The sequence below is a fragment of the Aricia agestis genome, chromosome 4 (assembly GCF_905147365.1).
Source record: "Aricia agestis chromosome 4, ilAriAges1.1, whole genome shotgun sequence".
Lineage (NCBI taxonomy): Eukaryota > Metazoa > Arthropoda > Insecta > Lepidoptera > Lycaenidae > Aricia > Aricia agestis.
Genome location: NC_056409.1, coordinates 18,839,229 through 18,911,317, shown reverse-complemented (window position 1 = coordinate 18,911,317; position 72,089 = coordinate 18,839,229). Strand labels below are relative to the sequence as shown.

Below are 72,089 nucleotides of genomic sequence, written 5' to 3'. Positions count from 1 at the left end.
AATTTTGAGGAGTTCAGTCGATTTCATATGGATCCCTCATTCAGGTCACCACTTTTATGAATATAGTACCAATACGGGATGATAACCTATACTCCAAAAGAAAAATTTTGAAAATCGGTTCACAAACGGTGAAGTAATCGATGAACATAAAAAAACGAACATAACACCTCCTAACCTTGAAAGTCGGTTAAAATTGTAGCCTATGTGCTATTCTGATGTATAAGCTATATTATTGTAAAGTTTCATTAAAATCCGTTCAGTAGTTTTTGCGTGAAAGAGTAACAAACATCCGTACATCCAAACTTTCGCCTTTTTAATATTAGTAGGACACAATTTTTGTGAAACTCTCAAATAAACATTTTAGTGCATACAGATTTATAGCTCGTAATATGCAAGCGTCGGCCAGGATAACACGGAACAAACAGAATGTAGCAGATGCTGGGCGACGTCTGGAATTCCCAGTTGCATCAGGGAGGTGTGTCTTGAATTATTGGTGTTTTATATTTGTTATTTGTATGGCAATTTTAAGGTTATTGCACACCCCTATGACACCCTTGAACATTTGAAATTTTTTGTTGAATATTAAATTGCAAAAGTTTACCCTGTAAGTAATTCAAATTATTATTTCTAAATCTAACTTGATGACGTCCGCAACTTCGTTGCGCCAAAATTCGTTTGTCGCGTAGGAACCGTACATTTTTTGTCATAAAAACTATCCTTTGACCTTTCCCGAGACTCGAAGTAGAGTATCAAATTTCAGCAAAATTGGTGAAGAGGTAACAGGCAGACAAGTAGACACTCTTTTGCATTTATAATAATATTATAATATAATAATACTCCCACACCGGTTTCGGTGACGGTGGCCGGTTTCATTGAAACCAGGCCAGGTACGCAGGAGTAATTTTATAGTGCCCAAGTGTGTGCGCAGTACACAAGAGCACTCTCTATTCCTTTTACTCTCATAACCCAGTGGGACGGAAGACCGACACGACTGGCGAGAGATCAGGCGCAGGACCGACTTTTTACATGCCCATCCGACGCATGGATCATCTTACTTGTCAGACAATCAGGTGATCAGCCTGCATTGTCCTAACCAAACTTGGAAATAACATGTTTCCAACGCGGGATTCGAACCCACGACCTCCGGAGTCGAGAGCGACGCTCTAACCACTAGACCACGGAGGCGTCATAATAATAATATTATGACGCCTCCGTGTATAATAATATTAGTAATTAGTATAGATTTCTTACCAAACACGTTATGAAGGAAAAATGAACATTGCCTTACGGCCGTACTTAGAGACATTAAGAGGGCGACTAACCCAAAAAATCAAACAGCGTCTTTCTCTCTTCACACTCACGCCCATCTTTCTTATGCCAGGTGAAAAAGGACGACGTGGAATCATCGCCAAGTTAGTTTTTTCTTAATAACTCGATAAATATACAATATTTTAAAAATCCGCCAAGTCAGTGTCTCAATGATAGAATTTTATTTATTTATTTAATTCAGGCATCTTGGTCCATATTATAAATACCTAATAGACTAACATACATACAATAACACTAAAACTAACACTAACACTATATACAATGTGTTAAAATATTAACTTAGTTTAATGCATGGTTATGGCAATATATGAAAAGTTCGTAAAAATTAGATGCATTTTTGTGATTTTTTTCTATCGAGAAAATTTTAAGATAACGTGTTTTCGCTCAGATATATGTTTAGAAAATGAAACAATTTGGGGCTTATTTTCAGGTATTAAAATTAATTATAAAATCGACAATAATTTTGGATTAGTCGCCCCCTTGATTGATGATGATTAAACTTCAATTTGAAGAGTTTGACAGATAATGTATGGGGATTATGTCAAAATCTTCATTTAATTACTGTTAAGTAATTAATGTTTGTCTATGAGTGCGGTAGTTAATTTATTACTTTGATAGTATAAATATATAAATAATTACTTTATAAATCTCGACATTTAAATTTAAAGATACAAATTCTGTAACTAAATTACTTTAAAAACCAATCTTGAAATAATCCAGATCTAATAATTGTTGAGCCTCCACTCTCAGCATCAGAATAAATCAAATTAAGACGTAGAATATTGTGAGATAGTAAAATAGCCATTCAAAGTGAATTATGAAAGCTAAAAGAAGGCATTATTTATCTTCGTCTCTCTGGACACGTTCTATTTCATTATACCTATGTCAAAGTGATTTAGGAGTTAGGACTACGGACTTGAGCTACATTGCTAGAATGTTAATTTGAATTTTTGGTATTTTCTTTATTGAATGTATACTTGAATATACTTTTACTGATATATTTTTAGTTTATTTTGAATTTCAAATTATAATTGTAAATTATTGGCTACTAGGCTACTAATCTCCTACATGGAATTTCTATACCTAAGTAGAAATTCCATGTAAGCTTAGTAGATTGTTTGAGTCATAAGCTTAATTTTAGCTTCTTTTTTTACATGGGGAAATGCTTTACGCATCCCCGGCATTGGGGATATCGGCAGGGGTATGTGGAACTCCTGAATGCCATGGTGCTCCACTCCTCGCTTATGGCAGAGTTGCGGGTACGATAGAAACTTGATTTTAGCTACCAGAGCAGAATATGGATGCAAACAGCTATTACTAAAAAAGATCAGCGTTGATTCATGATTCGGCCAGGAATCTGGAGATTCTGGAGTGTAGATGTGAACCAGGAGCTGTCTATCTCAGGACACTCTACAAGATGGTATGTGATTTAAAGATGACTAAACGTTGAAATAAATTAGAACTGGCGTTTAGTCTGTTAGTAACTGCAGATGCATTTCATCATAGTAAGATTGTTATACATTATGTAACACACGCTGCTACCTAGATACTCTACATACTATCTGATCCTACAGATCTTAGTGCTTTGCAGTTATCAATCAAAATATAATTGCTATTAAAAATAATATATCGTCCATAAAGTATTTTACTCCATTGATTCCACGTCAGTGATAGTAAGATTAATGAAAAACCCGCGACTGTGGAGGCATCCATTTCTGTAATTACACTATTGAACGGAAGACTAATAGCTCGCAGACCCAGCATTTTTAATGCGCTATCCATAGAATATATGGTAGATTTTCTAGGTTATTTGAATGTGTTTCTTGCATGTTTATCAACAATTGACTATTGTAAAAAATAGTAACGTAAAATTAAACAAAAAAAAAATCATAACCAATAAACAGATGTCATTTTATTATTTACCCCCTTTATAATTTAAAGATTGATACTGCGTATAAAAAGTATTTTGCTTGTGTCCAGACACTTTTGTATGTACTTTATGCCTATAACTAGGTATATTAACTTACAGTTTCAGTAGTGTGTTTGCGCAGTATGGGTCTAGGAATAAAATTAAAATTATATAGAATTTAGACAGTTAGTTGACATATTTTATAATCCACCTTTACATAATATTATACTTTATCAAGAAATGTAATATCATTTTCTTTAGTGTCTGAAAAATCATTTTTACTATCTCGGAAAGCACTGTCCGAAAACGTTACAATTCAGCTACTAAAGTTAAAAAGATAAAATCTCTCTTTTGTTTTCCCAGTCGAACCTTTTTCTATTTTATCTAAATTGTCGGGAAAGGGTGCCATGTTCTTCAATCAGAGAGGACTACAACTCGCATAACGTCTTGGCGAATAGATTTTATGATCGCGTGAAGATTTTAGAGCAATAAAATCACAGTTGGCTTTGAGTTATCGTGGAATTGAGCAGAAAAGGAAAAACACAGTTTTTAAGTTAAAACTTCTTTGTCGGCTTTTTCTACTATTTTTGGTAAGGATAAAAATGTTAAAATTATCGAAAATTCATAAAACGGAGGAAGAGAACACCAGTGTGGTTTAAAATACTTACTAACGACAATAATTATTATCAATATTTTGTTTATTAGCAGTATTTATTAGTGAAGCATAAGAGTTAGAGTAAGTTGTACATGTACAGTGTACACTACATAAAATGTACATGAATAAAAGTGACCAACTCACGTGTGCAGAGAAGTCTGCAAATATGTAAATAACATAACAAATGTTAACTTAAGTAAAAGTAAACGGAGTAGTTATGATAAGGTTTGGAGTGTTGGCACAAAGTATCTGTGTGCTCCTGCAAATTCCAGGGGCGCTGTTGACTTTGGCATTAAATGTACCTATCAAACGATTGCTGTTTTAAGATCTTATGCAAATAACTTAGAGTAGCAAGTTTGTCGTACTTCAGTTGCTGATGTGAGAAGTTTGGATAAGGTTTCTTAGGCGCAATTTCTACGTTCTTGTTTAAATAATAATCATCTATTATGTGGCTCAGTAGCTCCGTGACTCAGTGGTGAGCACGTTGGTAGCTCAAGCCGGGGGTCGCGGGTTCGAATCGCGCTGACGGAACAAAATAGTTTTCAATGTTTCCGGGTGTATTAAATATGTGTATGATATAATCAAAATCTAAATATATGTATAGTATAAAACTATTAAATATATTTCCGTTGTCTGGTTCCTGTAACACAAGTCCTTTAGGTGCTTAGCACGGGGCCAGATAGACGTGGTGTGAAGCGTCCATAGATATTATAAGATATTATATTATTATTATACCATTGAGAACATTTTTCAGTACACAAGTAATTGTATTTGTAGCAATATTTTTATGCCCTTGCAACAAAATTAATGAATGTTGTAGATTTTGTCATAATAATTATTATTCCTATAGTTTGTGGCAACTAAGGTGACTCGTGAAAGTTAATCCTTAAATTTTTATATTACACTTATCGCGTCCAAACTTTACACATCAGTATCATCTCGATATCGAAGTCTGTCAGTATTTGTCCAAGGATATTTCACAAAGTCATCCCGGGTCCCAGCGTGATATTATGATCTGGTCAAAGTGATTGCGAATTAGAAATAACTGTCAAGGATATCGGCAGACGGCCACCGAAAACCGCGAAATAAAACCTTGTGGCGACGCCCAATATTACCGGGAATAGAAATCCCACCGAATTCGCTAGCTCGGTCACGTTAAATGAATGAAAGATGACCAAGTCGCAAAAAAAGCGTAGGTAAGTGAGACAAGTGACCGGCATACGACCGGCGGTGGTGGGCCACCCCCGATACCGCTGTGGAAAGGGCGACATGGCAAGATGTCGCACAGGATCGGAAGAAATGGCGTGTGCTCATGTCAGAGGCCAAACCTTTCCTGGACTTCCACGAACATAGCACAGCTTTCGCTGTGTTTCGCCGGGTGAGTGAGTTTACCGGAGGCCCGATCCCCTACCCTATTCCCTCCCCTACCCTCCCCTATTCCCTTCCCCTCCCTTCCCTTCCCATCCCTACCCTCCCCTATTACCCCATTCCCTCTTAACCCTTAATTAGTCGCATGGAGTCAAATGACTTTCAAACCGAAAAAAATATGTGCTAGAGTTCTAGGAATGCAACGATGCTCTTGGTAGTCTCCTAACTCCTATCGAGGTATCCTAATAAGTGGTAGCCGGTCAGCTAGCGCTGGTGCATGCGTCGGTACTCTCTTGAGCGCTGACCCCATGCGACCACTTACGTAACTTTTTCTGTCACAAGATAAGTTTCTATTATTGTAATATTATGTTTAATTTTTAGATTATCCTACTAATATTATAAAGGCGAAAGTTTGTTTGGATGTATAGATGTGTGGATGTGTGGATGTATGGATGTTTGTTACTCTTTCACGCAAAAACTACTGAACGGATTTTAACGAAACTTTACAATAATATAGCTTATACATCAGAATAACACATAGGCTACAATTTTAACATAAATTTTAAACCTTTTTTTTTTATTTTGAACTCAAATAAAACAAAATGTTTAAAATTTATCTTGCCAAATGTTAGGCAAGTACAAACCAATGTACTATTAAATGATGAGAAAATGAATTTAGTAGACACCACCGTATTCCTAGGCATAACACTGGATTGTAAGTTACAATGGGGTCCACATATTGCAAAACTGGCAGATAAGCTTAATTCTGCAGCATATGCTGTTAAAAAAATTCGTGAAATCACTGATGTAGAGACCGCGCGATTAGTTTACTTTAGCTACTTTCATAGCATAATGTCTTACGGCATCCTCTTGTGGGGAAACGCGGCGGACATTAATACAATATTTGTGCTGTAGAAGCGAGCTATTCGTTCTATTTATAAGATGTCGTCTTTTGAATCTCTTAGAGAAAAATTTAAAGAAATAAGAATTCTGACCGTCGCATCTCAATACATTTTGGAAAATCTCTTATATGTTAGAAAGAACATAAATATTTTCAAAAAAAAAAGTGATAATCATAATGTAAATACTAGAAATAAGAATAAGTTAGCAATACCAATGTTCAGACTAGCCAAAGTAAGCAAATCCTTTAAAGGCCAATGTATACGCCTATACAATAAAATCCCAGAAAATGTTCAAAATCTTCCTTTAGACAAATTAAAAAAAGCAGTTAAAGAACGTTTGTGTGCGTAAAGCGTATTATAAAGTCAATGATTTCATCGAGGACAGCACACCTTGGGAATAGGGTGGCTCCTTGCAGGTTACTTTTCTTTTATTTTTGTTACATAGCTGTAAGCCATAACATTGTAATTTTCCATTTTTTTAGTAAAAGATGGCCCCGTGCGAGTTTCTTACGCCGGTTCTTCTCGGCGGGGTAGTTCCCGAACCGGTGGTAGGCAACGTAGTTTCTTCGTTCGACTTTCAAAAAGTGTATTATGATACCCATTTTGAATAAAAAGATATAATTTTTTTAACCGACTTTCAAAATGGGGGAGGTGTTATGTTCTTTTTCTTATGTTCAACGATTACTCCGCCGTTTGTTAACCGATTTTCAAAATGTTTCTTTTGGTATATAGGGTATCATCCCAATTTGGTATTATATTTACAAAAGTGGTGATCTGATGAAGGATCCATAAGTAATCAAGGGAACTCCTCAAAATTTATAGGGAAATATGTGGTGACTTCGGTTTTGTGAGAAGTATTCTAAGCATAAGCTACCAACAAGTAAGATTTTACACCGAGGTATACCTGGTATACAGTGGTTCGGAAGGTGCTAAGAGAACTCGTGATTCTTTATAGATACAAGTTTGGGAGTTTCGGCGTTGTTTTAAGAACGGAAAGCATATGCTACTATGCAAATTACATTCATCATCATCATCGTCACTACCATATTATACCATGCATCGTCCCATGGTTTTGACTTATGAGCCTATAATGACCCTGTTATTGGTACTTTTCATAGTCTTTTAGATCGAGACTCGAGTTTGTCAAGCGATAATTTAAAAAAAATCTATACCTACCTAATATACCTGAACCTGAAGAGTATGTTTGCTTGAACGCGTTAATCTCAGGAACTACAGGTCCGATTTAAAAACTTATTTCAGTGTTAGATAGCTAATTTATCGAGTAAGATTATAGGCTAAATATTATCACGCTAAGACTAATGCGACCGAAGAAACTCAGGAAAATGTGGGAAAAACGGAGGAAATATAAGAAATTACCAACTACTGGAGCAATTATGGCAATATTAAGCACAGATATAGAGTAGACCAAGTGAAGGAAGTAGGGACATAAGCTATTTTTTATGGGAAAATGTACGGTTTCTGTAAAATTCCTAATTTACGCGGGCGAAGCCGCGCGGGACATCTAGTTTGTGTTATAATTTAGGATGTTTCATAAATATAGGTGTATATCCATTCTATTGACAGCATTTTTTTACGTAATTGCCGCATAAAAATGTCAATATGAGCCAAGACAGTAAAGTACGATAGCAGCTGGAAGGTTTCTGAAGGTGAAAGATATTTTGTGAGGCTAACCTCCGAACTTTGAAACTATGCACCGATTTGTGATGGCAATGAATCGGAAAGCAAGATTGAAGACTTCAGTAATGATTAAAATTATCTCTGACCACTGGATGGTGATGATGATGATGATCAGAGGGTGATGACCAAAAGTTCGTAAAAATCAGAAAGTGAGGAAAATATGTTTGTCAATATTATCGCAAGATCTAATTCCTTTGGTGCTGCAAAAAAAATTTGGTTATCAGAGTGAAAAGTATTTTTTTTTTCATCTCGATCTCAGCTATGGTGATATTTTATAGATTTCGAGACAGAAAAGAAGTTGAGTGATTTTTTTGTTGTAAAGAGGCAAACTAGGGTTTTTGTTTATTAATATTAATTACAATAAAGCCCTCTAACAATCTGAATAATAGATTCTTCGTTTTAGTCATTTCTTCACCTTAATTTTCACTATTTTATTTGGGGTCAGTATAGACCCCATGCGACTACTTGTTTGACTTTCTTTTTGCGCCTAATTAAGGGTTAAAAGGCCAGCAACGCACCTGCAGCTCTTCTGATGCTGCGAGTGTCTATGGGCGACGGAAGTTGCTTTCCATCAGGTGACCCGTTTGCTCGTTTGCCCCCTTATTTCATTTAAAAAAAAACCCTTCTCTAGTTTCAAAGATACTAACAAAAATGTATTTAAATAGATGCGGTACTATGTTACGAATGGCGGAACCGCAACAGACCAGGAAGATGTTAAGATATAGATCATGGGAACAAGTTGGCGATTGAGATATCGAGCGGGGGCGGAGCACGCGACTTGATTTATTAATTAATGTGCTGTGTTCATTACGCCCATACTCTGACGCAATGCATATGTGCCTTTGTTTCGTAACTCAGCTAAATGTCATTGTTATAGAGTTACTACCCCTCTATGTTGATATTGATTGCTTAAAGGCACTGTTGTAGGCATATCCTCTTTGGTTTTTTTTTTTTATGAAATAAGGGGGCAAACGAGCAAACGGGTCACCTGATGGAAAGCAACTTCCGTCGCCCATGGACCTCGCAGCATCAGAAGAGCTGCAAGTGCGTTGCCGGCCTTTTAAGAGGGAATAGGGTAATAGGGGAGGGTAGGGAAGGGAAGGGAAGGAAATAGTTGAGGGAAGGGAATAGGGTAGGGGTTAGGGGATTGGGCCTCCGGTAAACTCACTCACTCGGCGTGAAACCGGTTTTCTGTGAGAACGTGGTATTTATCCGGTCGAGCCGGCCCATTCGTGCCGAAGTATAGCTCTCCCACGTATAAAATTGGTGATGAAGTTAGGAAATTCTAATATCTGATTGAAGTTTGATCAGATACATTTTGTAATTATACACACACGGGTGTGTACTGAGTAGACAGGTTGATCTGCGATCGGTCCTATCGGACCAATTGGCCTCTCCGTATGTAGGGAACTTAATGAGGACAAAATTTATTCGATACTTGTGTGTGTATGTCTGTCTGTAACCTCTTCACGCCCAAACCGCCGAAATGATTTTTCTCGTCTTGTCCCGTCTCGTCCCGTCGAATTTGTCCCGAGAAAGGACATAATAGGATACTTTTCATCCCGTACGGTTGTACGGTTCCTGCGTTATAAACGAACTTTGGCGCATCGGAGTTGCGGGCGTCATCTAGTCATACCTATATTTTAATCGCCATTGTAATGAGCGATTTTGGATAAGCCAGATTTTTCTATTATCTCGATTTGATAGCGGGCTGCCTCACTCGCGCACTATTGTACGAGTTCCACTCGTACAATAGTGCGCGAGTGAGGCAGAGATGAGATGTATTCTTCAGAATGATAGAAATTCACTTTAGGACAAAAAATTGCAACTGTAGTATCTAAACCACTGATGAAATATTATGTTTAATAACAAAATATTGCAACACAACTAGCATATCACATCCACCCGTGTTAAGAACCATCTAACACGTTCTCAAATATTTATCTCAATTTCTCACTTTATTTCTAGCATCAATTAAGAAAGCGCGTGTCTAGACACAGATTTATGTCATTATTGTAATAGATTTATGTATCTAGACGCAATAAGTCGCTGCGAATGACTTGATTTAGTCGATAACTTCACAGCAATTATGCCGATGAACGGTGTTTTATTCAAAACTTGATTTATATTGAATCTGATTTATTAACCGGCTACAGATGGTTTAGAATTTTATTACTCTATTAATGTAGTAGTTAATATCTTATATAATTTCTGTTGTGTGTGTTTTGAATAATTATTATTAAATATACTGTTATAATAATTATAATGGTCCTCACCGCAATGCACTTTGATTTCCGACACAAACATTTTTTGGCCATAATATTATTAAATAATAAATTACCCACACAAAAAACGCAATTTTTTGACAACTTTTTCTCTATAACGGTACGGAACCCTTCGTGCGCGAGTCCGACTCGCACTTGGATGATTTTTTGTATTTACTTACTTTTTTCCTCTGTTATATTAGAGATAACTTTTAAATACCTAACTGATATCATAGATAATATTAATACTCGTATTGTGGCCCTTCACAATTTTTGGGGTCATATCAAGCATACAAAAGACAAGTTAATCCTTCGTAAAGTGACATGGAGACTACTTGTGTCATGGAAACCTCCTGAGGGATACCCTTTACTTTCACTCAGGTGCATCCTTTTACACTTTTACACCATTATTTGTTACGAAAGTTTTAATTAGAATAAAGAGTTATCTGACGCCCCACGCCGCGCCATTACTATTTTGTTTACTTTCAGTCCGTATTTTAAAACTAAACTAGTAAACACATTAACGCCATATTTAAGTTCACCTCGGCTTAAGAGACGTATTTGGGTAGAGTAGTTTGGCGGCAGAGGCTACGTTTTGTTTTATATCATAAACTTTTGAATTAGGTATATCAGTAGCTCAATTCTATTGGATCTTACGTTAGTTGTGTCTTATTTGGCCCAGTTCTCTATCAAAGTATAAAATGGCATTTCCATGAAATTTTAATCAGCATTTGATGTTTAAGTACTGTAATTACTAAATTATGAGCTAAAATTGCGTAAAATCCGTACACTTAAATCCTTTTGTGCGGTTTTGGGTTATTGCTAATTGACAAAATATATCTTCTTTTTTTAATGCCGTTTCTTTTATTGATTTAAGAACATTGTTAATCATAATATTATAGTTATTACACCGGCGCAAGTAATGCTTGCTTATCAATATTATTTTTCTTTTTCGTTGAACATCATAAATCATAACTATCAATATTATTTTTCTTTTTCGTTGAACATCATAAATCATAACTAGTGTACCTCTACAATTTAATGTAGAATCATCGGTTTTAACGTTTTAATTTTCTAAACTTTTACTTAGTCTCCTCTTACCTCAATTTTGAATATTTGCTATCTGAATCCTCTGTCGCTTCAGTACCCTGTACTTTAATGGACTCCTTACATATTAACGGGGTACATTATAGACGGGCTGCTCTCGTTCATCGCTTTTTGATCTCATATCTATGACTATTTATGAAAACCAGTGGGTGGCGAATGGTGAGATCCTAACGTAGGATTATTAGGCTTTGCTTTTATGATTATTATTTATGAAACAGAACCGCTGATATATACTTGAGTGGGATTTAATGCTGCGTTTATGGCGACTTAAACTTAAGGTTTTACCTGAAATATAGCCTGAGGATTGCATTACGGTAGGACAGGTATAGGCTATAATAATCCTTGCCAATATTAGAAATGTAAAATGTGTTTCTTTTTACGTTTGTTTGTTACCTCTGCAAAATAAAACCAAATTGAACCGATTTCAATAATTTTTGGTATGGAGATACTTAAAATTTTGGGGAAGAACATAGAATAGTTTTCTCACGGAAAATGGTACCCGCGGTACAAACGAAAGCAAGTATAATGTTATTATTATTTTTAACAAAAAATTAAAACCGACTTCCAAGGTAAAAACAATAATAATATGAACTAAAAAGTATTAAATAACTCTTACTCTATAATAGTGCCTTTTTCAGAATTCGTCTAAATCTCAACTATTTCTGTACATACTACAGTCTTCATTATTTTGAAGTCGGTACCAGCTAATTTTATCGTGAGTTCAGTCAATGTCAGAATATCTGAAGCTTTTGGGACTGGTACCGACTTCAAAGTACCTAATGAAGACTGTAGTATGTACAGAAATAGTTGAGATTTAGACGAATTCTGAAAAAGGCACTATTATAGAGTAAGAGTTATTTAATACTTTTTAGTTCATATTATTATTGTTTTTACCTTGGAAGTCGGTTTTAATTTTTTGTTAAAAATAATAATTTCACTCTTTTTAGTTATCTACAAGATAAGTCTTTATGCGTAAATAACCACTACGAATGTTAACTATTCACATTATGTTACTGTAAGCGAAATTGTGGTAAATGCTTGCAGTTATCTAAGCGATGCTGCAATTTAAAAACTTTTATCTTTAAAGGTTCAGGAGTTCTGTTCAGTGCCTTTGGACCAAGAGACACCTTCGTATGAACTTTCTCTTATTCGTAACATATGTTTAAGTTACTAGAAACAACATTTTAACCACTATGAGTCTTTTGATAAATTTCAAGGATTTCCCTCGATTGCTCACAGATCCCATCATCAGCTCACCACTTTCGTAATTATTATACAAAATCAAGATTATATCCTATACAACAACACAAGAATTTTGAAAATCGGTGCACAAACAGCGAAATAATCATCAAAAACATCTGCTTCGATGCAAAATATCACGAAAAGCATCAATAATTGGGTCATAATGATGACCTGTGGTGATGACCCATGGCATAATTATGATTTTGATGATGATGATCAAATAAATTGATGTGTTGGCTTATGCTTTCAGTTGTTTAAACAACGCCGAAATCCCCGAACCTGTATCTATAAGGATTCAAAAGTTTTGTTGGGTACCTTCGGATCCAGGGTATAACCTGGTGCGAAGTATTACTTTTTGGCAGCATTTACCTCGAATGCTTCAGAAAAAATTGAAATCACTATATGTTTTCATACAAATTTCAAAGAGTCCCCTCGATTCCTCCAGGATCTCATCATCAGATCACCACTTTTGTGAAATTTGGTAAATTCAAGTTAAACCCTATACAACACAAAAATAATTTTGAAAATCGGATCAGAAATGGCTGAGTTATCGTTGAACATACAAAAAAAAAAAAAAAAAAGATACATACAGCCGAACGTATAACCTCCTCCTTTTTGGAAGTCGGTAATAAAAACTGCTTGTTAACGTCCGTATGTTTCTAAAAGTAATATAATTTATCTACATTTCTATTTAACTCAAAAACCATACAAAAGTCACAACAAAGAAATAGAATTGGATTAGAATCAATTCCGTTTCCTTTAAATCGACTCAAAGCATTTCTAGAACAAACACAGAAGCTATTTCGGAATCGATAACAATACAGCCAATGCTCACAGCCACAAAGTAGCGGGCTGGCGGGTTTTACCGAACAAAAGTTAAAGCACTGCCCGTTCCGTGGTCGTGAAATCTCAGCTTTTTCGGTTTTGCACCATTTTGGTAATATATACAATATACGAACGGTTCTCAAACTTTTTTGGTGGCGGAAACCTATTAATAAGAGCAATTTTTGAGGGATACCCAAAGAATTATATTTTGTCTTTGAATGAATTGTGTCCCTGCCTGATGTCAAAATGAAATCTGATGAAATGAAAATTAAATCTGATGACATTTCTAAAAACAATTTATGTATCACTCGAGTCACGGAGCCCATACAAACCCCCAGGGCTCCGCCAGAGTAAACAGAACTAAGGGTCAATTCAGCCCGCAACGCGACGAGGCAAGGCGAGGCGCGGCGCGGCATAAATTTTAATGGATTTGACAGATTTCAATTGCGCGAGACGTCTTGCGAATCTGTCAAACTTTATGCTCAGAAGAGATCTCGAAAATACGTTTGACGTAGTATGTCACATCGGTGATCGGCCGGCGCGCAGTACTAATGGGTTAGTATGGGTTTGACAGATTCGCAAGACGTCTCACGCTGACGACATCTGTCAAATCCATAAAAATTAAAGCGCATCACAGACGGTGAAGATAATATAAAATATATAATATTATCTTAGAGCATATTTTAGAATATCGCTCACCATAGAAATCCTATAAACCATCATGCCGTGCAGTCCTGCCGTGAATGGGCCTTTTTAGTTCTGTCTACTCTGGCTGGCAATATAGAATATTATACTAATTTTATAGGTAACCCTCTTTACACCTAATATGCCGCTAAACTGGTTCAAAGTTTTTGAGGGGATAAGATACATTATGTGACCCAGGACGTAACATAATTTTATTTAGAATATAATATTATAATATACAGAGTCTCCGTGCGATAAACGAATATATTTCCCAGAAAAAGGTCTAATTGTTAATTTAAAGACTAAAATAATCTTAATAGGTACGTTTTGTAATAATAATTTAACCATTAATCTAAGCTTTTCAAAACGCTGTATCACTCATTGAAACCATACCCAACGTATTTCTTACTTTAAGTCACATTTAAGAACCTCCTTCAAACAGAACTAACATTTATTCAAATGAAATAATTGAATATTTTGCAGACGATGCTTAAACTATTCAAAAAGGCTAAAAGTATTAAAATATGAAAGGCTAACTCCAGTTATTCATATCCAAAGTGGTGTCTTGGCACGTGTATATCTCGTTAGTAGAAAATGCTTTTTACCGGAATGAGCCTTTCTGAACCCTAAAACGCTATAGAGTGGGCATTTTAGGATTACTACAAAAAGAGACTAAAATCAGCATAGCCTTTCCGGGGTAATACGTGCGCTGCATGTGCTTTTCAACGATCGATGGGACTTTAAACGATAGACTGTAGCGATTGCATAGGAGGAAAGATGAAAGAAAGCTAGTAAAAACTGTTAAAGTATCACTTAGGGTACTAATATATATATATATATATATATATATATATATATATATATATATATATATATATATATATATATATATATATATATATATATTTGTACCCTAAGTGACTTTAACAGTTTTTACTAGCTTTCTTTCATCTTTCCTATATATATATATAATTGGAATCTCGGAATCGGCTCCAACGATTTTCATGACATTTAGTATATAGGGGTTTTCAGGGGCGATAAATCGATCTAGCTAGGAATCATTTTTAGAAAATGTCATTTTATTCGTGTTTTATCGAATACCGAGTCTCTCTCGGTCAAATAGCTAGTATATATTAATACGTGAGCCAAAAACTTTGTAACCCTTTTGACGAAAAATGGGGAAACGTAGGTGAATGAAATTTTGCACAGTTATAGTTTATATGGTGAAGGAGTGCATCGAGCTAATATTATTATGAAATTATGCTTTTATCATACATTTTTTTAACAAATAAAACGTTACACACACTACGACACTACTACTAGCAACGATGACAGATTTTTGAGTGAGAAGCCTATACATACGAACTATACTCTTTTATTTATGGTTGAAGTCTGTTGACAACAAGGTGACTAATTGAAAATGGATTATAGTTTTTTTATTGAATCTGAGATACTATTAGACAATGCTTACACGGCCAGTCTGAGATCAGCTGAGTCCCAGAGACAAGAGTTGAAAAAAATATGAAAAAGTCAATATTTTTTACAAAATATACGTAGTAAGTAGTCCTAATGACGTTGGAACTAAGGTCGAATTTCGACCATTGGGCGATCTCTAGTACTAAATTAATAATACGAAATCACAAATGCCATTGATACAAAAATTGAGCATAGCACTAATATTACCTGGAATGGTAGAAGTATTTAAATTGAACTCAAGCAATTTCAAATTCAAATATCGAACCAGCTCAGAATCGGAAAAATTAAATCGAATAATATAACTTTTAAAAATCGTTTCGAATCGATTCAATTTCGCGTCGTCTATCCTCCGAAACCCCATTTCCGACCACACCTCCGGGGAATTTTTTCATCATTCATATGCTAATGCTACTAGAATATTTGCTGGAGGTCTTTCAGCGTCCATTCCGATACAGACTCTATCGAACGGAAGTGGCAAGTTCGCATCCAGATTTATTGGGGTATTTCGTGTGAATGGGTGTTCTGGTTGTGTAAACACAGATACAGCGATGGTCGGACGGTTGAAAATTCAATTTTAACAGGTTTTATTGCTCGGTGGTGCAGTTTGATTTTGGTGCAGTATTTGGAGAATGTAATAGTGAATATCAGATATTTCAGAATAAAAATTACCAGTTACTTCATACTTTCTGCAGGCACTGCAGTAAATGTAAGACACAATATTACATTTTATTTTGTGTAGTTTGCTAGCCTGTATATCTTATCTTCGTAACAAAAAAATGACATTAAAATAATCACCAAAATGGAGCAGATGTTAATTCGTGATTTATACGTCTTTACTTCATTGACAAATTAATTAAAAAACCGGCCAAGTGCGTGTCAGGCCACGCGCAATATAGGATTCCGTAGTACAGCTAGTTTTTGAAAATGTCTGTATAGTCAATGAATGTACATTTATCACGTGTTCCTACTAACAATATCATTTATACGTGGGAGAACCATGCTTCGGCACGAATGGGCCGACTCGACCGGAGAAATACCACGTTCTCACAGAAAACCGGCATGAAACAGCGCTTACGCTGTGTTTCGCCGAGTGAGTGAGTTTACCGGAGGCCCAATCCCCTACCCTATTCCCTTCCCTACCCTCCCCTATTCCCTACCCTCCCCTATTCCCTTCCCTTCCCATCCCTACCCTCCGGCAACACACCTGCAGCTTTTCTGATGCTGCGAGTGTCCATGGGCGACGGAAGTTGCTTTCCATCAGGTGACCCGTTTGCTCGCTTATCCCCTTATTTCATAAAAAAAAATCTCAGTTACTTTCAAAGGAATTTGAACGAAAAGTTCCTTTATACTTCGCCGAAAACATTTTTTTAGTTGATCAACTATTACTCAATAAATTATGAAGTCTTCTTAGCCGTGATAGTTTTCCTTTTAAATTCAGCACATTTCCTACTCCCGTGATTTTTTTCAGATTTTCAGAAGCAACCGTTTAACTGGTAGAAGGGGGGGTACACTGGACTCTATTTTTTCCATTTTAAAACTTAATATTTCACAAATGGATCTCTAAATCGGAAAATGATCTACGAATAGTCATAATATTTAAAAAAAAACCTACCCAACGACACCCCACATGATTGGGTGGACGCAAAAAAAAAAACATCCCAGCTTGATGTGTACCATAAAAAATATTTTTTAAAGATTTTATGTACCATTTTGTCGGCACTATTAATAATATTATGTGCATTCATGCCAAATTACAGCTTTGTAGGTCCTATAGTCTCTGAGCAAAACCGCGGACAGACAGACGGACAGACAGACAGACAGGCAGACGGACGGACAGACCGAAACTATAAGGATTCCTTGTTGACTTGAAAGCAATTTATACAAGAAGAGAACCGAGAAGAAGAAATGGTTAAACAAAAGCTAAAATTTAAAGGCGTTGATACAAAATTAAGACATGGTAACGTATGAAAATTTTACGCACGAGATAAATTTAATGTCGACTTAGCTTCCACCCTCGAACCAATTTGATCGATCATATATTTGATGTTTCTTATCTCGAATCAATCAAATCAACCTGATATGTTATGGTCCACCATTCGAGTCGCCATAAAACAGTTTGGTTTACTACATGATAAAGAATCTCCGATATATTTTAGGTATGCGTGTAAAAAGTTATACTTTATTGATCATTCCTTTTAGTATCTAGTACTGAGTGAGATCATAAAATACGAACTCAATTACAGAAATGAAAATGTTGATTTCAAGATTGGTTATATCAGGTTGGCTGATCATCTGATGATGATGCGTCGGATGAGCAGGAAGAGATCGGACCTGTGACCGCAACAAAGCAAATTAAATAATCGGTCAAGTGTGAGTTGGACTTGCTCATGAAGGGTTCCGCAGCAGCAATAAGGTTTATTTTTATGAAATTAAAAGGTTATTGATTTATTTTTATATTTCAGTTCATTTAATGAAAGTCAATTTAAGGTTTACCATTTATGACGTATAAAAAAACTACTTACTAGATGTCGTTTAAACCAATTTTCGTTGGTAGTTTTTATAGTAATGTAAATCATATATTTTTTTTAGAATTATTATGTATATTATTATATACTTTAGAAGTTAGAGGACACACATTTTACAACTTTGCAAGAGTCTCTCTCGCAAACTATTCAGATTAGAAAAAAATGATAGTAGGAAACTCAATATGATTTATGAAGACCTATCCATAGATACCCCACACGCATAGGTTAGATGAATTTTTTTTTTTTTGTTTCAGTTGTACCCCTAAATTTTTTTTATAATTTTTCCATTTTTGTATCAAAATCTTAATGCGGTTCACAGACTACATCTACTTACTAAGTTTCAATTGTATAGCTCTTAAAAGTGGCTGTGACATACGGACGGACAGACAGACAGACAGACATGATGAATCTTTAAGGGTTCCGTTTTTTTGCCATTTGGCTACGGAACCCTAAAAAGAGTGCATATTTGCAACACACAACAGCGGCCAACGATACCGAAATCAATGTGGAAATTAATAGCGTTTTCGGCATCTAGAAGTGCCCCGGCCGGGCAGGGCAGACAGTGCAGGCCGAATGGATACGTTTCCGTTTCCGTATTTCTAGCCGAACAAAACCGATGATTCACAAAGCACGTGGATTTAGTAGGTACTAGTGCAATACGTAGTTTATTCGGCTATTTTCGTATCCGTTCGGCCCGCCCTGCCTGCCCTGCCCCGGGGCAGTTCTAGATGCCGAAAACGCTATATTATATATATTTTTTTCTAGCCTATGCTGTCCCACTGCTGGGCAAAGGCCTCCCCCAAGGCCTTCCATTGTGCTCGCTCCTGTGCCACCGCTGGCCAGCCTGGCTGGTATGCTTTCAGCTCATCGCGCCACCTTTTTCTAGGCCGGCCGCGGGGCGGTGTCCATCTTCCGGTACCCACTCTGTTGAGATCTTTGCCCAGCGATCATTATGCATGCGGCTTACGTGTCCCGCCCAATCCCATTTCAACTTTGCTGTATATTATATTATACAAAAGATTATATTTTAATAAAATAGCATGAATTTTCAAATGACTGCCTTTGACACTGATGATCGAAACGTCTTCCAAATATTACAATTGCAAAACGTAAACAGAAGTGTTCAGTAGAATCACTTTACTGATTGGCAGGGAGCTATAGGAATATCAAATCAAAGATCGGTAACCCGAGACGAACACGCCAAGATATCGTCTTTGGAGAACATTTTAGATGCCAAAATCGCTTGACCAATGTCCGAGGAGCTATAATTTTGACGTAAACGCTAGGGGCTAGATAGAAACTGAGGATCAGTTTAATTAAATATCGGCATCTTCGGATAACCCCAGAAATAGCGAGTTTGTAATTAAATCATAGACCGGCATAAACAATGGATTTTGATCGTGATATTCTTGAGGGAGGTTTGTGATCTCAGAAATTACGTTCGGAGAAACTAGCTATTATTATTGGTACTTACTTTAAGAGTGTCTTCTTCTTCTTAACTCTTTCCCACCTTACGTAGGGGCGGCTCTGGTATTAAATACTGGTACATAAAATTTATTGGCATTTCAAGATTTTTAGTAAAACTTTAGAATTGTCGACGCTAATGGCGTGCATTCGAATGGCTGTTTAAAGCTTCCCAACTTAATAAAATACAAACAGGGACGGCTTCCATACAAACCTACGTAGAAACCAATTTCTGAGTGAAATTGCGATCAACAATTAGTATTAAGTATCGTATTTTTACGATAATACAAAATTTCTGTGCTCTTTACCCCCAAATATTACGTCCTTAATACCGATATTGGGCAAAATTTCGATATTGGGTCAAGATTGAGTGAAATCGGAAATATGGGTATATACTTAATGGAAGCTGGAATGGACATCAGTCACAAACGTCAGGCTTTCGATTCCCATAAAAAGCTATTGTTCGCAGGTTGCTGAGCGCTTAGATGCACGGAGTTGGAAATTTGGATACGGCTTCCCTTGGCTATTTTTATAACGCTCCAAAAATGTGTTTCAGCTTAAATATTGATAAATTCAGTTGTTAGGTTAAAGCAAACACCCAGCTTATTTTTAATGATCTATGCATTAGGTCAATTAAAAATTTTGACGGCTTGATTTTGTCATTATACAATAAAAATTTCAAATTATCAGTGACATAATTTAATGACACTGGTAAACGACAATTCCAAAACAAAACTGTTGTTGAAAACAAGAGAAATTGAAAAACAATAATATTATGTAAGTACAGGAATTTCATAAACCATCGCTACACCATGTTTTTTACAATCTTTTTGATCAGGACTTACACTTAGATAAAATTATGTAAGCCTTTCTCCTTCAGTCAAAAACCGAATGATTTTCTTTAATTAAAAAAACACTAAAAAAAATACTTTTCCGCATAACCAAGCGATACCACCTCCAAATATCATTCCTCATACCCAAGACTTTATTTTCTATTGTGACGTATAATGACTGTTCAAATATTCGGGAATGTGAATATAATTGGGTCATTATTATTCACTTAGTCGATAAAATTTACCAAGGAGAGGTCATTTTCAAATAAACATGTTATGGGTACTTAATTCTTAATCAAATGTCATTCGGGTCCTGTTTCCGAGCAGGTGGACCGCCTAATTGTGCTTGGTAACAAGCTTCTGTTGTTGATCTTAATCGCTATTCATTATATTTAAAACGAGAAAAAGTGTATTTACCAAATACACTTTTTCTCGTAAGTTCTTCACTTTGGTATGAGATTGAAGTAAGACATATAAAATTGTCTAATGTTATGGTTTAATTTCTGGGTACTCTGGTTTCAGGTTGCAGGGTTATTTTGTAGTTCATTATATTAAGTGGACTTGTTTCGACTTTTCGGTTTGAAGCAGAGTCACATAATATTTATTTTATAATTTATTTTATAAAGAGTTAAAATTTCTTTTGAATAATAATAATTCTATATTCTACGAGTTACGAATTCTATATTACATTTTTATTTGCAGACTCAGTAGGAAGGTCAATTCAGGAGTAGGGCCATACTAAGTAGTGTGGCGAGACCCATGCACAATTCGCCTAACATTCCTGCATCGCGCTATCGAAGTTTTCTAAGCGCGTCGGTATGATATTAATATTATAATATACTAGCTGTCCCGGTGAACTTCGTGTCACTTTAAAACCTTCCCTGGACTTCTACGAATATTTTAAGACTAAAATTAGCCCAATCCGTTCAGCCGTTTTCGAGTTTTAGCGTTACTAACGCAATTGAAAATCAATTTATATATATAAAAGTGTTGTTTTTAGACTTTTTCAGGAAATTTAATTATTTTTTAGAATTTTTCTCCCCGTAAGAACCATCCTCGTACTTCAAGGAATATTTAAAAAAAGAATTAGCGAAATCGGTCCAACCGTTCTCAAGTTTTGCGCTTAGCAACACATTTAGCGACTCATTTTTATATTATAGATTATATACGACAGCTGAAATGTATCACGTGGGCACAGTATAGCAATATTGCTATACTGTGACGTGGGCTTCGGCCTGACCGAGCAATGCGTCGGTCGGAAGATCTTCCTTTGCGGCCTCCACGCATATTCCCACAGTAGTTAATAAAATAAGCGTTTTATTTTCTTGTAGGTACACTAGGTACACTAAATATTATGAATTATTATAGTGTCGTCCAATGTTCATTCCATGTGTGAACACTTGATGAAAAGTGACTCTACATTTCCAATTATTCTGGTACCGAAGCTCTATCTATAGAAAATAAAAATGGAAGAAACTGTGACAGTATTGAAGAAATTTCCGTGCTTATTTAGGTTCGGTGCAGACCGACTTCAAAAAGTGCAAAAAAAGCCATTTTGATTGAACGATAAAGCACCTATAGATGTGAGATGACAATGTGAAATAATATTTTGAAAATTAACGAGTATTGTTACCAACACGTTCACGCTGCACCTAGCAATAATGCCACAATTTTTAAAACAGTTAGAGGTGAAGAGGTAATAGATGACGGACAGATACACTTTCGCATTTTTAATATTACTAGCTTTTGCCCGCGACTTTGCTCGCGTTAAGAAGTATTATTATTTATTATATACAATCTTTCATCCCCTATTTTATCCCCCTTAGGGGTGGAATTTATCAAGGTCCTTTCTTAGTGGATGCCTACGTCATAACGTCTACATGCATGCCAAATTTCAGCCTTATCCGTCCAGTGGTTTCGGTTGTGCGTTGATAGATAACCATGTCAGTCATTCAGCCTATATTTCTTATTTACATTATGAACTTGACCGAATGTGGTCGAACTGAGTGCAATTGTGCAAATCGCAGATACGGATTTCTCTCTCTCTCTCAATTATGGACGCTTACAAAGAAAAATACACATTGCAGTAGCTTCAGCGGCCCGTTTGCTCAACTTCATACAGCTAACACAATTATGAGTTTGTCTGTTTAATATCAATATAATACATGGCAAACATCGTGTAAGTAAATGTTGTTATTACGTTAGTTCCCTTTTCCCACAGCGTACTATAATTAAATATCACGCATTTCTACCATTTGATGTCGATATTAATGACCAAACTATGGGAACAGTTTATCAGAACAAGCTTCTGCTCTACATTATACTATTCTTGGTAACAGTAGTTTAATGGGCAATTGTTTTAGGAGGTCAGGATGTTTGAAATATCAGGAAATAAAAAAATCGGCCAAGTACGAGTTGGACTCCCGCACGAAGGGTTCCGTATCACTATAGAGCAAAAATAGGCTAAAAGTTGTGTTTGTTGTATGGCCCCCTTAATTATTTATTATAATCTTATTTTATTATTAATTATCAAAGTTAAAAATATAACTGAGTATTTTATGATCATTTCAAGTGCCTTTGTGTTGCCCCCTTAAATATTTAATTTATTTTGTTTTTATTATTATTTTGTTAAAGCGGTACCAGAAAGACATAATCTGTGAAAATTTCAGAAGTCTAGCTATAGCGGTTTTTGATTTACAGCCTGGAGACAGACAGACAGACAGACGGGCAGACATTATAGTCTTAGTAATAGGGTCCCGTTTTTACCCTTTGGGTACGGAACCCTAAAAAGTTTATAATATCATCTACATACATAGTAAGGTTTTAGAGTGCCGTGTTGCTCTGTCTTTCCGTCGCAAGTCTAGACAGAATTACTCTTCTAGCTTCAAAAAGGCCTTGGACCAATGATTTCGAGTCTTGACTGTAAAGTCGTAGGTTCGATCGCCAATAATATTATGTTGTCTCCAACCTCGATTCACGCGTCAGGTGGACATGTACTAAGTCAGTAGCACTTGGCTACTGACTTAGTACATGTCCACCGCACAGAAGTGCTGGGTTTCTCTAACCATTCGTGTGTACGTCATCAACCTCACTGAGTTACGAGAGTTAAGGAACAGAGTTATGTTGTATACTGCATTTGGCACTTTTAAATTGTAGGCGTAAGTTGGTGAAGTGGATAACTTACAATTTGAAAACTGTCGTTTTTGCTTAAATTGAGGCTTTAGGACCAGGAAAAATGATTTGGGATCAAAAAATGTGGATTTTATGTAAGGCCTTATGTTAGCAAGATAATGAGGTAAGTAACAAGGTTTGTTCAAATTATAAGGGGAAGATAGGGAATTGTTCCTATATTATAATAATATTATGTTAATTTTAACTTCATGCACTTACGTGAAGATGTAAGATAATAATTTCTGGTCTGGTTTCAATGAAACTGATCGCCGTCACCGAAACCGGTGTGGGGATAAGTAGCTAAGCTCATGTCAAATAAGAAGTTAAATGGACGGTTAGATCTAAATGGAAGGTGTAAACAAAACAACATTAACTTTCTGCTGTTATCTCCGTATCAATCAATTACATTCGAAATAGGAACGCTTCTTATCGATAATGGATCGATCACTGTAGTAACGCTGGAGCGTCTTGGTTCGTTTAAAAAGGAAATCATTTTTAGTGAAAACTTCTTTGGCGGTGTTATGCACTTTGAGACTTGGATAAAAATGTTGTACAGAAAGGATTTGCTTTTCCTTTAAAAGTTTGTTAATCCTAAAAAAACACATAATTAATAAACCAAACACAATTTTTGGTGATAATAATGAGAGAGTTTTTATCACATGAAAATAAAATAAGGACTGCCGGACGGATAGTAATATACTTGTACCTAGAAATTATTGTAATGCAATGCACTGCATTCAAAACAGTCTTATTATTAAAAGATTTCTTTAACATGAAGAAAATCAATAATTAAAGTAAAAAAAAAAAAAAACACTGGCCAATGCTGATTAGTGGTACTAGATTTCAAAGCGAATAAACATAATAGCTCATGTTGCAATCAATCGTTTTCACCTCTGACGCTCTTACATACATCTTGGCGATAATTATAAGGGAAAAACCCTTTTTATTTCCCTACAGACCGATTCATAATAGGTAAGAAATGCCAATTTGAAATGGATTCTACGAAAAAACATTTCCACGTAAAAATTACGGGTGCACTTAAAATAATATAATTTTTCTCGTGTCTCAGTGACTTTAAAACCATGTTAGTAATTTGTAAATAATATACTCCCCTTGCTAATCAAATTTTATGAAGTGCATATATTATGCTCTTTTTGTCTATAATAATGTATTAGACAAAGAAATCAAATAAATTACATGGTGTTAATAAATTAGTAGGAGGGTTATACTATCAATTTATTAACACTATGAGAAATAAGGGGGCAAACGAGCAAACGGGTCACCTGATGGAAAGCAACTTCCGTCGCCCATGGACACTCGCAACATCAGAAGAGCTGCAGGTGCGTTGCCGACCTTCTAAGGGGTAATAGGGGAGGGTAGGGAAGGGAATAGGGGAGGGTACGGAAGGAAATAGGGGAGGGTAGGGAAAGGAAAAGGGTAGGGGATTGGGCCTCCGGTAAACTCACTTACTTGGCGAAACACAGCGGAAGCGCTGTTTCACGCCGGTTTTCTGTGAGGACGTGGTATCTCTCCGGTCGAGCCGGCCCATTCGTGCCGAAGCATGGTTCTCCCATGTCATTTCTTTGTATTATATAAACCAATGTCACAAATTTGAAGTTCCTAACCTATTTTTATACCCAGTTCTCAATTATTGTCTGATCACCGCCGCTAAAAACAAAATACGAACTTCGGAGACCCATTCAACGAAAAAAATCCGTAACCCATGTTTTATGCAAAAAACTCAAAAATGCGTAACAAAGAGCCATTTTAAAAAACGCAGCCATAGAATCGGAAAACTGAATTCAACCATCCGTACCAGTATTTATTTCTAACTATAAATATTTGAAAGGTGGAAACTAAAATTGGCTTAGTCGGCAGAGCGAGTATTAGGGTTCTGCTGACTCGGGCTTTTGTTTATAAGATCAAGAGCTGTTTTTTCTTATTTTTAACGGTAACCTTTAGGATTGGGTACGCGGAGTTCGTTAGGGTTATTTTATTGCTTTTTTTAATCATGGCCCTCCCTTGTTTCTACTAACAATTTGACTGTGTCATTTTGTATAGCTTTAGGTACACAAATATTTACTTCAGTATTAATTTATTATATTTTACTTACTATTTTATGTTATTTTATGTTTTAATAGCTCTCCTCTCTTTGCATGCGATGCCAAAATAATTTCAACAAAATAATCACAAATGCAGAAAGCAACGTCGAAAAAATATATATATTTTAAATATGCTATATCATAAAACTGTGCCAACATTGCGAATAAATAAATTTTTCTCACTCCAAAAACCAACAATAGAATAAAACACCAAAAAACTGCATGCAAGTGTTCGGTACGTTTAACTTGAAACAAAACAATAAATATGTGAGGTACATGGAAACACGGTTACATGGGTATTGTGTGTACGAATGGGTACATTTTGTACCCGTGCAACCGGGGGTCAATTTATTGGAAACCGAAGGGGTCACGGTTCGCTTGCATATCGATGCTCGTATCGGGAACTAACGCTACTGTTGAATTTCTAAAAGATATGAAATATCGCCTGGTTCGTATTATGACCTCGTTTTATAAGCCTGCATATTGTATAATCTTTGCGAGTCTTGAATATTGAAAACAATTTTGTGTCGAGGTTTGACCTCCTCCTTTGTTATTTTTACCTCGCTATCTTCACTACATTGGGACTATCCAACAATAAAGTGTGTCAATGCATTTCTGTTTTGTGAAAAATGAACAATCGAAGAAATCGATTCATAGACGATTCATAGACGATAGAGATGGCGGACCTACGTCATTCGGACGGGTTCTCAATTCAATATTAGTCGTGATCTCAAATTACTGAAATTACGTAGGAATGCTGTCTACCTATAAATCAACTTCTCTGATAGTACATGCTTTTAGCAGTGCATTTTTCGCTTCTTTTTGTACTACAATCAGAAAATTTTACCTATATTTGTGCCATATATCATCGAGGGTCTAACCGCTAACGTCTGTTTTGATTTTGATGGGCAGTTTTGTTTCGCTATCCCAAAGGGCCTCTCCATCTTTGTCAGGGTCCCGCGTTTTCGTGGACATATTGAGGAAAATAATACTTTTTGATACAAATAGCCTATAAATTATTATGATCAGAGTTTCAAGACGCGTAAAAAGTAATTAACTGAAAAAGCAGAAAAATAATTTTAGACCACTGTTACTTAGTTACCAAAATATTATTCGGAGAAGATGAAAGCTGAGAAGCAAACAAAAAATAAAAATAAGCAACGTCCTAAAATGTCACGCATACTTATAACAGGAAAAAGTAATTACAGGTGCCAAGGTATCAAAATTCACAAAACGAAGACTACTTTTTCCCAAGTCCATGATAAAGCTAACAATAGTAAAGTGTACAGAGGAAATTCAACTTTATGACATCGAGATAAAGTTTATTTAGATATCTGGCCAGAACTCCTGGACACACTGAAAATAATTAATTCCTACCATATCCATTATCTCTGAGTGCTCTGTTGGGAAGCCATTTTGGGATAAAAAATATTTTAGTCTTAATTAATAAAGTATCATCAGTGGTAGCATTTATACTATTTGCAATAAGAATAACTGAAAGTTATGACTCAGTTATATTTATCTAGCGGTCAGCATTTGAAATTGAAAATTACTATAAGTACATATTTTAATATCTATTTTTGCTGAGGTTACATAATAAGAATACCAATAATAATTTGTCAAAATTTAAGACCACCGCTGAATTTGATACAATATAATTGTTTTTTATTATAAAGTTATAAACTACATATTATATTATGTATATTCACATCAGCTCCGTCCATCCTAAATTTCCTTATCGTGCTGGGTCCATAATATTATATTTTCTTTATCCTTCGTCATTCAAATTATCTCCATACCAAAGTTCATCGAAATCTGTTTCTGACGTTTTGACGTAAAGAAGTAATTTGTATTACCTACTCAGAATCTACGAGTATCTACATACATTATACGTGGGAAAGCCATGCTTCGGCACGAATGGGCCGGCTCGACCGGAGAAATATCACGTTCCCACAGAAAACCGGCGTGAAACAGCGCTTGCGCTGTGTTTCGCCGAGTGAGTGAGTTTACCGGAGGTCCAATCCCCTACCCCATTCCCTTCCCTACCCTCCCCTATTCCCTTCCTTACCCTCCCCTATTACCCTATTCCCTCTTAAAAGGCCGGCAATGCACTTGCAACTCTTCTGGTGCTGCGAGTGTCCATGGGCGACGGAAGTTGCTTTCATAAAAAAAACATAGAAATGAAATTTTAATTTTTTTAGTCCCGCTACATCTCGAGAACGACTGAACCGATTTGGCTGATCTTAGTGTTGAAAATATATTCGTGGAAATCCAGTGAAGGTTTAAATTAGGAGGTAAGTGATAAAAAGCTCACCAGATCATCTAGTATTAATAATAAAATCACAGATTATCAACTGGTATTATAAGCTATTCATTAATGTTAGTTGAGAGTTGTTGAGGAATTCACGCGAGTGGCTCAGACTAAACTCAAAGACCTGATTGCGATAACTCGAACACCAGACGTGGTTCTCTACTGTACGAATCGTTGTATGTGAGAGTGAAAAAACAATATCATATTATGAAAAACAGATTATTGTAATATTATGGTATCTCCATAAATAATATTAGAGAGTTTAAGAGGATTTAGGTAGGTTAAATTAAGTATTTTCTGGTTCAAATATAAACAATTAAAGATGAAGTTAAGAATACTTATACTAGCATACTAGCTTACATAAAGTATTAAGAAATAATAAGATCAAAACACTTATTTACATTAACACAATATTTTGACCAACTATAGTGTAAAATACTCAACTTTCAACAACTGTCCTACCTGCAACAATACGTTTAAAAACCTCATAAAATGCAACCATTTGAATAACACCATCCATTTGTCTGGCCACCCCATACAGCTTTATGGCTGGAGGCTAAATCTTCACATGTTATACAGTTTCAGTCAATACGACCTCTGTTTTAATCGGAAAGTAGTTTCATTTTATATCATACATTTGTGGAGCTAGTAATATAAAAGCCTCTAACAGAAAGATGGCAATCTTTAAATTGAATTTTCTCTCTCGAAATGGCATCAAGATATTTGATATTAGGTTTTATACAGTGAATATTAAAACAGAACATCGGAATTGAATTGGAACAAAGCGTCTTACTTTTTATTGAATAAAATGAATGAAATATTTATAACAGATGTGCATTAATACAGTGAATGAAATACTCCAGAACATATTGAATATTGATATTATTGTGTTGCGACATAAGAATTATCAGAATAACTTATTAAAAATATTTGCTTTTTAACAAAATAAGTATGTAATAAAAAGAGGAGACTTATGTAAAGCGAATTTTATTCAACATCCACAATTACAATCTATCCAACAATACATAGATAGATGATGCTAAAAGTAAAGTAATAGATGAAACCAGGCCATGTCCGCTGTTCATGTATCCGAATCGTCTGGCCTGGTGTATCATTTCCAACACCGAGTCCATGGTTTCCTGGTTGTTGGGGAGTATCTGGTCTTCCGGCAGCAGGAACCCGTACCTGCCCTTGTCTCGGAGCTCGTAGCAGTAGACCAGAGGAACTTTCAGGTGCTCCTTAACCCAATCAACGCTGCCTCCCGTTGCTTGGTCTATAACATATGCAATAAAATATTTGAAGACGTACCTAAGTCGATGAAGTGACCAACTAACATTTTATAGCATACTAGATGACGCAAAATTCGTTTATTGCCAAGTAACCGTACATTTTTCCGTGATAAAAGTATCCTATGTACTTTCCCGGGACATAAAGTACATACCAAATTTCAGCAAAATCGGTTCAGCGGTTTGGGCGTGAAGAGGTAACAGACAGACAGACAGACACTTTCGCATTTATAATATTAGTATGGATGGGCAATTACCCATTTCTTTCCTTATAATTTCAACGAGTCTTGTAACTTTAAACCGGCGTGAAACAGCGCTTGCGCTGTGTTTCGCTGAGTGAGTGAGTTTACCGGAGGCCCAATCCCCTACCCTATAACCTTTCCTACCCTCCCCTATTCCCTTCCCTTCCCTACCCTCCCCTATTACCCTATTCCCTCTTAAAAGGCCGGCAACGCACATGCAGCTCTTCTGATGCTGCGAGTGTCCATGGGTGACGGAAGTTGCTTTCCATCAGGTGACTCGTACGCTCGTTTGCGTATTTCATTAAAAAAAAAAAAAAAACTTACTTCGTCTCATCTAGCTAACTTTGTAACTTTACATAATTTCCACTTTTTTATTGCAAATCATTTTACTAGTCCGTTTATACAAAAAAAACGACAGTTCTCAAAGATGCTAGTCACTTCAACCACTTAGGCATTTGATTGTAATGCGTTCAACTTTGTAATAATTGATTAGGTATTTTACATTAATAGTAATCGTGTTATGCCTGATAAGCTTGTTAAATAAAACATAATTATATATTATTTTAGATGATAATGAAACTTAATTCACTGAAATCGCTTGTATAATAACGGTACTTTTTGCTGCAATAAAACTGGCTATCTTACTTTTGTATTCGAAATGTCTCCATACCAATATATTTTCCAGTTTCAATGAAAGAGACAAGATGCTATAGGTTACTAGTGTTCGGTGACCAGGCTATAGATACTTACATATAGCTTCGGCAATATTTCCAGTGGTATATTGAGTACCGTATCTCACAGACAGGGCACCCATTGCACGACGACCGATGTTCAACTAAAATCATAATAATATAATAATAATAAAATAGGCCAAGTGCGAGTCGGACTCACGCACGAATTGTTCCGTGCCATTTAATAGCAAAAATAGGCAAAAAATTGCATTTTTGTATGGGAGCCCGCAAAATCATTTTATTTTTATTATTGATAAAAATTGTTATTTTGGTGTAAGTACCCTCTAAATATTCATATGCATGTAGTAAAAAACGGTTATTTTAATATTACAAACAGACACTCCAATTTTATTTATATGTAATAGATTATCTATATATATAAAACTCAAAGGTGACTGACTGATGGACATAGTGATCTATCAACGCACATCCCAAACCACTGGACGGATCGGGCTGAAATTTGGCATGCAGGTAGATGTTATGACGTAGGCATCCGCTAAGAAAGGATTTTGATAAATTCCAACCTCAAGGGGTTCAAATAGGGGATGAAAGTTTGTATATAATAATACTTCTTAACGCGAGCGATGCCGCGAGCAAAAGCTCGTTAAAGTATAAATTAAGTACTATTGAGTATTTTGTGAATATTTCAAGTGCCTACGTGTAGCCATTATTGATATAAAGCAGGGGTTCCCAAACTTATTTTGTCTACTGCCCACTTTGTGAACAAATTATGTCGTAGCGCACCCCCCCCCCCCCCCCCCCCATTGATTCAATACCCAACAGAACTTTTGAATCCTTATAGATACAGGTTCGGGGATTTCGGCGTTGTTTAAACAATTGAAAGCATAAGCCAACACATCAATTTATTTGATCATCATCATCAAAATCATAATTATGCCATGGGTCATCACACTATGACCCAATTATTGATGCTTTTCGTGATATTTTGCGTCGAAGCAGATGTTTTTGATAATTATTTCGCTGTTTGTGGACCGATTTTCAAAATTATTGTGTTGTTGTATAGGGTATAATCTTTATTTTGTATAATAATTACGAAAGTGGTGAGCTGATGATGGGGTCTATAAGCAATCGAGGGAAATCCTTGAAATTTATCAAAAGACTCATAGTGGTTAAAATGTTATTTCTAGTAACTTAAACATATGTTCCGAATAAGAGAAAGTCCGTACGAAGGTGTCTCTTGGTCCAAAGGCACTGAACAGAACTCCTGAACCTTTAAAGATAAAACCTTTTAAATTGCAGCATCGCTTAGATAACTGCAAGCATTTACCACAATTTCGCTTACAGTAACATAATGTGAATAGTTAACATTCGTAGTGGTTATTTACGCATAAAGCCTCATCTTGTAGATAACTAAAAAGAGTGAAATTATTATTTTTAACAAAAAATTAAAACCGACTTCCAAGGTAAAAACAATAATAATATGAACAAAAAGTATTAAATAACTCTTACTCTATAATAGTGCCTTTTTCAGAATTCGTCTAAATCTCAACTATTTCTGTACATACTACAGTCTTCATTACTTTGAAGTCGGTACCAGTCCCAAAAGCTTCAGATATTCTGACATTGACTGAACTCACGATAAAATTAGCTGGTACCGACTTCAAATAATGAAGACTGTAGTATGTACAGAAATAGTTGAGATTTAAATTCTGAAAAAGGCACTATTATAGAGTAAGAGTTATTTAATACTTTTTAGTTCATATTATTATTGTTTTTACCTTGGAAGTCGGTTTTAATTTTTTGTTAAAAATAATAATTAGTATTTGTTGTTATAGCGGCAACAGATATGTTATATTAAATAATCTGTTTCCTCTGTAGCTATCACCGTTCTTGAGATACAGCTTGGAGACAGACAGATGGACAGACAGACATTGAAGTCTTATTAATAGGGTCAGGGTTGAGTTAGGTTATAACTGGTTTAGAATAACATATTAAAATTTAAAGTTAGCAAATTGTGGACGCCCATTGAGGCTCTAACTTACCGCGTCATGGTAGTTTGCGTACGGCTGTGTTGAGTTTCCAAATGGTATCAGAAGGAGCTCACTGAAGGAGTGGAATGATAAGTAAAGATCGATTTTGTCGCCAATTGACATTATAAATTCTGACAAAGATCTGGTTTCAGGTTCAGAAAAAGGCCCAGGACCAGCAAATATGTCTGTAGATGCATCAAGATTAGAACCGGCAACTGTAAAAAAAATATTAGTCTCTCAAAAATTTGTTGTTTTTATTTCAGGACAAAACAATTAATTGTTGGGTAAATCTGTTTTAGTGAATATATTTGAATCATGAGTTTTAACACTATTTTTTTATTTTACTGTTTATTTAATACAAGGTGTAACAAAACTAAGCGATAATTTTAGGGTGTGTATGAGGGGACCGTATAGAGTTCATTGTGAAAGTACTAGTGCTGAAATAGTAACTTTTCTTAAACTTTTTTTTATGGGAAAATTCTTGACACTGGGGCGCTTTTCCATACAAATCACAAAAAAATGTTCTTTCGGCGCTGCTACTTTCACAATGAACTCTACAGGGAGTGGTAACTTTGCACATTATTGCACAGCCATAACCGACTACTTTTTAGTTTAATTTTAAGTAGTTAATTGTTGTATGTATGTTGTGTGCGTCATGTCAATTCACTTGTAATTCCTTGTGTTGTTATTAACTCTGGCTGTGTTCTGTCCCTTTAATAACGTTTTTTTTTTATTTATTTATTTATACTCTACAAGGGTGGGGACTATACACATACACACTCTAAAGTTTTAAGTTTTGTTACCCGTTGTATATTAAACTAGATAATCTTGCTGTCAGTATATCGATGAAACTTACTAGCCCTGCTAGACAAGTGTCAAGCGATTATCGTAAACGCCAACAAAACCTCTTCGATTTGACATAAGTCATCGCTTCGCTAGCGAATACTAATTTCAAATCCCATACATTTTGTTGGCGTGTACGATAATCGCTTGCCACTTGTCTCTAGGCGTAGGTACCAGATTTCAGGAGGGACAAAACTATTTTGATGGTTCTCTCGTGTACTGTACTTAATTGCACGTATATAAGAATGAACTTCTTGGCTACAATATTTGTTATAAGCCAAGAAGTTCATTCTTATCAGCTTACCGAGCCAGTTGTTATTCCAGTTCCTATTCAAGTCGACACCAACGTTGTTGCCGAAAGGCCTTCTGTTTTTACGCCACATTCGAAACTAGAACAAAATACAGTTTTCCTAAACTAACCCCCAATGTTTGTTTTATTCAATTAAACAGTAGACGTCACTCGGAATCAAATTCGCAAAAAAATAATGCTCTTTCCCGTAAAGTACCTTTAAAAATGTAAATCGGTTTAGCGCACAGACATAGATCAAGATAGATACCGCATGTCGCTCCATTTGTATGAAAACGAGCGTGCCACTTTTTTCCTACCTACTGTGACGTACCGATGATAAGAAAAGTGCCCATTATCTAGGCCAACGTTTCTATTTGAATTTCTACAGCTTAATACGGCACTTTTAGGCATTAAGGCATTTTTAAAATTCCGATTGACGACCGATTCCGATAGCAGACTAAAGAACAGACTTTCGAAATACGAGCATTGCTCGTCGTTTGGGAACGCGATATGGCACGCGAAGTACATACTAGGGTTGCTGAGGATTCCTCTTCCGCTTCCTCATAATGAGGAAGTTCCGCAATATTTTGGGTTCCTCAACCGTTACCGCATTCCTCATAAATAAAAATAAAAATTCCTCTTCCGCTATCGCTTCCTCAAAATTTAAGAGGAATTTATGAGGAATTACACTGCGCATGCGCGTCGCGTATCCAATCACGCTCTGGCGCGGCGCGGCGGCGCGGCGCCGGAGCGGTGCCGCACCGCACCCTGAGGGCAAAGATGAGTATTGCAGCGGCGCCGCTGCGGCGTGTGTCTAAACAGCCTAAGGGCCGCGACACACCAGAATGGCAGCGGCGACGCGAGCACTTTCAGTGTCATAAGATTTTAAACTTTATCTTCATTTTTGTAATACATAGTACAGCGGCCACGGGCGGCCGTAGACTTCTCAAGCGGTACTATGTATTACAATAATGAAGATAAAGTTTAAAATCTTATACTTATAAAATTACATGTCCTGACTGATTGACTGACTGATTCATCATCGCTGAGCAAAAACTGTAAAAGTTACAGCCACGAAATTTGGTGAGTAGGGTTGTTTTATTAAGTAGACACCCACTAAGGAAGGAATTTTGAAAATTCTACCCCCAAGGGGGTGAAATAGGGGTGGAAAGTTGCAATGAAAGTCCGTCATTTCTTGAGTTAGAAACATGAAAGTTTATTGACGTTTGCGTTTAACGTTTGCTTAAATAGGGTCCGTTTTTACCCTTTGTATAAGGAACCTCAAAAACAAAAAGGAGAAAACTATCCATCTTTGTTATTATACTATGTTAACGCGGATGAAGTCGCGGGCAACAGCTAGTCATGAAAGCGCTCCGAGGGATGTAAAGCGGTAATATTACTTTCGTAAAATTCGGTTTTTTACCATATTTTACGTAAAATATAAATAAATTACGTAAATTACGGTAAAATTGGGTAAAACTCAATTTAACAAGAGTTAAATCGTATTTTACCTTTTTAGTTAGTAATAATTACTTATTGCAGTCTTCTTTAAAAAATAAATAGTCAAAATCCAGACAAATATTACTGAAGTTGGTGAAAACATAAGACTTAATAATCTTATGTTCTGTAAATTCATTTCTCATGAACTGGATAACTACCAAGGCATTGAACGTATGACTATTATGCAAAAATAACTAATAAATAATAATTTAACATCATTAGGACACTTTTTACACTTCTCAAAATGTTCTGTCATCCGAGTAGCATTAGCATTTTTGTACTCCGTATTACAAAATATACACATCACATGTTTCCTTTTGTCATGTTCACTTAGCACTTGGAAATAATCCCACACTTTTGCTTGATTTCGTGGCATAATTTACTAAATGCACGTATAGTGCAGTCAGTCAAAACAATTGCAAGCAGAGTTGCATTTTGCGATTTTAGAAAAATTAATCATATTATGATTCATATCATGATTCTTCAAATTTTAGCCCCGCCGAACGTAAGTATGTTGCAAGTTGCAACTTGCAACTACACGCTCTTCTCACCCCCCGCTATACTTTTCGCATACATACGTAGCCGGTAATTTTACCGTAATATATATAAATTACCGTAAAATACGCGTATTTTACCAGCGTTTTCGGTAAAATTACGTAATTTTGCAACAATTTTACGGCCCTTATTGCTAGACTGATTTTGATGATTCTTTATTGTGTGTGTTTTGAGAATGGTTTAGAATTTAGATGCATAGTTTGGTTCACTGGAAAATGCCCTTTTAATTAATTTTTGTGTAATGTATGTACCTAGTACGTTATGTACAAAGTACAGACAGGACAAAAGTTTGGGTTGGGTCCGCTAGTATTTATAATTTTCTATCTTCCTCTTCCTCATCCGCTTCCTCTTCCGCTTCCTCATCCGCATCCTCTTCCTCATAAAATATCCTCTTCCTCATCCGCATCCTCAAAATTTGCGCGTGACAATTCCTCTTCCTCCTCCTCTTCCTCATAATCACTTCCTCAACAACCCTAGTACATACACATGCGGTATCTATCATGATCTATGTCTGTGGTTTTTTTTTTTTTTTTTATTATAAAATTGTGGCCGTCTATGGACTGTTCGTCCATATCCTTTTTTTGTTATTTTATTATTTAGATTTTTTTTTTTTTTTTATGCCTGTGGTTTAGCGGCTTAGTTGTGAAAAGGTAGCAGAGAAACTTTTGCATTTCTATTTTGAGTATGGATTAGTATAGATAGCTAACTTTTAAGTAGTATAGGTACCAACTTTTTAAAGTGTAGGTACTCAATTTACTTTGGAGATTATTGAAGAATTGTAACAGTTAAAAAAATGCCGTCTTTTGCATAAATGGAGGCTTTAGGGTCGGAAAAATGATTTGAAATGATAAAACTGTGGATTTCATTAGCCAGATGCATTAGCCAGATGACGAAGTGGATAAGTTACAAGGTTTGTTCTAATTATAAGGAAAACAGTAAGTAATTGTCTTTATGTTATAAAATGTTAGTTACGTGGTTCTCCCACTCACGTCTTCGATTATCTTATTCATAAAACTTTCATTACTTTCATATTATGTCTTCATAAAACTTTCGTACAAGTACGCACCTGTGTGTGTGTCCATATATATCCGTCGGGGTTGGTAACAGGAAACACGTACCAATCAAAATCGTCTGCTGCAGCCTTTGTCTCCACATCGGAGCTGGTCAATAGCTCGTTGATTATATAGCACGTCGCCGATGGAGAAATCCATTCTCTCGAATGTATACCACCTTCGATGAAAACAGCTCTTCTACCTGATCCGTGGGATATTTTGATTCCTTTAATGTCTCTTCCTTCGTAGGAACGACCACCGATTATGATTGACACTATGTTGGGGTAGGCTCTAGCTATATCGTCAAGCCAAGCGTAGATCTGATCCAAAGTGTAGTACGCATTCCACTGCATAGATCTACTATTTCTGGTATACGTTCCCACCTTTTCTTTGTCGATTGCTCTGGAGTGAAACAATTATTTGTTACGAGTAGGAACCTATCAGACAGAGAGCGGTCTTGAGGGTTTTTTTATGTTGTCACACGGGGGGGATTCTGACGCGGCTAGAACTCTTCATGTGGTAAAGTATAAAGCGGGCTCAACAAACGCGGCGCGAAGGCCCGCGAAGGCCGTGAACCGCGAGTGTGGAAGGTTTCGCGGCTTTGCGGTCGAGCTTCCCGGCTTTCCCCATCCGGTGTCGGTTTTTGGCCCGCAACAAATTTTTGGCATGCTATGCTCTGCTTCTTTGTGTGACTGCGAATAAAAACGAGTATGGATGATATTCGCATTCGCGCTTCGCGAGCCTTTTTCCGCGGGCCAAAAAACCGACACCGGACGGGGAAAGCCGCGAAGCGCGAACGAAGCCGCGAAACCCTCCACACTCGCGGTTCGCGGCCTTCGCGGGCTTTCACGACGCGCATTACACAAAGTACCCGAAACTGACCGCTTCAAAGCTAGACCGCGTGAACGCTCTCCGTCTGGGTTAGGTTAGTTGCAGTTTTGGTAATAATATTTGAATATAATTTTTGTATAATAATATTTGAATAAACATTTAATTCTATAAACTTGCTTTATGTAGAAATATGTTCGTAAAATACTTACTCTTGAATATTTTCCATGGATATCGAAAATCTTATTTTATTCTCGTTAAGAATATTCTCAAAGGCATTCCGATCCTGCGGACTCGACATCACCGAAACAAAATCCGCCGACGGGACTGGGTCGGTCCAGAAATCGTATTTGCTCTCGGTGTTCTGTATGTCTTGTAAAATCTTGATCTGCTGAACATTTTCCGGTGTGATTCTGTATAGCGTGTAGTTATCGAATCGGAATTTTTCACTTGCGACTAAACTAAAAAGTGCCGGTAAAAGGAGTATTTTTATTAACATTTTGTTTGTTCACGGTTGCTCGTGCAATGTGAAGACGTATCTTGTAAAACAATTAGGTTCGATAAGTTGATATGGATAATAAAGTTAATCTACTCCTTTATCGATCCTTATATCTTGTTATATTGACTATAGGTCATAAACTTATCGACTTATCATGTCGAAGCTATTTAGATAGCAAATAGGTCACGTTAAGGACGTTATAATAATATTATAATATCATATTATTGTAAACAGGGAATATCATATTTAATTTGCATTATATAAATAATTTAAGTATTATTATACATATATAGTTGTAAATCAATTGCGGTTAAATTGTTACAATAGTTAAGGGGCCTGTTTCACCACTTCCTGATAAATGACGAATAGGCTACCCACCAATTAACTTGACAGATCAAATATGGAGAATATTTCAAAAAAGTTGTGAATAGCCTATTCGACTCTTTATCAGAAAGTAGTGAAACAGGTCCTTAACTTTTTTTTAACTAGCTATTGCCCGCGACTTCGTCCGTGTCAGTAAAATGTGTTAACAAAGATAAAAATATCGGCCAAGTGCAAGTCAGACTCGCGCACGAAGGGTTCCGTACCGTTATAGAGCGAAAATAATTAAAAAATTGTGTTTTTTTTGTATGGGAGCCCCCCTTAAATATCCATTTAATTTTATTATTGATTATTAAAGAACAAAATATACAAATAAGGATTTTGTGAGAATTTCAAGTGCCCAGCTAATGGCATTATTGATTACGAGCAAAAAAGGCCAAAAAAATCACGTTTCTTGTATGGGAGCCCCCCGTAAACATTAATTTTATTTTATTTTAATATTTTTTGTTAAAGCGGCAACAGATAATATACACATTCTGTGAAAATTTCAGAAGTCTAGCTATAGCGGTTCTTGAGATACAGCCTGGAGACAGACAGACATCGAAGTCTCATGAATAGGGTTTCACCCTTTGGGTACGGAATCCTAATAAAAAAGAGTTATTGCAAAGACTTTGAAGCCTGTCTGTCCGTCTGTCTGTCCATCTGTCTGTCCGTCTGTGTGTCTCCAGGCTGTAACTCAAGAACCGCTAATTAATAATAAAATTAAAATAAAGTAAATATCCCATACAAAAAACACAATTTTTTGTCTACTTTCACTCTATACCGGTACGGAACCCTTTGTGCGCGAGTCCTACTCGCCCTTGGCCGATTTTTGTTATATTAATAAGATACTTATTAAACATATTCGAATTATGTTGATATAAATGTTTAATGGATGGTACCATTTTGTAAAAAGAGTATCGTTAAGACTTAAGATAGGTACTGCTTGTTTGAAGTATTAAATAATTAGGTGCAATCACACAGACGGCCTTTAGATAACAGCTATCAGTTGAAGTCTGTTAAAATTCTTTTTTTGTAAGAAAGTCTTAATTCTTAATTGCCTTGAATAAAGGATGAGGCTAAACGAGCGTAATTTGTGAGTTGTGAGTCGCAGAATTTCGGCTGGCAGAAATTCTGCTGCATGCAGTTTCATACAAAAGTCCTGTTTGATACACACGAGCGTAATTTTGTGAGTCATGATTTGTATAAAAAGATATTTACGTCTGCGACTCACAACTCACAAATTACGCCCGTTTGGCCTCACCCTTCTGATGCTGCGAGTGTCCATGGGCGACGGGAGTTGCTTTCTATCAGGTGACCCGTTTGCTCGTTTGCCCCCTTATTTCATAAAAAAACGCGATCAAGCTATCCACGAATCACGATACAACGCATCTCTTTACGAAGCAAATCTACTATATAGGTCGTCCACGCGATCAAAAGAATCTTGCTGATAGGGTGAGGCCAAACGAGCGGTTTGGCTTCCGAAGATTTTGCTACCTGCCATAATATATTTTGATATTCTGAAATGTTTTTATAAAAAAACAATATTATATGACCCGTCTACTATTTTTGAATCAAGATCAGTCTGAATTTAATAGTACCTTTATTATATTATTCTCAAGCTCCATTATTTTATGTTTTGTTTGAGCACTAAAGCATGCAAAAATCAAAATCAAAAATATTTATTTTCAAATAGGTTAACAAAGTTAACACTTTTAGAACGTCGTGTCTACATGAGGCCTACCACCGGTTCGGTGCCTACCTACATACATACTATAAAAGATTACAATATTCTTACTAGAAGTAGCAAAATGTAGTAAAAAATAAATGTATTTGGTATAAGAATTTTTATGAATTTATTACGCTAACTAAACAGAAGAAAACTGTACAATTGGTAATTCAGAAATACAAAAACATTCCCGAATATTTTGGTTGAATGAATACTACTATCTGCAATAACATAATCAGATTATTCTGGAGGGTCTAATAGACTAGAAACGGCGCCTATTCAAGCAATGATAATAATTGGCGCACGCTCTGCTGGATATCCATTTTGATAATTCTAATCTACTTATGGGTGGATTACATTAGACAAATTAAGCGAAATTAATACTAACTGTCGGTGGCTAAATTATACTCACTTGAAAAAAAAGTACATTTTTGTGTCTAATAGGCACTGACCTATAATACACTGGACAGGCTATGCCGGACAAAATGACAGCTATTTTTTGTGCCGATTTGAAGCGCCGCGGTGAGCGTACAGCTGTGAACTAATTACATAGAAAATTAACCGCCATTTGCAAAATAGTAGTTCCAAGTACACTCACTCCTGCTTTCACATAGCAATCAGCGCCAATATGGCGACTTCCAAATAGGAATATTTTATTGATAGCGATCGCCTGTCCAGTGTATTATAATGTGTAGAGGTCAGTGCTAATATGTAACATTTTTATTTTTGAAAAAGTTAATATTTTTTGGCATTATGGACCATAATGCCAAATTTATACGTGGGAGAGCCATGCTTCGGCACGAATGGGCCGGCTCGACCGGATAAATACCACGTTCTCACAGAAAACCGGCGTGAAGCAGCGCTTGCGCTGTGTTTCGCCGAGTGAGTGAGTTTACCGGAGGCCCAATCCCCTACCCTATTCCCTTTCCTACCCTCCCCTATTCCCTTCCCTTCCCTACCCTCCCCTATTACCCTATTCCCTCTTAAAAGGCCGGCAACGCACATGCAGCTCTTCTGATGCTGCGAGTGTCCATGGGCGACGGAAGTTGCTTTCCATCAGGTGACCCGTTTGCTCGTTTGCCCCCTTATTTCATAAATAAAAAAATAAAAAAAACTTTTTCACCCAATTTATCCATAATTTATGTATAAGGTGTAGAGTCCTGTATGATTATGCAGGTGCCGTCTGGCTACTGTTCAGCCATATTCTGGTGATAATGGAGAGGAGTTTGCAAAACACACAGGTCTATATTGGTCTTGACGCATGGTTTCTTCAACCAAATGTAATCGACCATCCCCTTTTGAGCCAATCTCGCGCCATATCGTAACCGACGAAGGAGGTTTCACTATAGGAGGATAATAATTTGCCCCAAACCTATAACCTCCTTTTTCGAAAATAATATTTTTGAAATACCTACACATATTTTTATTTTTCGAATTGATATTATCTTGCTCATGCTAAGCCTGCAGGTAGTTTTCCGCAGCGATTTCTTGGTTTTATTAGTACTTAATCAATAAACCGGCCAAGTACGTGTCGTGCCACGCGCAATACCTATAGGTTGCCATAGTACCGCTTATTTTTTTATAATTTTTGTATGGTCAATGAATGCACATTTATAACGTGTTTTACAATACTAACAATATAATCAATTCGTTCAAAAGGATTTTGAACGAAAAGTTCCTTTGTACTTCTACGAATACATTTTTTTAGTCTTTTTTTTATTTATTTATTTTATTAAAAAATACATAATTCTTTATAGTTACTCTCCATAAACCACTAAGGTTTGTCCGGAGTGTACTGTTGTTTTAAAATACTACAATACTTGGGAAACTTAATTCAATATTATTTTACATAAAATTAAACTGAATCATAACATAATTATAAGAAAACAAAATATTTAAAAACATTATTACTAACACAATAGTAACAACTAACAAGAAACAAGAAAATCATATCCTCTTAGCCATGCTCATGTAACACTTTATTTAAATAATATGTTTTTAGTTTATATTTAATATTCGTTTAGTTGATTTAGTTGACCGACTATTACTCACTAACTTAAGTGAAGTCTTCTTAGCCGTGATAGTTTTCCTTCTAAATTCAGCATAATTATTTCTTATTCTCGTGAATTTTTTCACATTTCCAGAATTTCCAGCAACCGTTTAGCTGGTAGAAGGCGGGGACACTGGACTCTAACGATTGTATCCACTTTAAAACGTCATATTTCACAAATGAATCCTTAGGGATTCATTGAATGCACTTAGGTGCATTCATACCGAATTCCATCTTTGTAGGCCTTATAGTCTCTGAGCAAAACCGCGGACAGACAGACGGACGGACGGACAGACGGACAGACAGACGGACAGACAGACGGACAGACAGACGGACAGACAGACGGACAGACGGACGGACAGACCGAAACTATAAGGGTTTCTTGTTGACTACGGATCCCTAAGAACGTGTTATTTTTCCATGTAGCAAACACCAAACCAAAGGAGCAAGAACAAAAATAATAAGATTATGCATAATGTAAAATATTCTAGAAATTTATCGAAAAACATGAACTTTACAAACAAAACAAATGCTATCATTTAATGGAACCTGATATGAGAGACCTGTTTTTCTGATGCAAATATATAATATTATATATTTTGTTTCATTTAACAATCAGTTGCCAAAGTACATTCGTAAAGATTATATTCTGTTGTCAATATGTTGCTCTTATATCGAAGCTACTTTCTTATTTTGGCTTACTATTTAGCAACTATAGAGTGTAAATGTCCTGAAATTACGCCGGCAAAAAACATCGATTTGGACAAGGTAAATAGTTCGGTTTTTTTTAAGTTGTGTAATTGTTATTCTCTAGTCCATACTAATATTTTAAGTAATAATTGCGAAAGTGTGTCTATCTGTCTGTTACCTCTTCACACCTAAGCCATTGAACCAGTGTTGCTGAAATTCGCTATGGAGATACATTAAGTCCCGGGACAGGACATAGGATACTTTATATCCCGGAGAAAAATCTACGGTCCCCGCGCGATAACGACGTTTAGCTTAAAGAGTGTGTCATTTACGGCCGTTCCCAATATTTGATCTATCTCTGGTTTTGCCCTACTAGAGATAGGAATAGCTTACAATTGCCATAAAATATGTCTCTAATGTCTAATGTGAGCTATTCCTATCTCTAGTAGGGCAAAACCAGAGATAGATCAAATATTGGGAACGGCCGTTAGTAACTGATAAGTAAACAAATTTATAACATTTAAGAGCAAATAAATATCAGATTTTTTGCGACAATATTTTACTTATTTATGGTAATGCCGACCTTATAATAATTCTTGTGAGTTTTTATGTTTATCTTAATAACCTTTTAAGGTCAATAAGTTTAAGCTTATTATTTATTCAAATCCAATTTAGCGCTAGATATCACTGGATTGGAATAAGGCTAACCCGCTTCTTTGTTTTAGTTCGCGTCAGGCACCTGGTATGATGTTGCCATATCACACAACAATCTAACGAATGGGGAGATTTTTGCATCCTTGACGTATACGAAAAAAGGCAACAAAATTACATTCGAAACAGCCGGCATCCCTAAGGATGATATTAATTACGTTGAGGGCTCCGCCAAGGTGCTATCGTACGGAAAATTCCTTTACACTTATATAGTTGGAGGTAAGTTTATTGCTTAGAACTGGACATTGAGTTATTAGTTATACCTAATATATATATTTTTTTAATGAAATAAGGGGCAAACGAGCAAACGGGTCACCTGATGGAAAGCAACTTCCGTCGCCCATGGACACTCGCAGCATCAGAAGAGCTGCAAGTGCGTTGCCGGCCTTTTAAGAGGGAATAGGTTAATAGGGGAGGGTAGGGAAGGGAAGGGAATAGTTGAGGGTAGGGAACGGAATAGGGTAGGGGTTAGGGGATTGGGCCTCCGGTAAACTCACTCACTCGGCGAAACACAGCGCAAGCGCTGTTTCACGCCGGTTTTCTGTGAGAACGTGGTATTTATCCGGTCGAGCCGGCCCATTCGTGCCGAAGCATGGCTCTCCCACGTTGGTAAATTTTGTTTATTTCTATTTGAGCATCATAATGTTACTAATAAATTTTCTTGCAAATTAATGTTGTAAGCTCTCTAATCCAGCTAGGATCAGATATAGACCGCCTTAAATCTGGAGCATCTGGTGCTTCCAAAAACTTCCCAGAAACTAATATTATAAATGCGAAAGTGAGTCTTCTGTCTTCACGCCGAAACCGCAGAGCCGATTTTGCTGAATACAAACATTAGAATTTATATTTTACGAGCTTTTGCCCGCGGCTTCGCTCGCGTTAAGAAAGATAATTATATACGAACTTTCATCCCCTATTTTAATTCCTTGGAGTTGGAATTGATCAAAATATTTTCTTAGCGGATGCCTACAACATAACATCTACCGGCATGCCAAATTTCAGCCCGATCTGTCCAGTGGTTTGGGCTGTGCGTTGATAGATCACTATGTCAATCAGTCAGTCACCTTTGAGTTTTATATATATAGATATTCCGAAAATCCCGTTATCTAATAAACAGGGTGTAACAATAATAAGTGATAATATTTTAGGGTGTGTACGTACAATGTAGCAGCGCTGAAAGACCATATTTTTTTTTCACTTTTGTATGGGGAAACTCGTGACGCTCCTCAGGCCCTTGCCCATAAACATACAAAAGTGAAAAAAAAAATTTCGTCTTTCAGCGCTGCTACTTTTACAGTGAACTCTCTTCGAGGAACACGTACACACCCTAAAGTATTATCACTTATTTTTGTTACACACTATATAATTAATTAATTATATACAAAAATTTTGAAAATTGGTTCACAAACGGCGGAGTAATCGTTGTACATCAACAACATTGAAAAAAAATATCCACGGCCGAACATATTATTACAACCTCCTCTTTTTTGGAAGTCGGTTAAAAATAAGTCAGGTTTTCCTTCCTGACGCTATAACTCCAGAACGCACGAACTGATTTTCACGGTTTTGCATTCGTTGGAAAGGTCTGGGGCTCCGTGAGGTTTATCGAAAAAAAATTCAAGAGAAAAGCAGGAAAACTGGGAAAACAGGCAAAGCAACGTTTGCCAGGACAGCTAGTCAGGTCATAAATAAAAACTAATCAATATGTAATATTAATTTTAGAACCAAAGGAGCAAGTGGATAACGTGGTGACGATTGCGGCTCTTGATGATGATTTCCTCTCACTGTACGGCTGCAAGAATGATGACGAGCATCAAGGTAAATCTCAACTTTTGAACTTAGTTCAATACAGATTTAAAATTCAGAGATCCATATTAAAATTGTGTGTCTGTGTATCTATTACCTCTTCAAGCTTAAACATCTGAACCGGTTATGGTGAAGTTTGGTTTGCAGGTACTTTAAAACCCGGGAAAGGACACAGGATAGTGTTTGTTGCTAAAAAATGTACAGCTCCCAACGATAAACAAATTTTAGAACAACGGAAATGCTGGTATCATGTAGTAATATAATATTAAAAGCGTACATCATCATCATCATCAAGCATCATCTAGTAATATAATAGTAAATACGTGGGAGAGCCATGCTTCGGCACGAATGGGCCGGCTCGACCGGAGAAACACCACGTTCTCACAGAAAACCGGCGTAAAACAGCGCTTGCGCTGTGTTTCGCCGAGTGAGTGAGTTTACCGGAGGCCCCATCCCCTACCCTATTCCCTTCCCTTCCCATCCCTTCCCTCCCCTATTACCCTCTTAAAAGGCCGGCAACGCACCTGCAGCTCTTCTAATGCTGCGAGTGTCCATGGGCGACGGAAGTTGCTTTCCATCAGGTGACCCGTTTGCTCGTTTGCCCCCTTATTTCATAAAAAAAGCTCTTAATTTTCCTATTTCTCTTTGGAATTTCGATCGGATAAATATATTATGAAGTGATGAAGGCCCCCAAAATAGTGCAAATAATAATAAAATTGTTCGTAGACTTTATTGAATCTAAAACACAAGTTAAATTTTATAGAACAAAAGTCAAATAATCATAATATTACAATACAAACATCATTAAAATAAAAAACTAGATCAAAATCGGTCCACCCATTTGGATGCTACGCGATGCCACGGACAGACACACACACACAGATAAACAGACAGACACGTCAAACTTATAACACCCCTCTTTTTTATCGGGGGTTAAAAAGTAATCACTTACGTGTTTAAATAAAATAAAAATATATTATTGATTCTTACAAAATAAGCGCCGCTGCTGAATAACAAAATTATGTAATCATCTTGATATTAAATAATAAACTTTTAGTTTTACCTGTCAAGCCCCATAAGGACACCGGTGACCGCGACAACAATAGAATAACAATAGTTTTCCAAGAATCCGCGATCGAAGGATATAAACGTCTCTAATATCATGTACCTACCTACTAAACTTTTTGTATATCGTAATTCAATTTCTTTTCATTTTTCGCTGAAATTCATTGAAAAATAATTATTTGTATAGACAATTAAGTTACCTTTCGCCAAATTTTGTTTTATATTTTGCTTAATAATAACTAATCTTTGTTTTTCAGAAATCGTTTGGGTTGCAACGAGGGTGGAGAAACCAGAAGGCGCGTTGAAAGCCAAAGTCCAAAACTACTTGGACACCTACATAAGCCCCTACACCAAACAACACGCTGCTTGGATGACCAAATTCTAATTCTTAACCTATTGAAATCTCAACAACTTCTCTATTAAAAGTATTTCAAATGTCAAAGTTTTTTTTAACTTCCGCTTTAAACATCTAAAATATTATCATTTATCAGGTATTATGTTAAACTGATTATAAGAAATAGTCACACTTTAGGCCAAATTAGCAGCAAATCTCGAAAAATCGAGGTACCTACTCAGTATATTGCCACGTAAAAACTTGTAGTTTGGCATCCTGAAACAGTTCTCAAAATTCACATATATATTATAATTATTGTATGGTCGCAAGTTTTAAAATCAGGGGCCAAAAGTCACAAAAATTTCATTTTCTATGGGTTTTAAGTTATTTGTATTTATTATCAACTAGAGATCGCCCAATGGTCGAAATTCGACCATAGTTTCAACAACATTAGGACTACTACCTATATTTTGTAATTATTAAAATATTGACTTTATCATATTTTTTTCAGCTCTTGTCTCTGGGACTCAGCTGATCTCGACTGGCCGTGTAAGCATTGTCTTACGGCCGTTCTCAATATTTGATCTATCTCTGGTTTTGCCCTACTAGAGATAGGAATAGCTCACATTAGACATTAGAGACATAATGTCAATTGTGAGCTATTCCTATCTCTAGTAGGGCAAAACCAGAGATAGATCAAATATTGGGAACGGCCGTAATAGTATCTAAGATTTAATAAAAAAAACTATAATCCATTTTCAATTCGTCAACTTGTTGTCAACAGACTTCAACCATAAATAAAAGAGTATAATTCGTATATATAGGCTTGTCACTCAAAAATTTGTCATTTTTTCTAGTGTATCTTGATTTCCCGAGGTCAACCCCCTATTATGTAGTGACTGGGCTAGAATTGTGACTAATCAGAGCGACCAATTAGATATTGATTCACACATCGACAGACATCGAAGTCTCAGGGACTCTGTCACTGAGACTACGATGTCTGTCCGTCTGTCTTCAGGCTCATGAAATCTGTGAAAATTTCTGAAGTCTAGCTATAGTGATAGCTAGACATCAGAAATTTTCACAGATTGTGTATTTCTTTTGCCGCTATAGCATCAAATAAAATAAAGTTATACATAATAAAGTTAATATTTAAGGGGGCTCGCAACAACAAACGTGATTTTTTTGGCCTTTTTTGCTCGTAATCAATGATGGCAACAGGCAGCACTTGCATATTCACATACATTCACAAAATTCTTAATTATTATTATATTAGTACTTTAAAATTTTGTAATAAAATTAAAATAAAATATATTCTTAAGGGCGATTCTCACACAAGAAACACCATTATTTGCTTACTTTCGCTCTATAACGGTACGGAACCATCCGTGCGCGAGTCCTACTCGCATTTGGCCGATTTCTTGTGGTGTCTTGGAAAATTTTATACATTACTCATCGGTCATATTATACTATCATAAAATACAGTTTTAAAAATATATATTATGCAGAAGTATCATTTTGGTAACTATAGATGTTGGTATATTTAGAACATGAGTTGTCCGTTTAATTCCTTTCAATATTTTATGTGATGTAGCTACATCCTTCGACTTTGAGTAATATGTAAGACAGTGGTAGGTATATATCTATATATTAATACGCAAGCGAAAATCTTTGTATCCCTTTTGACGAAAAATGCGGAAACGTAGGTGAATGAAATTTTGCACAGTTATAGTTTATATGGTGAAGGAGTGCATCGAGCTAATATTATTTTGAAATTATGCTTTTTTCACACATTTTTCAACAAATAAAACATTACACACACTACAATACGCACACTCAAGAAGATGACAGATTTTTGATTGACACACATACGAATTATACACTTTTATTTATGGTTGAAGTCTGTTGACAACAAGGTGACAAATTGAAAATGGATTATAGTTTTTTTTTTTTATTGAATCTTAGATACTATTAGACAATGCTTACACGGCCAGTCTGAGATCAGCTGAGTCCCAGAGACGAGAGTTGACAAAAATACTATGATAGAGTCAATATTTTTTTACAAATTAAACGTTATTAGTCCTAATGTCGTTGAAACTAATGTCGAATTTCGACCATTGAGCGATCTCTAGTGCCTGTGAATTAGCTAACGTTAAAATAATAATGTTACTTTTGATTGAGATCAAAATATTATAGTCATTATATATTTTAAAGTCATCGAGGCAAAAACTTCCCAAGAGTTGCTTCAAGTTCTCGACTGTACCATTGTCTCCCCTTAGGGCCCGTTGTTTGATCGCTAGTTAAGATTACTAATAGTTAAAAACTGTTAGTTAAACTAACTATTGGTTAAAAATTACAAAATGCTGTTTTTCGATCGATAGTTAAGCTAACTGTAGTAAAAGTTTTTGACAAATTGTTAAATAATTTGACCACGCTCGGACTGCGTAGTTAACATTGACCATTAGTTTGATATGTTTGTTGTTGCGGATAATATCTAGTCGAGTTGAGATACTTTACTGCCCAAAAAGAGTGCTTTTATAAAAAAATAATGGATTTAAATGTACTTATACATTTCGATGACTCGGAAAGTTTTTCTGATGAAGAAATTATTCTAGCATGCGTTTTAACACGCCGCCCGAAAACATTTCGCTCTAGAATTGTGCAATGTGCAGCTAGCTGCTAGACTATTGGGATGAAGTCGAAGTTTTCGAAAGGTTTAGAATGTCCAAAGAAACAGTACTTTGGATAGTTGCTGAAGTGATTAAGTTACTAAATAGGTAAGTAGGTACCAATAACAACAGTGCTGTATTACATAAATATTGAAACCTGGCTACCATATAAAACACAAAAAAGGGTATTTTATGCAAAAAGTTTAAATAAGTCATAAAGTTTCTAAAAAATAGAGAAAACAAAAACAATTGTATTTTTTTTACAGAAAGAGTCCCCACGACCCATTAAACCCATCTTGATTGATTATTATATCCAAAGAATTTGAGTTAAGTTTTAATTACGTCCGTATATCAAGTACTTTAAGAGCTATTGTTCTTTGAACATTGGTTGTGCGTAAGCGCAAAAGCGACTGTACAGCCGACGTTTCATAAACAATATTACCAGTAGTAAAAAAATCTCCCGGCAGAATTTTGGGTTCCCCATGTTCCTTCATATAGCAACATAATTGACGATTGTTACTTTTAACTAAAGTCAAAAATCAGTTGAAACAACGTATTTCTATTTTAATAACTGGTCAAGGTTTAACTACAGTCAACTAACTAATGGTTACGGATACTATTATTAATTTTTTACTAGTGATCAAACAACCGGCCCTAAAGTCATAAGCTGGCGACGCTAATAAGATAGTTGAAACAATAAGATAAACTGCCGCACTCAGAGACAAAATATTAATTACTTAACTGTTATATTTTGAAATAAGCCCCATAAATATCTGCCAAAATCATCAATTAATTACAGTCAATTAATTAATGCACGTCTCTGAGTGTGGCAAAAAAAAATCGAAGCTGATACTTCATACTTGAAAATAAGTTACAGATTTTGAATGCTGAACTATTGAAATACCTTTCTTTGAAAGTACAAACTGACAAACATATTATTATAAACTAGAACTACTTATGATTGTATTTATACAACAACAACAATATAAAAAATTAATATTATACTAATAAAACATGATATACCCAAAGCATCTTTAGGTCTACTTCTCTGAGTATATAAACTACAGACCAGTCAAAGAAATCACTGAGTTCAACTTCTTGGATATTACAATGTTGTCCTTTACCAAAATTGGTTTTCTGTTAGTTGCTTACCATCTTGCATTCATACAATGCAGCTGCCCTAATGTGAAGCCAGTAGACAACGTTGACTTGGACCAGGTGAGTTAAAAAAAATCTACGTCCCACAATAGTCGAATAAAGCTTAATTGCTAATCTTTGCTAAGTATATCCAACAATATACTTAGCAAAGATCAGCAACGCTACTGGAACCGGCCTCGAAAAAGTTGGGGCGATGTCCATACAAGACAGGCTCATAAAATCGTGGCAAATCTTGGGTTGCCCCAAGGTAAGGCATCCAAGGTCTGCCACGATTATAATATCAGTCTTCCGCCTTTAGCCAGCAGTGGAACAGAGTACAGAGGGAGAAATTCTTAATTTGTGCACTACATATTTTTCAAATGAAATTCTACAACTATTGTGTTCACTATCTGGGGGCCCTAGCCAATCTAATTTTCTTTAAAATTTATTTCAAATGGTCTATAATATTTATGTATAGATGTCATATTACCGTATTTTAAGCCTCATCATTAAAACATTAACATTTTCTTTCTCTCAGTGGGCGAATGGTGTCTGGTATGACGTCGCAGTGACCCGCAACAACTATCCCAATGGAGAAATATTCTCATCGCTGGCTTACAATCACATCGGTGATGTAATAACTTTCAGCTCAGCAGACATTCCTGTCTCTGATCCTAACTACGTTAGAGGTACAGGCCGAGTTGTATCTGATGGCAAAATGATCTTCAGATTCGGTATTGGAGGTAAATTTTTATCATAATAATTGTAAGCCAAAATTTTGAATAAATAGTAATATGGGTAGGGAGGAATGAAAAATTCGAAAAAAAGGCTTTATTATATCTTAGGAGGAAGAATGCAGAAAAGATGCTTTGAATGCTTATAAATACTTCAAATAAATTAAAATATTAACATCGTGTACTATTATAGTTTGAAGTAGTATAATAGCTACAAATAGTGTATGAAGTGGTATAATAGCTATAGTGTAGTAGCTATAAGTTTTATAACATTAAGAATAAACAAAGATTTACCTTAAAAGTCACATCACCCACAGTTAGAAAGATAATGTTTTCCATTAAATCCAATAAAACTATGTTCCAACAGATTCTAGCCAAGATGCTGATATGACTGTGGTCGCTCTAAGTGACGACATCCTTGGTCTTTTCGGCTGCGTCAACGGAGACGAGTCTAGCGGTAAGATTTCTATAGATTACTATATTCTATCAACTCCTTACACTCAAAATAGAATTATGTCAAAATTCTACATTTTCCACACTAAAAATTATTAGCCTTCGTTCTTACCAGTAGGCCTACTACGAAACTGGCCTTGTACCATGAAACAATTTTGAGACTCAAACAATCTGACGAGAATGCCGCGTCCTGCTCTAACAAACGTCATTTCACGTTTGTTAGAGTAGGAGGCGGAATTATCGTCCCATTGTTTGAGTCTCAAAACAGTTTCATGGTGCAAGCTGTTTAAATGTATTGTATAATTTTATTTATTTAATCCAACGATATCAAAATACTTAGATACGACGTATGCCGTCAAAACTGTAGCAATGTTTTTGCATGCAAAATGTGCATCGAGAAAATATTGTCGTCCTTTTTTGTCTTACAGTAATATCATAAAATACTACTTTCTCTTTCGCTCATTTTACGCTTTAATCGAATCGAGAAAATATTGTCGTCCTTTTTTGTCTTACAATAATATCATATACTACTTTCTCTTTCGCTCATTTTACGCTTCGCTTTGATTTTTCTCTTAAAATGGAAGACAATAATTTAAATATTAATAAAATCTTAGTAATCACGCGTGAAATATTACACCTTTGGCTTTATTTGTATTCCTCGTTTTGTTACTGCACTGTCGAAAGGCACATGACGGCATTCAGGAGCGAAATGCAGCGGAAAACAACGCGGTTATTAATGAATTAAACACGTCCGGCTGTTACCGCGTCCTAAGGCACACTGCTCTCAGATGAGTGAGCTCACTCATTTCGAGGGTGACACATTTTCGCGCTGACGATTCAATTCAATTTTCATTTTGAAATAAATAGATTCCCACAAAATTTTACACACATGACTGTACAAAAACCATTTACAATGTAGGTACTAGAACTTTTAATTAATTAGGTATTTATTATTATTATCAATTCTCTGTAACTCTGAACTAATTTCAAATTATTGTTTCATATTAACAGCAATTACATGGCTGTCAACGAGACAAGAAAATCCGGACGAGAAAGTTAAGGCAGAGATTCAAAAGGTTTTGGACTCATACGTAGATCCTAGCACAAACCAAAAGGCAGCTTGGAAAACAAGAGTTTAAAAATGCAGCCATGGATTTATTATATAATTCAGTTCCCTATTTTCCTAAAATGTATATTTCTTGAATCCTCGTACTTGCAAGTTTTACTAAAATATAATATTGCTTAGCCGAATATTTTTCTTTTCGTAAATTCTTATTCTTGTTGTCTTTCTTTTTTATCCGGTGATTCACAAATCACAACATAAGTAATTCTAATAAAATGACATAACAAAACAATATTCTTTTATTTATTATTGAACTGTAGCTACCTGCATAGCAAAACAGCGTATCTAATAAGGATTTTAAATAAAATTCAAAGCAAAGTCTATGTTAAATTTGCCGTGGCAGGTATTTCTGCAAAAATTTAAAAATAAGTTACACAATATTAACAAAATTTTGTTTTTGGACAAAAGTCAGACCTACTGCTATAATAAATTTATTACATTTATGTATTATTGTACCTCAATTTTACCTACTGCAACGAATTTAGTACTATTAAACTACTCTTTTTTATGAAAAGGTAAACCAACATCTAAAACGTTCGTTTGTTAATTACTATAATATTATAATAACGAATGAGAAATAATAATTATTACAACATTAGTAGGTACCCACAGAAATAAATCTTGATTAATTTTTGTGTTAGTACCTTTGTAAAATTAATGTCATTAATTGTTTACATGTCTTTAACCCGGCGTCATTGACGTGAAAATAATTACATGGACTATGACGTCGGGTCATTTTGACTAGAACTTTGTTGATGATTTTTTAATGAAACTAAGTAAACCACTAACTATAATTTTGTTCATTATTTATTTAAAAAGAGGACTTTGTAATTATGCATAAAAAAGCCCTGTGTTATATTATAAATATTTTTGTTATTGGCTTTCTTTACGGCAGATGCAAAATCAACCTTGAAAACTTAACCTGTACGTTAATTTTATATTTTCGCAAAATTTTCTTACCTATGAAGGAAAAAAAATATTGATGAAATTAAAGAGAGGTTGTAATAACATACTTACATGAAAATAAAAAGAAATCAGTCTTCTACTTCCTCATTTACAGTTATCACAATATGTAATCATGCCCTGGTATATAAAAATTGGACATGCTGTGCATATGTGAAGTGTATTTTTATCTTTTTTAGATGAACAGACTTCATATCTTTTGTAAGTTCCAGGATTTCTTTCACTTTTACCTCGATACGTGGTCCTCAAGTTCAATGCCCAAAGCAGCCTGAAACTCGTCATTGTCAAGTTCTAACTTTTTTAATAACTCTTAAATCCTTTCTGGACTGTTAGTTAATGACATTCTTCTTCAAAACGTTAAAAATAAGGCACAACAATATTTTAATACGAATAAAAGTTAGTCACGAAAATACTACACCGACTATGACTTTGGGTCATATTGACCCGTTTTTACTTAGCACGCGTGTAAGATTCACACGAACGCCTCGTAGTACCTAGCTGTAACAGCTAGACGGGTGTAAGGGGGTTGTATCTCCAGCTATACTGAGGTTGAAAATTGGCGCAAGGATAAAATATGACGAAGTAAACACGCCTCGGGTCAATATGACCCGGCGTCATTGTCGCCGGGTAAATTATTAAAAGTCTTTAATATACATTTTTCATGCAAAAAGTGCATCGCTGGTAACTATAAATATTGACAACTAATTTAAAGGACCCAGTAGTTGAAGAACAGTAAAGTTAACTTTGTCTCAATATGAATACTTTGAAAATTACGGCGTGTTTCGCACTTTATGTAGCTAAAATTGCAGCTACCTGTCCCATAGTAAAAACAGCTGATAACTTCACCTTTTTTCATACGTCTTCAATGAAATAATAGAGCGTTTTACTTCTTATAAGGCTGGCAAGTGGCAACGAACATGCAACACCTCTGATGTTGCGAGTAACCATGGGCGACGGTAGATAGTTGATCTCCAATCAAGTGGGTCACCACCCGTTTGCTCGTATGCCCCTAATTTTTATAAAAAAAAAAACCCAAAGCAAGAATTCAAGGGCAGCTCTATCCAATTTTTTTTCTTATTGGTTGGGGATTTAATACGCCAACTAAAATTACAAAAAAAAAAGATGATGATGACTAAAGCTTAAATGACTAAGGGTTAAATTCTACGATTACAATAATAGTAACGTCTACAGAATAGATACAACTATTCCATAAGTAAGTGTAACACTAATAAAACATAATATTTTGATCAAAAATCACGCTGGACATACAAATGCTGTAAAGGGATTTACACGTTGAAATAATTAAAAAAAACATTTTTACAGTTGTTTTCTGGTGTATGGCATGATATAGCGAGATACGAAAATCATTTTGAGACAGCGTAGGGATGTATATTATACATCCCTACGCTGTCTCAAAATGATTTCTATATCTAAATATTCCAAGGATGGTGCTGTCTTAAAGATTGACAGCATTGAAGTCGCTGAAGACAAGCACCACTTTGTAGCTAGAATTGAAAAACTTGAAGCCGATAAAACAATAATATCACTAACGGTAGCAACTGGATGTAAGTATGAATTAAAGTACTTAGAGCTTGTCTAACTATAATGACGCGCCCCACCACTTCATTAGTTTATGAGAAATTTGGTACTGTAAATACGAGAGAGGGGCGCGTCATTTTTGGACGAGCTCTACCGTTGTATTCTTTTCCATTAATTGCTTATGTTAAACTACTGTCATAAAATGCATTAAAATACGTTCAAAAATGTTTACAGCAAAATATTTTTGGACCGTAATATTTTTTCTACTTTTTAGTTTTTTAAACTTTATATTCTGTGCTGCTGTAGTTATTTTTTAACATTCTTCTAGTATTATCTAAGTATAATATCTGGATTCTAAGTGTTTACTTTTCTTTATTTTCAGATCCTCGACAAGTTGTTGATATTACTCTAACTTTAATGTTTGTTCACTTTGTAGATCAAAGTATGCTGTAATATAGTGATTGTATTCATGACAACAACAATACTGTTGGTAATTTTTAGGGAACCCTAAATTAATAATAATAATAATAATAGCTCCCACACCGGTTTCGGTGACGGTGGCCGGTTTCATTGAAACCAGGCCAGCTACGCAGGAGTAATTTATAGTGCCCAAGTGTGTGCGCAGTACACAAGAGCACTCTCTATTCCTTTACTCTCATAACCCAGTGGGACGGACGACCGACACGACTGGCGAGAGATCAGGCGCAGGACCGACTTTTTACATGCCCATCCGACGCATGGATCATCTTACTTGTCAGACAATCAGGTGATCAGCCTGCATTGTCCTAACCAAACTTGGAAATAACATGTTTCCAACGCGGGAATCGAACCCACGACCTCCGAGTCAAGAGCCGCGCTCTATACCACTAGACCACGGAGGCGTTGCGACCACCCTAAATTACCAAAGGGTAAAAACGGTAACCTATAATTACTGAGACTTCGATGTCTGTCCGTCTGTCTACAGGCTAGGCCGCTGTCACAAAAACCGCTGTAGCTGCTGAAATTTTCACAGATTGTGTATTTATGGTGAATGCTTATTTAATAAAATAAATGTACTAGATTCTAGAAGATAATTATGTTAGCTGTAGGTTACTTAATTTTTCCATTGTAGCGTTACCTATATTATATCCCGTGAGGCCGTGTTAGCACAAGCCCAGTATGGGCTTTTTAACACTGTTATTTGTTAACTGTATAATAATTTTTGTGTATCAATAAATAAATAAATAATTTCTGTTGTCGATATAACAAAAATACTAATAATAAAAATAAAGTTAATATTTAAGGGGGTCATAGCCAAAAAACACAATTTTTGCCTACTTTCGCTATATAACGGTACGGAACCCTCGCCCGACTCGCACTTGGGAGATTATTTACATTACTAGACTCATTTGGTTGTATAGTTCAGATGAAAAATGTAATAAGTCAAAACAAAGAATTGAATGCAGAGCGGTTAATACTTGTACTCCAAATCAACTAAATATTTTTTTCAAAAATTGCAGGCTATAATTACAAATTAAAATTTTCGTAGATTCGTTTTATTTAAAACGGATGACATTAAATGATTTTTATAAAAGAGAATTGTATTTTTGTTTCTGTAAAATGTTTAAATACCTATTTAACTTAAGAACTTTCCAAATAAATTAAAGATTTAACTGCAGTTAAAATTACGTAATTGATCTTGAAAACCCCACATTATTTGGCCGATATTGCGCCGTTTTAAAATTATTTGCCATTCCAATTTTTCAAGCCGATCACGAAGTATGCTGATAGCGAAACCATTAATAGCATTATAAAATTAGAAAGAAATGAAAAGAATTAATTATAGAACATATTTTTTTATATACAATCAGTTCGGGAGAGAATGGGACCACAGGCCACAGGCCCACAACATAAGAAACTCACACGGCGTGATATTTATACAATGTTATGTAACTTCTACATAAATTATTAACATCTTCATGAACAGCATCTTTTATTTATAGCAAATTAACTTGTTTGCTATAATTACAGTTTTTTAGGAGAGGAGATTAACAATATAAATATTTGCCGATTTACGTAAAGACCAGTTACGGATAATAACTTGCTTGTGTACGAATATAATATGAAAATCTACGTGTGTTTGATGCTGATTGCCTATGTGGCTAGAACTGAGGCTACCTGTCCCGAAGTAAAATCAGCTGATAATTTCAACGTCACTGCAGTAAGTTACATTTCGTACAACTATGAACTAACCAAAGAAAGTATATAGTATTGAGCTAAACTAACCAAAGAAAGTAAATAGTACCGAGTAGACTGAGGCCCCAGACAAAGTATATTTCGTTGATAACGATGACTAAATTCGTTATCAAAATGTATGCGGTTTGACATAAGTCATCGCTAAATAGCTATGTCCACACTGTGCACTTTCATTTTCAATTTTCGTCATCAACTTTCATATTGGCGCATTCAATAATTGAATGCGTCAAGGAACGCAACGCCAATATTGTCATTTTTGAAGTTTTGGACACGGTCAGAGGGCATGCGTCGCAGGCATGCCTCACGTTCGCTGTTAAATGCGTTATAAGCATGCCCTTGACGAATAGAAAAAGGCACAGTGTGGACAAAGCTAATGAGATTTCGCTTGCGAAGACTAATATCAAATCCCATACATTTTGAATAACGAATTTCGTCATCGTTTTTAACGAATAATTCTTTGGCTAGGGCCTCTGGCGAGACAGCGGCCTCAGCCGAATACATCCATAATAAACATATCGAGTGCTTGGCCGACTGTACTGTCTTGCCACTCTACTCGGTAAGTATAAGCATAGTAAAAGGAGGGGAAGTAAGTTATCTTCGGCACCGCGCGCGGCTTGTATGTGTGCGCCATAGTATCAATGCGTCGCCACGTACGGCACACAACAAAATCTCGGCCAGTTTTACTAGGCTGGTACCGCCGAGATTTTGTTGTGTGCCGTACGTGGCGACGCATTGATACTATGGCGCACACATACAAGCCGCGCGCGGTGCCGAAGATAACTTACTTCCCCTCCTTTTACTATGGTATAAGTCCTTAGGAAACTTTTATAAACTCAGTGATTACTTGAATCTTTACTAAATATATCAGCTTAAATACGATGAGCTTAAAAGCACTATGCTTGATTTTTTCAGTTCTTTTCTGGTGTATGGCATGATATAGCGAGATACGCAAATCATTTTGAGACAGCGGAGGGATGTATATCAGCTAAATATTCCAAGGAAGGCGATGTCTTAAGGATTGACAGTATAGATGTAGCTGAAGATGAACACCACTTCGTAGCTGCTACTGGAAAACAGGATGCCGATAGAAAAATGTATTTTACAATAGCGACTGGATGTATGTATTAACGTGAATTTTGTATTTCAATGTTTATTTTAATGAAGGCTATTAGCTTTGGAATGAATAATTAAAATCATATTAATTATTTTTAATTTGTAGTTTATAATTATTATAATGCTATTACTATTTTACCCTCGTACAAAGTTTATGGTAAAACAACATTTGCCAGAAAAGCTAGAATTAGTATAGATCTTTTTCCATTTACATAACATTATAAATTATAATCACTTTTCTTTTCTCTTTTCAGACCCTCGACATGTGGTTGATGTATATTCTCTTACTGTTATGCTGGTTGATTACGAAAAGTATGCCGTAATATATGATTGCATTCATGAAAATAACGACACCACAGGTAACTCTACGTTACAATGCAAGTAGCATTTTAGGATATAAGTATATCATAATATAATACCGGATGTAATGCTCTTAAACTACCAGTTTGGGCACAAGTTAGTCAGCCCTTAAGTTCACTCTCGCCGTACAACAGCAGTATATTAGTATTAAATCAGGAATATAATTAGTAGTAACAATTGAACATACGGCTGTCTATTAGAGTAACAAGTGACAATGTCAATAGCGAACGTGAGGCATGCCCGCGACGCATGCCCTCTGACCGTATCCAAAACTTCAAAAATGACAATATTGGCGTTGCGTTCCTTGACGCATTCAATTATTGAATGCGCCAATATGAAAGTTGATGACGGAAATTGAAGATGTAAGTGTGTGTGGACATAGCTAAATATGTACACTTGCTTCAAGATGGCGCGTGCATCGTTCATGACGTGTCATTACGAAAACTATTTCAATCTCTGGCGTACATATTACTTTGGCAGTATATACACTTTTCATGCACTTCTCCACTTTTATTAATAACAATTATGTTTTACACATAATTGTTATATATTAGATTTAACAAGTATGTTATTAATACTCGTAAAAGTGGAAAAAGTGCATGAAAAGTGTATATTATTACTGTGAAACATGAATTTCCACCAAGAAGTTACGGTACATTCAATATCATATATTACTTTGGATTTAATTATTATAAAACATGTTGTGCCTGTTTTACTTTTAAATAAATATTAGTGAATGGGGAATGCAAGTTTACTGTGAAATATAATATGCATATTTACTGCTAAAATATTTACGCGCTTCAGTAAAAATATAAAAAAAAATCATTAAATTAAATTCAAATATACAATTTGAAATTTTTGATATAATAATTAGGCATGAAAATAGTTCTAAAAGTAACTTTATTAATTGTACCTTCTAACAAAAACTGAAAACTACGTAGTTTTTATATGATACAACTATTAAATAAAAAATTGATATATTAGGTTAGCAAACAAATAATATGGTGGAAGTGTAATACGGCTATCAACCATTGTAACTTTAATTTAACGCTGTGATCTGTATAACAAGTAAACATGACAGCTTTTTTCTTTATAATATATTATGTTCACTTTAATAGTGACTACTTATATTTAAATTGCTAGTTTTATATCATATAACAAGTGGAATACTAAACATCTATTAGCTCACATCTACCCCTCCATAATGCTCTTATTCTGCCAGCTGACTAATGGAGTATTTGTAGTGTATTATATTTCCAATAGAAATTTATAAGTATCAAATTTACACTTATATAAAGCCTTTAGACAGGTTTAGGTGAATTTATCGCAATAATACAGCATAAACATCACGGGTGATCTACAAAAACACTACATTAATGCTAAAAGTACACGTGTAAACTATATGTGAACTCTTAAATGGAGTAAAATTCTACTTGGGAAGCTAATAAAAAAGAAAATAATATCTAAAATACGCTAATACAAAAAAATTGTCCCTGGAAACTATAAGAACAATGTTATATTTTTTTATCGTTTTGATGGTTTTACTCATTTGTTACATTATATTTTTTACAGAATCGTTTTGGATAGTATCGAGAAAGAAATATCTGGAAGACGAAGACAAAGATACAGTTCTTAATTTTCTGAAATCGTCCAACGTCATAGATGTGAATAGACTTATGTGGCTAGATAATTCCGATGAAAAATGCAAGCAATAAAGATCTTAGGTGGACTCTCTGGCAAAAATGTATCAATTTTATTAATCTCCTACAAAATTTCGATAAAAACAATCATTAAACATATTTTTGTAATAACGTTGGTTATTTTATTTTTAAAGTAATGCTATAATTAAATGTAATGATGTTACGAAATACCTCTTGTTATCTATGTAATCTTCATTCTTCTAAATTATTGTAATCTACACTAACCATTGATTAAGATCTTTACGATAGTTTTTTTAGAACAGGAAAACCTTGGCTATCTAAGTAATATTTTGAACTGAATAATTTAAAATCTAATAGCACGAATAATTTAAAATCAAATAAACACACATTTTATAACTAGCTGTTGCCCGTGACTTCGTCCGCGTGGACTTTAGTTTATAGTAATTGTTCCAGTACATCGATTGAATAGTTTACGCACAAATCATAGTATATTGTGTGGGAACCGCACATTTTTCCGGGACGAAAAGCATTCCTTGTCTTTCAATTCAAATAAGTATCTCCATACCAAATTTCATCAGAATAGATTCAATAGTTTCGGCGAAAATCATAAAATTTTATTGTGCGGGAACCGTACATTTTTATTTACGGGACAAAAAGTATAAAATATTATGGAAATTTGAAAATATAAAGGATACTCAATTGATAAAATCTATACTTAATATTATAAAGCGGAAGAGTTTGTTTGTTTGAACGTGCTAATCTCAGGAACTACTGGTCCGATTTGAAAATTTATTTCAGTGTTAGATAGCCCATTTATCGAGGAAGGCTATAGGCTATATTTTATCTGCGACTAATAGGATCGCAGAAATAGAGGAAAATGTGGAAAACACGGGGGAAATAATTTGAAGGGGCTTATCTCACGAACTACTGGAACAATTTAGTTAGTTATTTAGCAAAGAAGTAGACCACGTGAAGGATCATAGGCTATTTTTATGTGGACTAATTTATCTGTGAAACATTTAATTTTTGCGGGCGAAGCGAACGTCCAGTTAAATATAATTTGCACTTTACACTTTAACTCAAGTCATAGGACATCATGACATGGAAAATGTTTTTAAGGTCATCTATCACTTGGCGAACTTCGTATCATTAATATATTTTCTCACTGTACAAACCTGACGGACTTTTACAAATATTTCAAAACTATAATAAGCTAGAGTCTTAGAGAGATTCACAAAATTTAAATTTAAATTTTGTTTATATACAGTGTGTAACAAAAATAAGTGATAATACCTTAGCATACCTTAGGGTGTGTACGTGTTCCTTGTAGAGAGTTCACTGTGAAAGTAGTAGCGCTGAAAGACGATTTTTTTTCACTTTTGTATGGGAAGGGCCCGAGCGTCACGAGTTTCCCCATACAAAAGTGAAAAAAAATTTGGTCTTTCAGCGCTGCTACTTTCACAGTGAACTCTCTACTAGGAACACGTACACACCCTAAAGTATTATCACTTATTTTTGATACACACTGTAGAAGAACATTATTAGTCTCGTGTTGGCGAACGTTGAGGCTTTTACGTAAGTTGAGTTGGTGAACATGCAAACATCTTTAACACAGACCTTTCTTGCCGTAGATGATATGTAAATACATCCGCATTTACAGAAATATCACAACTTAAATAGCAAGATGTGCTTATGACATAACAATTACCACAGCTTACACACCTGGTCTCATGATTTATATTCCAATTTGTTACCATGTGAAACAAGAACAGATTTATTTCCAAACGAAATGAATCAAACTACAGTTGCAAGAATTCTTCTCAACTTGAATTTGAATAAAATGTTTTCCAAAATAATATTAAAGGTAAATCAATTCGTAATAATAAATAATTAAGTATAACTGCTTATGAAAGGATAAGGTAAAACTGTATTAAAAATTCTAGATTAATTCTTCAAGCCCCATAAGAGCAGCGGCGATCGCGACAACAATAGAATACAAAATCACTTCCTGGCATCTGCGATCGAAGTATGAATATTTTTGAATTAACGCAGAAATTGGAATATTTGGACATCGCGTAACTTATACCCTTATCCATGTAAGAATAATCATTCTGTTGGCCTCTGACCTGATTGAGGACTTACTGCCGTACTCAGAGACAAATGTTAATTACTTAATTGTAATTATAATATGAAGATTTTGACATTTAAAGCCCCAATCCCCATAAATTTTCTGTCAAACTCTTCATTAAATTGAAGTTCAATCATCGTTGAGTGTCTCTCCACTAATCTCTTTTTAAAATAGTTTCGGAAGAAAGATTTAAAATATTATATAGGAGTGATTTTGATAAGCTTGGTCTACTGATATGGCCAATCCGAATACAATATGGCTTATCGTGGTCAAGGCCATTGAGCAGGAAAACATTGGTCATTGACTTGTTACTATCTCCTAGTAAACACCCAAAAATTAAATGACACAAAAACCTAGATTCTATTAACTAAAATAATTTATTACCAAAATTAGAGGGGGTACCTACTGTATAACTCAAATTCTAATCTAGTATACTATAATGTCCGTACCGGCTTATCTTACCTTTGAACCGTCAGTGCTTTATATGGAAGTTTCTTTGGGGTATACTGAACATTTAATCTGAATAAATAAATGATCTTAATCTGACAGATCCGATGACATTTAAATATTAAAAAAAAAAGTTTAACCCACCATGTGAGAAATCTGATTTCTATACCACGATAACTAGACACATGTCGGAAGCCTAGACAAGCTTAATGTGACACGCTCGAGCTTGTCCCGAAATCCCGTCTTCCCCTCCCCAACTATAATATTATAATATCATCGAAGAAATTGATTCACGGGCGGAGTAGATTCATAGGTAAAGGGGCACCTACCTAATTATTTAGGTTGGTTACCTTTTACCGATGAAGCCACTCCTCTGATAATACATAATACGTCAAATAATAAAAAAAAATCGAGACCAAATATGCTGAAATGACCGTCGCAGATAAAATTTGCATACACATAAAAGCTTTAATAAAACCCTTAATGCCTATCAGTAATTAAACGGAATCCAAATGAAAATTTGTTGCAGCCAGAGCATACAAGATTGATTGCGATTTCGTAATTAGCAATGCAGTAATATTGTGGGGGTTATCATTTTTCTTCCTGACTTTTATTGGCTCCTATAATATATGATAGAAGCAATTTAAAGTTCACAATTTATTGGTGCATTTTCTCATTATCATCATCGAGTGATTTAAACAGAACTATAACGTTTTCTTTTACGGTCAGTTAAAGAGTAGGGTTTTATGTCACATCGTCTCTCATTATGGTCATATTCACAGAAATAAATCAAGGTCATATTACATATTTTTTCGGATAATTTTAATTAAATTGACAAACAAATGAAGAACTTCAGAAATTATGTCTCATTATTTTAATTTCAATTCGGATGATGCTTCATTTTGAAATAGACAAGGGTCACTTCAGTTATTCGATATTAATTCTATTAAATTATAATTTTAGACCCTCGTCCATCTAGTTGTGTATTTATAATTTTATAGTGATAAATATTGAAATTAAGCCTAAGGCGTCTATAACAAATTAACTATAATAGCGTGTTGTTTCGTTGTGCCTACTTTCAGATTTTAGCATCGTTATATTATATTTGTCTAGTAACACCATTACGATTTTAAATTCGAATTCGAAAAAATAAAATAATCGACTGATATTTCCCAATTATATCGTTACGAGCTTTTGCCCGCGGCTTCGCTCGCGTTAGCAAGTATTATTATATACAAACTTTCATCCCTTATTTTGACCCCTTGGGGGTAGATTTGATCAAAATCCTCTCTTAGCGGATGCCTACGTCATAACATCTACATACATGCCAAATTTAAGACCGATCCGTCCAGTGGTTTTGGCTGTGCGTTGATAGATCACCATGTCAGTCAGTCACTCAATATAATTATAAATTTGATTATCAATCAATATAATTTTGAAGCCTAAATCTGAATCAGAAATGCCGGAAATGCTATTTTGGAAGAAACAATGCGTTGCACCGATATGGCCTGGCTAATTGTGACGCTCCTCCTTCACAAGGAGGAGCGTCACCATTTGTCTTCCCTGCCATCGCGACTGACAGAGCTTTTTACTTCTTTTCCTGACCATTTACGATTTATACCAGAATTCACCATTGATCAGATAAACATAGTATTATGCTAGTTATTTTTGTGAGGAAAAGGATTAGATTTTAGTCGAAAAAAATTGGGACATATGTAATATTTAAATCCACTCTATTCAAACTTCACTTAATGTCCCTTCAATTTCCTTAAATTGAAGGGACATTAAGTGAAGTGTGAAATTTGAATTAAGTGAAGTTTGAAAAAAATGAATGAATTTTTCAGGCGTGCTGTTTTTTCCTCCGTATTAATATCATTCAGGGCCCCCCATTTTCCTACGTGGAACAAAGAAGTTTATAGTACTTTCTGAGATTAAATAAAGTGTGACTATAACCAGGATTTTGCTACTATTCTTCCAAAATACGAAATTTCTATTATTATATTACGATCTATATCTTAAACATCATAAATAGGAATTAGCTTGTCGCATGACTGCTTAATTTTAAAACCGCTGGACTAAATTCGACGCGTAAACCGAGCTATTACAGCCAACCGCAGGATTCGATGCCTAAAATTAAACTAATGCGATCTGAACAAGTGAACCGTTTTAGGTGTTAGTCGTGACAACTGTAAATTGTGGCTTTGTAGATACGCTCATTTAATGCATTGCGTCAGCGCATAAAAACAATGGAAGCTGCTAGACGTCTAGCAGTACCTACAGGAGTTATATAACTATAGAGTATAGTCTATAAGTAATTAATATAATTGCGGGTATGACTAATAATTACTAGTGCCAAAACAAAATATATTGTTCAAGGTTTTTACAGGTTTTTTTGTAATGATAATTTATACTTGAAATGAATGCAATGTTATGTCCCCATCCAAAATATTACTTACATAATAATCGAACCTATTAATCTTTAATTTAAATACGTTTAGGTTTTTGTAAAATATATTAATATAATTATTGCCAAGCTAAAATATATATAAAGCTGACAAAGATTAGGATACTACCAGAAGTTACTACCAGAGGCTCAGTGATGTATCTGAAGATAGTGCTGTTCGTTTTGTACGTAGCTTACGCTGAAGCTAAGAAATGTCCTGTAGTACGGCCGGCAAAAAATTATAACGTGGCTGCGGTAAGTATTGAAACATTATTCTTTTCCTCAAGTCACAATAGGGAAACTGCTATGGGCAATGAGCCATGGGATATTAAATCTTCCAGGGACGGACCCTCGGTGGTAGCAGACATCAGTCAGACCTGACGGGCTAATATAATGGGTCGTAAAAATATTAATGTCATATCCATAATAGTTATTGTAGGGGATTCCATCTTTGATTGATAAAGGAAACTTAATAATAATATTATAATATACAATTGTTTTATTTAAAAATAAATGAATTGAATCTTTTTCTTGTCATGTAGACGACATAAGATTACTGTCTACAGGACATGTCTACCACCATTCATTCGTAATATCAATTTAATCACAGATAGCCCGGTAAAAAGTATATTCTCAAGGGTTAATTCATAGTGCAACGTTGCAAGGCGTCGCAGAGCATTTTTAAATAAATTATTTTTTTACAACTGGTAGCGCAACACCGCTATCTATAATAGCAAGTCCATCAATTTCATATTGTGCATTTTCTTGTGTAAAAAATAAAGTTCAAATTTTTTAAGGTCACCTTAACACGTTGTAATGGAAAATTACAGTAAGTTTCTAGATACAAGCAATACGAGCAATATTCTGTCTGAAATTTTTAACAAAACTAATAATATACAATATTCACAGTTCGCATCAGGAGTTTGGCACGACTTGGCAAGATATCCCAACAGCATCGAAACCTCCACAAACTGTTTGTCATTGAGGTATGCGTACGATGGCAACGTCGTCACCTTAAGCAATCCAGTTCCAGTAGAGGGACCAAACTTTATAACTGCAACTGGCAGACCTCAGCCTGATGGAAGCATATATTTTAAAGGATTGATTGGCACCTGTAAGTATTTTGTTATTTTTTGTAGAGACGTTGTGGTTTTAACTATTGTTTGCAATCCATTCATTGCAATTTCTAAATGCGATGTCTGTCTGTTTCCGATTTAGAATCAATGTGGTATAGAGATTCATTGTAATAATATTATAAATGGAAAAGTGTCTGTCTGTCTGTTACTTCTTCACGCCCAAACCACTTAACCTATTTTGATGAAATTTGGTATGCAGATACTTTGAGTCCTGGTAAAGGACATAGGATACTTTTTATCCCAGATTTGTGTCGATTGAGTTGCAGGCACCATCTAGTATAATCCAGAAAGGGGCATACAATGGATTTTACTAGTTGCGACTACCCCGCCCGCAGTTACTTCGTTTCGGTAACAATATAATTATATGGTATCTTTTTAATTTACCCTATTATCTAGTGTTCTTTTATGTACGTTTTTTGGTACGACCTTTTATTACAGCTCCAAATGGCATAGTGGAGTTGGACAATTTCAAATGAACGGATCATAAGATATAAATATTATCAGAGAACTTGATTCACAGGCAGATGGCGGATCTACGTAATTTGTTCGTGTTATGTCGAACCTATCCTACAGATCAGAACCCATCCTACAGATCAAAGCTAACATTGAATTGACATAATCTGACCAATTGACGTAGGTCCGTCAACTGTCTATAAATCAATTTACCTACATCAAAAACGTTGTTACTGTTATCTATATTTTGTATTCTAAAATATCTTCTATTTCAGCTGCAGCTGAATTTGAAGTACCAATGACTGTTGTAAAGGTTAAATACGACAAGTTTGCGATTAAATACAGCTGTATTGAAAACGGTGATGACATTATAGAGTTCGCTTGGGTGGTATCAAGATCTACGAACCTGAATGCCGCAGAAAGAGAAGAGTTGAACAAATTCATTAAATCTTCAAAACTTATTGACTCAAATCGACTATTCTGGATAAATTTTTCTGATAAACTGTGCAAAAGAAAGTAACAAAATTGATAACAAACACTTTTGAAGAAATATTTTTAAGATTCATCTTAGGCGTGCACATTTTTTATTTCGATAGAGTAGTGTATCAATCATACAAAAGCTTTGAATAATCGTTTATTGCTGAAATGAAATTGATTGTTATTAAGAACTTTTTGTATAATATTAAAGTACTTAAATAAATTTGCATAAAAAGTACAAATTTGCATTTTTATTAGATAAAATATCTTGACAAAATATATTACTTACCTAACTTTGCATCAGATAAGGACAAACTGAGATCATTATAATGTATCGAAAGTAAGCATTTTCGTCATAAATACCGAAAACGCCATTTTGGAAGAAACAATGCGTTGCAGCGTTATGGCCTGGGTAATTGTTATTAATGTCTTCACAAGGAGGAGCGTCACCATTTGTCTTCCCTGCCGTCGCGACTGACAGAGCTTTTTACTTCTTTTCCTGGCCATTTGCGATTTATACCAGAATTCACTATTGATCAGATAAATATAATAACATTATGCTTGTTATTTTTCTGAGGAAAAGGATTAGAGTATAGTCGAATATTTTAAATACACTCTATTCATACTTCACTTAATGTCCCTTCAATTTAAGAAGAATATATTTTCCAGGCGTGCTGTTTTTTCCTCCATTTTAATTATACCATTCTGGGCTCCCCCTATAAGGAACAAAGAAGTTTATAGTACTTTCTGAGATTTAATTAGCTTAAACTGTGACTATGATCAGAATTTTGCTACTATTCTTCCAAAAGACGAAATTTCTGTAATTATAATATTACGATCAATATCTTAAACATAAAACATAGGAATTATCTTGTCGCACGACTGCTTAATTTTAAAACCACTGGACTAAATTCGACGCGTAAACCAAGCTATTACAGCTAACCGCCGGATTCGATGCCTACAATTAATCTGTAGAGATGCTCATTTAATGCATTGCGTCAGCGCAAAAAAACAATGGAAGCTGCTAGATGTCTAAGCAGTACCTACAGGATTTATGTAACTATAGTCTATAAATTATTTAATAATAATTGCAAGTATGAATAACTACTACCAAAACGTAGGTCAAAACGGACAAAATATATTAGTAGTTATATTAGTAGTAGTTCAAGGTTTTGCAGGTTTTTTTCCTCTGATTCGTTATGGTAATTTGCAATGAATGTAATATTTTCCCATCTATAATAAATATTTAACTGTATAATCGCACCTATTAATATTTAATTTGAATATTACGTTAAAGGTGATTGCACATATTTTATCAGTGCCACGCGCCGAACGCGCCGCATTTGAATTCGTTGTATGAAATAATGTGAAACCTCGCACATTCGTTCGCACCTACGCGCCGCGTTTCGGGTACAATGCGGTGCGTTCAACGCGTACAGTGCTGACAAAATATGTGCGATCAGCTTTAGGTTTCAGTTTTTGTAAAAAATATTGGTATAAATATTATATAAAGCTAACACAGATTAAGATACTACCAGAAGTGAATTAGAGGCTCAGTGATGTATCTAAAGATAGTGCTATTCGTTTTGTATGTAGCTTACGCTGAAGCTAAGAAATGTCCTGTAGTACGCCCGGCAAAAAATTTTAACTTGGCTGCGGTAAGTATTTATGTTTGAATAAAATTTTTATTATTATTATTATTATTCTTTTCCTCAAGTCACAATAGGGCAACAAAAGTACACCAAAAATACAACGGGCAATTAAAAATATGGTCACGAGCTGTGGTTGAGTTATGGGACAGTAAATCCCCTAAGATCGTATGGTGGTACCGAGCGTCAGGGGCATGGGATAGGGGGTCGCGAAACTATTAATGATAATAATATAACACACAAAACTACTTTTTTTCGGAAAGGTTCGTTCCATAATAACAAACAAATCTTTATAAGTATAATATAAAAATTACCAAGGTTCCACATCCACCAAAAAAATAGTGATGCAATTTTTTTGTCTCAAATCTTAAACAAAGATGTTCTAATAATCTACAATATTCACAGTTCGCATCAGGAGTTTGGCACGACTTGGCAAGATATCCCAACAGCATCGAAACCTCCACAGACTGTTTGTCATTAAGATATGCGTACGACGGCAACGTCGTCACCATAAACAATCCAGTTCCAGTAGAGGGACCAAACTTTTTAACTGCAACTGGCAAACCTCAGCCTGATGGAAGCATTTATTTTAAAGGACTGATTGGCACCTGTAAGTATTTTGTTATTTTTTGTAAAGACTTTGTGTTTTTAACTATTGTTTGTAATACATCCATTGCAAATTCTAAATGCGATGTCTGTCTTTTTTCTTTTTGTGCACAAACAGGGTCAACCGATATAGAATCAAATCGGTATGGAGATACTGTGTAACCCAGGAAGGGGCAACAAAATAGGTTTTTCAGTTCGTAACTTCGTTGCGATAATATAATATTTTATTAATGTTGATATCTTTTCAATTTACCCTATTATCTACTGCTCATTTAAATCTTTTTTGACACCAACTTTTATTTTAATTTTTATGTATCATTTTTGTGAAATTTACGAGCCGCCCAGCAATCTAAATGACATGTTCGTAGTCCAAAACCGAACCGTAAATGGCCATGTATGTAATATTGATTCGGTTTTGATTGAGTTCGTGAAATTCAACAATTTCAAATGGAGGGACCGTATACACTTTAAAAACGTGGTTAAAGTATCTTAGATATAATATATCTTTCATTCTTAAATATCTTCTATTTCAGCTCCCAAGAATGAAATTGAAGCACCAATGACTATAGTAAAAGTTAAATACGACAAGTTTGCGATTAAATACAGCTGCATTGAAAACGGTGATGACATTATAGAGTTCGCTTGGGTGGTATCAAGATCTGCGAACCTAAATGCCGCAGAAAGAGAAGAGTTGAACAAATTCATTAAATCTTCAAAACTAATTGACTCGAATCGACTATTCTGGTTAAATTTTTCTGATAAACTGTGCAAAGGAAAGTAACAAAATTGATTACAAACACTTTTGTAGAAATATTTTAAGATTCATAAGCACATACTTTTATTTTGGATGGGGTAATGTATCAAATGCTTTGAAATACTTATACATAATATTGTAGTTTATTGCTGAAATTAGAAGACATTTTTATACAATTTTATAGTAAATAAATTCTCATAATAAGTACATAATTGCATTTTTTGTTAGTCAAAAAATCTTGACAAATATACCTACATTAGAAAAAGAAAATCTGAGATCATTATGATGTATCGAAAGTATAGGTAAGCATTTTGGTCATACTCGTTACAAATTCTAACTAGTGGTTGGGGATAACAACTCGAATTTCTCTGGGATTGTGCTAATATTCAAGAGAAGGTAACTGGATAAAACTTGAATTAATTAAACAAAAACTTTCTGCATTCTGGAGCTGAATTAATATAAATCTAAGGCGAATAAAATATATTTATTTTTGAAAGTTTTTGTGGTATTGATCCATTGTTGAACATATTAAAGTTATTAAACATTATTTTTTTTATCTATGGACGCTTCACACCACGTCAGTCTGGCCCCGTGCTAAGTACCTAAAGGACTTGTGTTACAGGTACCAGACAACGGAAATATATTTAATACTTTTATACTATACATATATTTAAGATTTTTATTATATCATACACATATTTAATACACATCCAGACCCGGGAACATTGAAAACTTTTTGTTCCGTCGGCGGGATTCGAACCCGCGACCCCCGGCTTGAGCTACCAACCTACCGCTCACTACTGAGCCACAGAGGTCGTAAACATTAAAAATTACTAATTGTAATAGATAATAATACAACACCTCTTTTTCGATGGAGACTTTTTGATATTTTTTTCTGTTTCCATGGCATTTTTAATTGTCTCGTAAGTAATTTATTTTATAACAACAACTTGGTATTTAGAACAGCCTGTTGCTGATTTTTTCAAGCGATTGCCTGAGTGACCGAGTTAGCTGACGCATCTTTTTATGTAGTTCAAAATTAACAACCCTTCATGTATACTGCTTTGTGATTGAAGGAGCGGTATGTAGTTTTATAGTCTATTTGAGTCTGCAATTTGATTTACCGTGTACAAAGCGCTCACCGGATTTATTTGTAATAAAAGATCTAAACAAAAGCGTGTGTAAATTACAGCAGCCATCTATCTCGTCGGCCGTCCGTGCAACAATAACGCGGTTGACTTCATCTTGGAATAATTCTCTTTGTTCTGTACAGATGGCTGTTACCGTTTTTTTGTGTGCGGTCCAAGTGTAATTCTAATGTCATTCCAGGCCCGGATTTGATTGGTATCCGAAAATTGTCATAAATATATTGTCAGTAGATTGACATTTTCCTTTTAGGCTACCTGTATTTATTTGGAAAAGGGGAATGAATAAATCAGATCAGCGACAAAAAAAAATATTGAAAACATTTGAAATTTTAGAAGAAGGAAAATCCTGCATCGCGTGCGCTACGAAAGTTTCGAAGAACGGCAAGATATTATATTATACCTACAACGTTTGAAATGACGTCAGTAAGCTTCGGC

General features: G+C 35.2%; 2 protein-coding genes and 1 long non-coding RNA gene across 3 annotated transcripts; 2 read left to right on the top strand and 1 right to left on the bottom strand.

The window, feature by feature from the left end:
- Positions 1–28,848: 28,848 nt before the first annotated feature.
- On the bottom strand, positions 28,849–37,725 carry LOC121726153 (zinc carboxypeptidase-like). Its single transcript, XM_042113385.1, has 6 exons — positions 37,395–37,725; positions 36,369–36,756; positions 33,263–33,347; positions 32,128–32,330; positions 30,144–30,228; positions 28,849–29,138 (listed from the first exon to the last, which is right to left on the bottom strand). Exons 1-6 carry the CDS (start codon positions 37,679–37,681, stop codon positions 28,870–28,872), a joined length of 1,317 nt encoding a protein of 438 aa, XP_041969319.1. The 5' UTR covers positions 37,682–37,725; the 3' UTR covers positions 28,849–28,869.
- Positions 37,726–42,450: 4,725 nt separating this feature from the next.
- LOC121726154 (bilin-binding protein-like) lies at positions 42,451–46,534 on the top strand. The gene is made up of 4 exons (XM_042113386.1): positions 42,451–42,588; positions 43,236–43,440; positions 44,944–45,039; positions 46,350–46,534. Exons 1-4 carry the CDS (start codon positions 42,481–42,483, stop codon positions 46,475–46,477), a joined length of 537 nt encoding a protein of 178 aa, XP_041969320.1. The 5' UTR covers positions 42,451–42,480; the 3' UTR covers positions 46,478–46,534.
- Positions 46,535–50,793: 4,259 nt separating this feature from the next.
- LOC121726155 lies at positions 50,794–52,537 on the top strand. Its single transcript, XR_006035493.1, has 3 exons — positions 50,794–50,975; positions 51,334–51,423; positions 52,431–52,537. It is a non-coding gene; the product is annotated as an uncharacterized LOC121726155 (long non-coding RNA).
- Positions 52,538–72,089: the final 19,552 nt, after the last annotated feature.

Coding starts and splice junctions, on each gene's coding strand:
- LOC121726153 (XM_042113385.1), bottom strand. CDS start 37,681: ATGTTAATAAAAATACTCCTTTTACCGGCACTTTTTAGTTTAGTCGCA. Junction 33,348..36,368: donor ATATATGGACACACACACAG/GTGCGTACTTGT, acceptor ATTTTGTTCTAG/TTTCGAATGTGGCGTAAAAA. Junction 30,229..32,127: donor ACGCAAACTACCATGACGCG/GTAAGTTAGAGC, acceptor TTATGATTTTAG/TTGAACATCGGTCGTCGTGC.
- LOC121726154 (XM_042113386.1), top strand. CDS start 42,481: ATGTTGCTCTTATATCGAAGCTACTTTCTTATTTTGGCTTACTATTTA. Junction 42,589..43,235: donor AAAACATCGATTTGGACAAG/GTAAATAGTTCG, acceptor TCTTTGTTTTAG/TTCGCGTCAGGCACCTGGTA. Junction 45,040..46,349: donor GAATGATGACGAGCATCAAG/GTAAATCTCAAC, acceptor TTTGTTTTTCAG/AAATCGTTTGGGTTGCAACG.